Source organism: Mercenaria mercenaria, chromosome 3 (genome assembly GCF_021730395.1).
Source record: "Mercenaria mercenaria strain notata chromosome 3, MADL_Memer_1, whole genome shotgun sequence".
In the NCBI taxonomy this organism is placed as follows: domain Eukaryota; kingdom Metazoa; phylum Mollusca; class Bivalvia; order Venerida; family Veneridae; genus Mercenaria; species Mercenaria mercenaria.
Genome location: NC_069363.1, coordinates 80,781,395 through 80,853,483, shown reverse-complemented (window position 1 = coordinate 80,853,483; position 72,089 = coordinate 80,781,395). Strand labels below are relative to the sequence as shown.

The 72,089-nt window shown below is 34.4% G+C and overlaps 2 protein-coding genes across 2 annotated transcripts; one reads left to right on the top strand and one right to left on the bottom strand.

Moving 5' to 3' along the window:
* Positions 1–3,532: 3,532 nt before the first annotated feature.
* LOC128555734 (uncharacterized) lies at positions 3,533–10,372 on the bottom strand. Its single transcript, XM_053539034.1, has 3 exons — positions 10,320–10,372; positions 8,996–10,054; positions 3,533–7,984 (listed from the first exon to the last, which is right to left on the bottom strand). Exons 2-3 carry the CDS (start codon positions 10,038–10,040, stop codon positions 7,371–7,373), a joined length of 1,659 nt encoding a protein of 552 aa, XP_053395009.1. The 5' UTR covers positions 10,041–10,054; positions 10,320–10,372; the 3' UTR covers positions 3,533–7,370.
* Positions 10,373–34,408: 24,036 nt separating this feature from the next.
* On the top strand, positions 34,409–60,140 carry LOC123524273 (uncharacterized). The gene is made up of 4 exons (XM_053539033.1): positions 34,409–34,541; positions 34,703–34,735; positions 59,431–59,544; positions 59,890–60,140. The coding sequence occupies exons 1-4, from the start codon at positions 34,509–34,511 to the stop codon at positions 60,082–60,084; spliced, it is 375 nt and encodes a 124-aa protein (XP_053395008.1). The 5' UTR covers positions 34,409–34,508; the 3' UTR covers positions 60,085–60,140.
* Positions 60,141–72,089: the final 11,949 nt, after the last annotated feature.

Genomic DNA, 72,089 nt, shown 5'->3' with positions numbered 1-72,089 from the left:
AATCAGCAAAACCATAGTTCAGTTGAAGAATATGACAATGGATTCTACCAGTTCCGAGAAAATGTTTGATTTTTGGGCATACATGTTTGATAGGATTTGTTTACTGCTTCACATTTTTGGGATGAAGTCAGAAACCTAGTTTGGTCTGAACTGGAAGGGCATAGGAATGACTGAAAACATGTTTTTAGAATTTCTTCATCCGACTTGGTCATTTTCAGTCTTTTATTAGCTTGGAGAAAGTACTTTGCGGTAATCACCAGTGCAAACTAAACTATTAATTTACAGAAGTCCCCGCAGTAGCCCTTGAAACAAATGATTATTGAAGATATTATGTTTGACATTTTCTTTTTTATAAAGCTGAGGTCACCTCTATAAATAGAGTGTTTATTTTTCGGCTCAACCACACATTTGACCCGAACAGAAATGGAGAATCTGTTTCTTTAGTTAGCTTTGAATTTGCTAGTAAACATGGTCTACTAAATGCAGCCTTATTTAATTCACTCTTAAGGGAGTAACTCATATGTCTTAAGTCCTTAATGTGGCTGACAGGGGCTTTCTGTACTGCACTTACACCAGCATGACTTTTGGAATACCCGTCCCTAGTAAAGTAAGCAATGTCAAGGTCTTGATTAACCTGCCGGACAATATTCAGACTCCATTTGTTTTCATTACCAACGGAATCAGATTCAGCTAAGTTTGAAGTGCATTTACCTTTATGATTTGGGCACTTAATGTCATATCTTTGATTTTGTAATTTAAGGCTGTCTTACAGAGTTTGCTATCTACATATACACCTATGACTTTCGTATGTTTTGTGTTATTTTCACAAATTGTTGAGGTACCAATTGTCCCGGCCTGAAAAGGAGTTGTAGCAGGAATCCCAGTCGACACGGACACGTCTTGGATTTTAATAACCTAATTTTTCATTTTCAGCCTTTATCTTTTCCCTTACTTCATTCAAGTCTTGTATATTCAGTCTTTCTATGGCTTCCCCTATCTTATTTGATTGTTTTTGCATACCTACTGGGCTAGGTGGAATAATGTCAGTATTTTCCAAAATTCTAATAGCACCTGTGTTACTAATAGGGGTTGACATAGTTGTAAGCCTACATTAGTTTGGGCAGCTTGTCTACCTTTCTTACCAGTTACGACAGATTCAAATAAGCGGTAAAACTGGCTACAGTATCTACATTCGGTACATATAAGGCGCTCATACCAACCGAGACCCCATTTCCTTGAGGCGGCAGTCACAATTACATGACCTATAAGTTAGCATGTGGTACTTTGTTTCAGAATTAAACATAAGAAAGAGTTCAAGGGGCTTGTACAGCTTGTTTGTGAGGAGATCAGTGTGATTTGTGATACCTTCTGTGTCAGAGTGTGCACATTGTTTAGCCAAGGTCTGAGTCCTAAACAAGGGTTTGGGTGGCCTGGTATTTGTTTGAGAACCGTCCACATCTCTGAATGTAAGTATATCATTACCTTCACGAATATGTGCCTGAAAGGTGTCTGACTGCAACCAAACAAACTGTTTGCCAAAACTGTGTACATAAAATAACTTATTACCTTTTCTACTCAAGTTTGGAATACCTTTCTAAAATCAATGCTGTCGGCCTATTTGTTTCCTTCTGTTGGCAGGGAACATACTTGACTAACATAAAAATTAGCATTTCACACCATAATAATGCTACAACACCTCTGTCAGACCTTAGAATAACATATACAAAAGGTAGGTCTGAAGTACTTATAGTATGGGATTGTGTAAAATTAAATTTGCAGGTGACTTATAGGTCATGGTGATTTTCAGACAAGAAACTTTGAATAAAACTTAAACTGTGGAACGTTGAATTTGCCCCTCGGACACGAGTTTTCAATTTAATTTGGCGTTTGTTACATGACCGTATAAAACTGGATATAATAACTCATTTCTTGGGCCTGGAAGTTGGTATATTTATTGCAATTGCATTGTTTTGAAAGGTAAAGGCATTTTTTTATCAAAATTATTTAAAATAAATTCTCTTATAGGCTGATCACTACCAAATACTCAGAGGTCTAGTCACAAAAACTCCAAGTAAAATATATTGCAATTTTTCCCCTTATTTTTTTATTGGACATTGATTGATACCACTGATGTCCATTATTTCAAGTAATATAGGTTGTATAGATTTATTTGTTTATTATACCAGATTTATATAGCGCCCTTTTCATGATCAGTTTTACGTTCAAGGGCGCTTTACATAGTTCAAATGCAGCCACACAGGGCGCACAATTCATCCTCTACTAGTACAGACACAGAGCGATCTGACCTGAGGGACAGTGTGAGACAAAGCCCTCACGACAGAGAGATCAGAAATCAGATACAGGCTTGTCCGTCTAACTTAGCCTAGCTCGTTTCGAATAGACAGCCTGGTTCTTTAACCTGCCCAGTGTATAGCACTGATACACGCAAGAATTGCCCGGGTTCCTGACAAGTACACCTCTAGTTGGGTGGGAAACACTGAAAAGCGTTTCTGAAAATTCCCGAGTAGCTGCCAGGGATCGAACCCCCGACATCATGATTGGAAGGCCAGTGTGCAAACCACTGAGCTATCCGTCCACTCATGATGACATGAGTTCACTCCGGGAGTGTTTAAAAGGCAATTATGAGGACAGGAAGTGGTGGAACGATACCACTGTCAACAAGCCGGAACTGATGAAAAAGTTGCTTTATTTTGGATGGTGAGTTTTTAGCTGGTCACAGTTCTCTTATATAAAAGTTAACACCCTATTTTCTTTTGACTTTTTGTTGCACTTACATTCAGCTTTCGAAAGTTGGTAGGCTGCCAAGATCTGATATACTGGAAAATGGATTTGCAGAGCTGGTTTTGAAGTGTGGTTTATATAAAACTATATAGAGAGCTTGCATTTAGTGGGGTTCAGCCTATACAAGTTATTTATGTATAGTATGTCAGTAAGCATTGACATTTTCCGTTCTCAGATGAACGGGACTAACACTACAGAGCCTTTGCGTTTATTAAAATCATTCTAATGTGTCTAAAAGATCAGAAAGCTTCAAAGCTATTACATTACCCGAGTTCTCCTAGATAAAAAAAAACAAAGACGTCCTCTTAATTGCAATATATAATAATCAATTATGATATATTTATGTATAGAACTGAGGCTAGGAAGTGAAATCTTTAACATCGAGACACTAAAAGTTAGGGAGAGTAGCGGCCAAATGCGGTTTCTTAATGCTGAATATTTCACTCCATAGCTCCAAACCGAGTTAGTGTTTTACTAATCATAAATAGTAAATAGATGAATTGATAGACTCTTGATAGCACTATACCATGTGAGGAGGCTAATATACTACTCTGGTGAAAAAAAGTATCGAAAAGTTTGAAAATGTCTGGAATGTGTCTGGTTGAAAAAGTAGGGTAAACACTGCTGGCAGAGTTACATAACTGAAACCCTCTGTAACTTCATGGATTTGGCAAACACGGCACGGTCATCTTGCACATCAAAGCATGGATCAAATTTAAAGGAACAAATATTGTTATAAAAAAACTTTTTAATTTCAGCATTAGTGTATACAAAATAAAAACATCAAACATGCTTGATTTTACATGTCATATTTACACAATTTTATTATTTAGACACTGTATAATTTTCTTAAATTTTATAGAAGACAAAATCGTGTTTAGCCTTCAAACTTAAAGTAAATATTGTGCATTTTATTCGACCTAGGCAAATGATGGTAATCTAAAAAACGAGCAAAATAGGTAGAGCAATTCAAGAAATATCTAATATTATCTTTAATTCTTATAGTTATCACTTATTTATTAAAATCATCACCTGTTTGAATAAACTTAAACATACTGTGTTAATAAAATTTTATACTTCTAACAAAAGTGAAAAAGTTGTCTCCCCTTGATATAAATTTGCTGTTATCAGAATGCGTGTATGTGAGCCAGAAATAATTATATGGATCTTTGACATTTTGATACAAATTTACCAAATGTCTGTAAGCAAGAAATTCTGTAAATTTTATCATAACAACAAGAACCCGGTATAATTAGCTTTCAGGTTTTTGCAAACCCTGATTAATATGTTATTTTGAGGTTGTGGGGTGGCGGGGTAGTCTAGAGTTATGCAAATGCAAAATTGGTAATGGGTGAAGCTGTAAGTGAATTGAAGTAAGTGATTGTAAGTATGTGATTTATTGTTTCAGTATAAGTAAGCTGCACTTTTCTCAAACTCACAGTTATTTCTTTCACTCCAGACAATGCATCAGAAATAAAGACAAACCGTCATTGTGACATTATTCCAAGAGAAAAATATGTAAACTTCAGTTTATGAAAGGAAAACAGTCAAAAAGAAAATATGATCGTTTAAATTGTATCATCCAACAGCAACACGTTCGTAGAAACTGTTTCGAGCTCGCGTTTTAGACCATAGGTTCATAGTAATTTAGGTCTTCTCAGTTGTTTCATATAAGCACATTTGGTTAACTTAAAAACATGGTTCCACTATATTACAAGTCTACCTTTATCTGCAGCTTATCAGTGATTATGTGATACCTATTAATAGAAAGGTTATTAGCACATTATGGGCTACCAACACACCAGCAGGAGATATGAGAGGTCTCTAACTTACGATCATTCTCGCATCTCATAAAAATGATGATTATTATCATTATTATAATGGTGATAAAGAAACAAGTTAAATTGAGATAATTAGCATCAACTTTAAAGAAAGGTTGAATAATTTTGTTTTATATATAACATTGGAAGGTCCTAAGGTAATAATATTACTTAACTTAATCATACAAACGATGGAATGAATAATATATTCCTCATACAAATATTACTACGTTTACTATATCACAGATCATAGTAAAATAACAAGAATATACAGAGTAAAACAAATCTCTGTTAATTTTCTAGTGTATTTGGTATTCCTGGAGTTGATTGCTGACTGAGTATGACTAAATAAAATGAAACTTTTAAAAAACATCAGCTGCGAAAATGAAGTGTAAGCTTATCACAATGTTACATCTAGCACTTAAAATCAGTATTTTAATAGATTAACAAATAACGTCAAATTATTTGGTAAAATATTTAAGCTTATTTATGTTTTTCAATGAAGTACTGAATTTTATCAGTGATTTTTTTTGATATTTTCACTGTTTCAAACAGTGAAAATATCATTTATATTTTTCACTGGTACGGAACTACACTTGACAGCGAAAGAATATGAATTATGAATAATAGAAAATTCCATGCAAAATATACTTCATTCAAACATGGCTCGATTTGATTTCCAGTTAAGCAAAGAAGAAAATCAAGCTCTATATATTCTGCGATAAACAACGGTTGACGCGCGGACCGGTAAGAGAGCATTATGACGTCAATTATGACGTCATATTGCCGCATGACGTTCGATACATTACTCCTCGCGTAAACGAAGTCCAGTTTAATATCTATTAAAATATATCAATGAGCATGTCAGAATGAAAACAATCAAAGCCTTCTTGTTATTTATCGTCTAATTTACCACGGTTCATCGTTCAGATGTTTCAGACGCCCTCGTGGTTCAATTCCTACGATGCCGAACACTGTTTTGACAGCTGTGAACATAAGATTTGCGTTTGAAAGAGATTTTAACATCTTTTTACAAGTAACATATTATATTTTGATACCCCGCTCTCAGTTTAAAACAAAATACTCGGCCGCTACTAAAAAGATATGACATATGAATTTGACTTTTCGGCAAATGGCTAGAATAAGGCTGACTACCCTGCCAAAGTGATAAATGAATTATTTATTGAATATATACATTAATGCGAGTATGTAAATAGTTACTCTTTTCTCGTTATTTTGACCGTCTTAACTAGTTCAATTCATGTCAAGTGTAGATATAAACAGCATTTAATTTTTAGATATCGCAAAAGTCAATAAACAAGTTCTAAGATCAGTCTAAGCTTTGATATGGTTACTTTAAACTTGTTAAAAATCCAGTTATTTCCTAATTCGCTACGCTCAAACGTAAATAAATGTTTTATCCCATAATCAAAGTAAATCGCGGAAAGATAGGAGAACAAGTACATAAATTCACATTTAGGATTTGTTATCTGCATTGTGATGTATCGAACTACAAAGAAGGAACGGGAATAAATAATTTTAATGTAAGATGCAACTATTTGTACATTTCTGATAACTTTTAACCTAAATCGACCTCTTAACTACCACTGAACAATTGACATTCTATACTGTACGTTTCGACTTCATAACCATAATTATATTCATAAAAGATATCAGAATGTCTTAAAAGCATTAAATTCGACAAAACTGAAAATTCCTCATGTCGAACATAATATATATATGCTTGCTGATGTTAATAAAACTGAGATGTTCAAGAAAGACTAAAGCTGTTGAAATGCAAATCTGATACACATGCAAATGATGTTAAGAAAAGTCAATGTCAGAAACGGTATACTGACAAAACGTTTTGAATGACTTTTGCTCTTTGCATGTCTGACTGCCTTCGAACAGTGAACAAAGATTATAGCATATAGCCAATTTACTGACTGCATAAAGTGTCGAACAAATACCCTTATGCATCTTCACCGGAAAAAATGATGTATCAGTTGAGGTTTGATAACATTTTCAATAGAAGCAAAAAAAAAAAAAAAAAAAAAAAAAAAAGAAAAATGTCACAAAAAGACAAATTTATAAATATTTTCCCTGTGTAAAATACTCAAAAATCTCAACAACCCAGTAAATCCCGTTTATCAGAATTTGAATAAACGAAATAGGTATTGAATTACTATCGAATCATTAGAACAATAGAAATCAGGAAAATACTTGATTCTTATCAGTTGAGTATTGTCAATTTCAAAACACAATTACATTATTCTTAAGTTTATACCGAAATAATATTTTTTTGAAATGATACAAGTGTTAGTTTGTCTTCAATTATCATACATAACAAGAAAAGTAGATGGTATATGCAAGGCTTGAACATAGCGTGATTATAATAAGGTATGTGCAAATCAAGCATTTAATATTCAAAAGATACCCAGATAAATGATATTATATTGGAAAGGGAGGCCCCCCGCAATGAAGAATGGAATATGTCTTAATATGAGATAGCAAACTATTGTTTTATCCGCTAAGTCAGTAATTGGGATTACTTGATTGCAGCTTTATTTTGCAAGTTCCAGATATAAGATATATATATCTTTCTACAGGCATATAATGTTTTGAAAAAGACATATTGTTCATAAGGAGATTGCAGTTATTTTCCATCAATGTAGCTTGAAATGGAAATAGTTACAACGTATCTGCATAAGTTTGGTTTCTCACATATTTGTATCAAACAGTGATTTCTTAAGCATTCGGTTGCATTGGAACTCTCAGCATTTGCTGAATATTCTGCATGTGATTTTCTATTCTACTATCCATTTCCTGCATATCAGTACGCATTTTTTGCATTTCGCCTGTCAAAGTTTGGACCTCTTCTTTCACTGACTGCACTTCGCTTCCAACATATTCTATTTTGCCATGAATTTCAGAGAGACGGTTTTCAGAGTCAAAACATTTCAAACCGGAAACTTTCAGTTCCTCTAAAATAGGAACAATAGGAGTTACAACTGTAGATCCATATGATGTTCCTCCTTCTACTATTCCAATACAGGTGTTCTCAGAACTGTGGTCGTCAACAAGAAAAACAAGGGCGCCTGAGTCACCTTTGTCTGCAAATAAAATGTGTTGTGTTTTCGGACTTACTTCAATTTGTTTGTGAAGTTTAATAAATGAATTATTCTCTATAGCAAGTGGATAGGAGTTCAGCTCTTTCACCGATACAATGTCAAATTCTATGATCCCATCTCGTAACTCAGTCTGTGAGCCAAATTTAACCACGTGTTTCATTCTCGAATTAAGTCTTGCCGCACTTGAAATCCGCCAGTGTTTGTAGTTTATATTCGTTGCTATCGTCGGTACTATTGAAATATAATATTTACAATGAAAAATACATATCTGTTTCGTTTACAAAACAGGAATAGCGATGAGCATGTTTACTAATTTTTTGTGTTGTAATTGTTGAAATATTTATTGCATTTAAAATATTTACATTTATGTAGATCAAAAATATCCATTGAAATCAGTTTTTTTCTCTCACAAATTGAAGACTGAACACTTAAGATAATAATCAAAGAAACGGTTGTAAGCACATTTCACTTAAATTAATGCTGTGATGTATTTAGAGTCCAAAATATTTCGCTTGGTTATTTGTAAAATTTCCGACGAAATATGCCCGGTAGATATCTAAAATGCAAATATTTGATGTGGAAATTGGCATAAAAATCAGTTGAAATAAATTCTGATATACAATCGCATGTTTGAATCTTTTCTAACTAACACAAATATATACATGAAATTTTCTTTCAATAAAACACTTATTGACCAATATCTTTTGAACTTCTTATTGTTCTTAGTATACACATTTGAAATGTCATTCATATTTTGAAAGGTAGATTGTTTTAATAACTTGTCAAAGGTACAGCAAACTGAATAATGCAATTCCATATCTTTATTTATCTAAATACCTCAAAACATTTTGATAAGATTGCTGAAATATTTTTACTGAAATTTTTGATGACATTGACAAGAGAAGTGTTTAAACGTATGCCAAATTTCACGTTTAAGATACTCGAAAAATTTCATGTTGCATTAGAAAATTTGTTCAGTGTGTGGTTGTCAACGTTGCTTGAAAAATATTTTAAATATTTTTATAGTTATAAAATACTTATAGCAATAACCTATCAACATCTGCAACTTGAACAACATTAAACTGAATTTGCAGACTGACAATTGCCCTCCTATTTTCGCAATTTATGATAAACTCGTGAAAGACTAAAACCTTGAACAACATTTAAGTATCGTAAAATTAACTGAAAACGATATCAAAAGGGAACACAGTTTCATCAATTGTATAATGACTTGTAACTTACCTGTAACTGACGCATCGGGGAAGTCAGATGATTTTGGCTGTCTGCTCGTGAGTTTAAAAAGAGCCACTTCCATTCCAGTGCAGCTTTCGGATCCTTCTTTGTAGATATACTGGACAGTTTCGCCAATACTGTTAGTTTGATTGGCTGGCTGATACACTGATTTGCACATATCATGTAACGGCCAGTTGAATGTACCATTGTGTGCTGATTGCAATCTGATCAAATCCCATGAGTTTAATAAAACATGTGCACATGTCAGTCCGCAAACACCGTATTGTGGGTGATCAATAAAACACCCTAAAGTCCCTTTTTTATATTTACCATTTTCAACTTCCCCGCCTATTTGGCAACCCATTTGTACATGTTCAAAAACATCTGTGGCAGTTCTCCCGAATGGAATAAAGGAACCTTCTCTTACATCAACCGGTATTCCATCATAATGGGTTTTAAATGGTTCCTCGTTAATTGGAATGTAATGTTTTGTGTGTACGTATAAAACAATGCAGCTTTCTGGCTTCAGGTTCCAGGAGTCGCCATACCCTGTTGATTTTTTAGAACAAGCAGATACGATAGACAAATACTTGTGTTGCTTCATCAGTTCAACGGAATATTTTGCAACACAGGTTTGGAGCTTTTTATAGGCATCGTTATCAAAGTATTCGTCAGAAGTTACATTGTGGTTTATGATTTCAGTACTTTCGTTACTGTATTCTCCTACTGTTCTTGTTATTAAAAAATAGTCAAACATTGTGTCTGTGCGGATACTTTCTGCTATATCATCCTTTCCTGTTTTCTCAAATGCTTCCAAACTAACGACAAATTTTATACTATTCGTGTTTTGTAGTGTATATGCAGCCCAAACATCTAAGATATGTTCATCTTTGGATTTTATGTGTGCACAAATTGCGTTGCAGATCATCAATGTCTCTTTAGAATTTCTTCCGAACCGTCGGCATATTTCGTTCAGTATTCTCTGTTTCGGAAAGTGTCCCAATTTCAACAATTTCTCTGCGACTTTCTTGTTCTCAGAGTTAAGAAAGGGCATCCATTCCTCGTCACCTATGACCAAATAGAATTCAGTAACTAGAATGTTTACGTTTAGTGTTAAAGTATTAACTAAATTACATTAAAGATTTTAATCAATATGTATTAACCTATACCAGTTTACCGTGTTTTGAGACAATCATATTATGATATCGCACATACTGTCAGAGAAATATTATATGCATTTGTATAATTTTCTTTACATTGATATGCTTATTCTTTTCAATAACGTTTACAAATGAGTTCAATAAAGCTGATAAGTGAGTCAGCTTACCCATACCTGGACAATCGAAATATTCTTGATTTAGTTCAGTGACGATGTCTTGCTTGCTTGCGCCTGTTAAATTAAAATGAAATAGAAACAGCTATGTATATTGTTAAATGCCTTATAATTTGTTTGGCTGGAAAATAAAGATTATACTCTGATTAGCTGCGTCTGCAATTTTTACTCAAGTACGGACCAGCAAATCATGAACACATAGTAATAATTCATTACGAAAGTTGATGTGACAGTGCGCCTGAAAGTGTAGACTTCCAACTGCCTATGATATTACTTTCTGTTAAAAACTTGGTACCGGAGATTTAGCTTTTCCACTTCATTTTTCATGCTGGGAATATTTAATCTAACACTTTTGTCCTATTTAGAAAAGTGAAACCAGTGAATTATAACTCTAATAGATAGGACGTTTTAGTTATCTTGACAAAGTATGCTTAGATTCTGATGTGTTTCCAAAATAAAATCTACTTAAAGATCTGTTTGGTAACATTCAAAGAGACAAGAGAGAGATGTCATTCAAACAAGAAAGCTAAACATCATCTTTGAATATTTAAACAAATTAATTCAGAGAAAGATATTGTATTCATTGCTTCTGATAATTTACAGGTTTGCCATTATCTGCTTACGGATCAGAATTTTACACATAAAGTTTCCCATTTTGTACCTATTTTGTATATGACACCTGTTGCTACTAGTTTTATTAAATGCTGCTCAGTCATAAAGGATATTTGATACGCATAACCTAGCAACTGGAGTAGATTATTTCCATTGTTGTTCATTTCTACTTCGTGTTATTAAAATGTTTAATGCATTTTGTGTTAATTAATTGGTTGCCAGTGCAACTGAATGTTTATTTTGTTTTGGTATCGAACAGGTTGCACTAAAATGATACAAGGGTCCTGCAAAAAGTTCTGTTTCTAATGGGCTTCCGTATTTTTTAAAACGCTTCATTGCACTTGAATGGTGTGTCCGATAGCTAACGATATCCGTTAATTTCGTGCAAACTCTTTTTCAAATGACTGTCAGAATAATTTGTATATTTAATATATTGATAACGTAACACATAAGCACAGATAGTGCTTGACTCCCTTTTCAGGTTGTCATTGCTATAATTATTGTTGAATTGCTGTTAATAATAGAATTTGGGTCATTTATGGCTGATATGGTTATTGTGTACACTACGGTAGCGCTTTCATACTGTCGCACTGATGGAATGTGTGACGTCACGCTCTATGTATAGAATGCTGATTTGGGTTCATTATGTGGATGGCTGGGTCCCAGCTTCGCACATTATGTCATATACAAAAGTTAAAGGGAACCAGATATTTGATAGAGCAAGTACTCGTTGTAAAACGTTATGTTTAAATTTGGACCAATCAGAAACAAGTTCTAAAAATAGCACGTCTGCTGGGATATAAATAGGTAGATGGATGACAGAGAGCTCATTCGGTATCCAGCGGTTGAAGAAGACACATCGAGGATTCAACTAATAATTCATCCCAGTACCTTGATAAGGAGACTATTGCAGTTACCCTGTCAGGGCGGATAAATTATTAAAAAGAAGACTTTGGAAATTCATAGACTAAAGAAGAGTTGCAGAAATTCAACAAGGTTTCGAGCTATAGGGCCAGCGAATAGAAGTTTTACCTTAAGGGTAGTTTAATGCTATAGATGATAGCAAATATAGGCTGAGCATCGGAAAGCTGAGACAGAGACCCAGAGTTTGGTAATATACTGAAAAAGGAAGAGAGTTCCAGCTTATAGACGGTTCAGCATTACTGGCGAAGTACAGCCAAGGCATCGGGGATATACCTATATGGTAGCTGAATGCTACATATGATAGCATATAGGCGCTGAGCATCCAGGAGTCAGGGCATTCATATAGAGCTGAGAGGACAGAGGCCGAGCATCTATGCGATAGGTTTTTTGAGATTTAAAAATATGATGAAAAACAGTATTTTTTTAAAGAAATGTTAACTTTTTATTTTCGGCACTTTATTTTTCATTGAAACAATTAACACCTCTGTGATATACATATGTTGTGTTTATTACAAATGACCACTTAGTGTGACATGTAGATATCTGACTTTTGGTAGTTATATTTAGATGTTATCTGATGAAACATGTTGCTAATCTAATGCAACACCATCATTTTCTACCAAACCATGCATATATATGGATTTTTAATAAGGAAATATTTGACGGACACCGACTAAGCTGACATCGGGGATCATCATCAAGTTTGCATCTTGTGTTGTGTGAATAAATTGTTCAAATGAAATACATAAAACTTATTGTAGTTATGATTTAAATGTGCTGATACATTCTTTGAACGTCATGAATCAAAATGATTTAGCATTAAAAATTTTGACCACAAGTGCTCTTCGGTGTGTCGCATTCGAAAATATTGTAATCGTTATTAAGACTGTAAACCGTTCTTCTGATGCAAGATTTTAATAGTATTATTGCAGAACATGGGGTAATGTGCATGCAACATGCTTTTACACAATGCTCTTTATTTGCTTAGTCGACCCGTTTTGAATCGTCCTGTTAAAATGATATGTCTGTATATTTTGTATATTCCTTTCATTTCTAATATATTTCTTTAATTAGTTATTGTTTCATCTCTTTTAATTATTCTGTTAACAGGTGCTACAATTTTATAAAGGTGGCATGTTACTTTTTCTAATTCCCTTCGAAGTTTACTGAGATAGTTGATCATTCGTCATATATAGAAAACGCTCCCTTGTCCGCAATTCGCGCATTGCATTATGGTATAACTGTTGTATGTTCTATTTATAGAACACGGGAGTGTGCTTTTAAAGGAAAAGCTTGTTAACACTAGAGGCCACATTTTTGACCCTATCGTTATGAAACTTGGTCAGAATGTTTAACTTGATGATCTTTAGGCCAAGTTTTGGATCTGGGTCATGAATGTCGGGTCAAAAACTAGGTCACTTGGCAAGATCAAAGGAAAATTTTGTTAACACTCTAGAGACCACATTTTAAGTTTGAAACTCATGAGAATTGGTCAGAAATGTTTGTCTTGATGATTTCTAGGTCAAGTTCGAATCTGAGTAATGTGGGGTCAAAAACTAGGTCACCCGGTCAAATCAAAGGAAAAGCTTGTTAACATTAAGAGGCCATATTTATGACTATATCTTCATGAAACTTGGTCAAAATATTTATCTTGATGATCTTTAGGCCAAGTTTGAATCTGGGTTGTGGGGTCAAATACTAGGGCACTAGGTCAGATCAAACGAAAATCTTGTTAACACTTGGTCAGAATGTTTGGTATTATGAAGTCTTATATGATTTCGACTCTGGGTCATGTAGGATCAATAACTAGGTCACTTAGAAAAATCAAATTAAAAGCTTGTTTATACTCTAGAGGTCACTTTTTTGCTCCAATCTCACGAAACTTTGTCAGAATGTTTGTTTAATATAATCATGGACAAGTTTAAATCTGGGTCATTTGGGGTCAAAAAACTAGGTCACCAGGTCAAATGAAAGAAAATGCTTGTTTACACTTGGGCCACATTTTTGGTCCAATCTTAATGAAAATTGGTCAGAACATTTGTCTCTATGAAATTTCGGACAGGTTAAAAATTAGGTCCGGTTGGGTGAAAAACTGGTTGTTCCTAGTCCCTGTACCATACATCCATATTCGGGAACACTCGGTTTTGTACGGAGAAGGGCGGAAACCGCTGTCTATTTTTAGAAATATAATTAGCAGTTATTCTTTAATAGTGCCTCTAGTGTGGTGAAATATAATAAATAAAAATATATGCACATATTAAGCTTACTACAACAGAGAACTTTTATATCGAAGTGAGAATTTTATGTATTGATTTGATTATATAGATGCAAAAAGTAGCCTTTGAATACGTATTTTGTTTAACATGAGTTGCTTCGTTGATAGAAGTGTGCATGTGACAGAAGAGCCTTAAGGTTAGCAGTGATTTAGATATCATATAACATGACAGTTCATGATAATTTGAAATTAATCAGAAACATTCTGAAAATAAACGAGAAATTTTAGAATAGAATCTTCGATATATGACCATTTTGTGTCGATTCGCCGTAAAACCCAACTCACTCACTCACCCACTCACTCTTTTTGAGGATCGCCATGAAGATCGCTATGAAAACAAAAATCCCAAGTAAAAATCTTCGTGTTTTTAGCTTTTTATGTTTACTTTATGCTTTATTTCTTTCAGGTCTCGGTGTTTAGGTGAATCTGAGGAAAGTCCAAAATATTGCAACAGTTTTACTGTTCCAGTTGTTAAAATTGTAAGCAAAGACGTATGCTGGCTTAAACACATCAACCATGTCAACAAGACAACAAAACACTCATTTCATATGCTGGCTCCAGTGATGTTAATTCAGCTGCAGATACTTCTGTTCTCAAATATGTATTGACAGTACCTGTGTCAGATGTACTGGCAAACATGTTATATCTTCATTTTTGTCGAGCCCGCTTGCGGAAGCAAAGATAGATGTCCAAATGGCTGTTCTGTGTATGTGCGTGTGTGCGTGCGTCCGTCCGTCAGGATTTGTTTGTCCGGACCATAACTTTGACATGCGTGGAGTAATCTCGTTTATAATTGGCATGAACACTTTTCTGTAGTACAATATGCCTGTTACATCCAATTTTGAGGTGTATTTAGACCTATCTCTACTGGTAAGGATTTTTGTGTGGACTTAGATTTTTTTAAAGATTTACTTCCCTTTGTTGTTACTATGAATAACTTATTTTGTAACTTTTTGCAATCATTTTTTATTTGGCATAAATGTTTGCCTCAATGAGACAGGGTGTCATGTGCAACTCCTAGTCCTTTTGACAGCTGGCGGGCTTGACATGTTGCCCATGGGCATCTAGTGTTAAAACTTTCCTATAAACTGACTCTAGTACAACCAAGTACTGTCTGATAAGAATGTGTTATGGCGGATCTCGCCTCATAAACATACATATACATATAGACAAACACACCAAGAACAGGAGTCTGCTGCAAACCTGCTTTATAAATGAAGGGACATTAGAGACTGGATTCCTTTCCCTTACCATGCTTATTCAGACTGTCCTTTGATCTTTACAGATAAATCTGTTTTAGTTGGACATTCATTTCTTTTTGTGGTTTTGCAACTTGACATTTTAGTTGTTTCTTAGAGTTAATGCTTTTACTTTTGAAAATATGAAAACAATATTATTTTAATGTGATTTTTGCATATATAATGTATGTTTGTTTGATGAAATGTTTATCTTTGAAATTTATTTGTAAGTTAAAGAAATGTTCATATATATATATATATAATATATTTGAACCCACTCGCTTAGCTCAGTAGTGAAAGGGCAGATCTACAGATGATGGGGTTGCGAGTTCGATCCCCAGGCGGGCCAAATGTTCTCCGTGACTATTTAATAAAAGACATTGTGTCTGTAATCATTCCTCCTCCAATCATGTTGGGAAGTTGGCAGTTACTTGCGGAGAACAGGTTTGTACTGGTACAGCTAGAATCCAAAAGCACTGGTTAATTTATTGCCCACCGTTACATAACTGAAATATTGTTGAAAAATGGAGTTAAACCCGAAAAAAATTAAAAACATATTGGAATACTGCGAAATCAGCTCATTGTGTGGGCATGAATTTTCGTGGTTTTAACCAGAAGGATTATTTCATGGGGATTTAATGAATGAATTTCATGTTTTGACAACTGGAATTTTATTTGTTCATAGGAATTAATTTTGTGCTTTTAATCAACCACAAATCCACTAAAATTAGTCCTGCACAAAAATTAATGATTTCACAGAATTTATCATAATTATGCTAACCCACAATTTTTTACATCTAGTGTGTTGATGTTGTGTATTTAGTAATTTCTGTCACCCTCCACATCATTTTTGAATATAAAATTTATATTTTGTTCTTTAATTTATGAGCTAGTTTGTGTTTTTAGCTTCTTCATAAATATGGGAAGTATGGACATTGGTTGCTTTTTCAGGGTGAGCTATTAGTATAGGGCGGATGGCCATGTGTCGTCCATCGTCCGTCGTCCACATTTTTACGAAACATCTCTGAAACTACGTGTCAAACTAATACCAAATTTGGTCTGTAGCATCCTGGTGAGGTCCTCTATCAAGTTTGTTCAAATTGGGGCATTTGGCCCCTTTTAGAGGTCGCTTGAGCTAAAAATAGAAATACCTTTAAACAACTCATGAACTGCCAAATGGATCTTCATCAAAAGAAAATACATTTAAATGACTTCTTAACATGAACCGCTCGAATATCTTCATCAAACTTAGTCTTTAGCATCATTATATGGTCCTCTATCAAGTTGTTCGAATGGGGGCACGTGGCCCCTTTTAGGGCTGCTAGAGCTAAAAATAGAAATATGTTTAAATGACTTCTTATCACAAACTGCTTGATTGATTTTCATCAAACTTGATCTGTAGCATCATCATTATATGGTCCTTGCCAATTTTTTTTTCAAATGGGGGCATTTGGCCCCTTTTAGGGGCTGCTAGAGCTAAACATAGAAGTATCTTTAAACAACTTCTCATCAACTGTTCGATGGATTTTCATCAAACTTGATCTGTAGAATCACTATAAGGTCCTTTCTCAAGTTTGTTCAAATGGGGGCACTTGGCCCCTTTTAGGGGCTGAAAATAGAAATACCTTGAAACAACTTTTCTCTTCAGATGGCTCGCTTTAAGGTCAAGGTCACACTTAGGGGTCAAAGGTCATATGACTTTGTTTCTTGTGTATATTGCCCTGCATTGCGGTGCTCTTGTTTATCTTTGTCAGATCCTTTTTTTAGCTCACCTGTCACATAGTGACAAGGTGAGCTTTTGTGATCACCCTTCGTCCGTCGGTCAACAATTTCTTGTCTGCGCGATAGTGGTTTCATTTATGATTTTATTTTAACCAAACTTGCACACAACTTGTATCACCATAAGATATCGGTTCCTTTCTTGAACTGGCTAGATCCCATTATGGGTTCCAGAGTTATGGCCCCTGAAAGGGCCAAAATTAGCTGTTTTGACCTTGTCTGGACAATAGCAGCTTTATTTATGATTTGATTTTAACCAAACTGGCAAACAACTTGTATCACCGTAAGATCTTGGTTCCTTTCATGAACTGGCGAGATTCCATTATGGGTTCCAGAGTTATGGCCCCTGAAAGGGCCAGAATTAGCTATTTGACCTTGTCTGCACAATAGCAGCTTCATTTATGATTTTATTTTAACCAAACTTGCACACAACTTGTATCACCATAAGATCTTGGTTCCTTTCTTGAACTGGCGAGATTCCATTATGGGTTCCAGAGTGATGGCCCCTGAAAGGGCCAGAATTAGCTATTTTGACCTTGTCTGCACAATAGCAGCTTCATTTATGATTTGAATTTAATCAAACTTGCATCAAACTTGTGTCACCATAAGATCTCGGTTCCTTTGTTGAACTGGCCAGATCCCAAAATGGGTTCCAGAGTTATGTCCCCTGAAAGGGCCAAAATTAGCTATTTTGACCTTGTCTGCACAATAGCAGCTTCATTTCTGATTTGATTTTAACCAAACTTGCACACAACTTGTATCACCACAAGATCTTGCTTCCTTTCTTCAACTGGCCAGATTCCACCATGGGTTCCAGAGTTATGGCCCCTTAAAGGTCCAAAATTGGCTATGTTGGCTTTTGCAGCCATATAGAGACTTCATTTATGGTTTTATTTGATACAAACTTCCAAAATATCTTTGACAACAATAAATCTTGGATTCCATGACAAATCAGATCCAATTGTAGGTTCCAGAGTTATTTTATATCTGATTACCTCCCCTGATTGTAATCAAAATGGATTTATATCAGTAAGTACTTACAGGACTTATTTGAAATTTCATTATTGTTATTAGTTGGACTGAGACAATCAGGGTAGATAACTATGGACTGATTTTATGTCAAATTACCTCCCTTTATTTCAAATTAAAATGGGTATATCTCCATAACGAATGAAGATACTGATCTGAAATTTCATTTATGTCAACAGATTTATTTGGCAGATCCTTCTTTTGTTCACTTACAATATTTTTTTTTAATTACTTCCCTTTTACATTACTATAAATAGCTTATTTTTAGTAACTTTTTTATTATTGGCCGTAGGGAAAAACCGAGACCACTTTTCTGTGGTACAACATGGATGGTACCTCCAATTTTAGCTGTATTTTGACATACCTATACCTTGTAAGAATTTTTTTTTCTTTTTGGTTAAATTTCTTCACTTTTGTTGTTCCTGTCCTTTGGACTTAGATATTTTTTCTGAGGACCTTCTTGTCCTCAAGTGCAGTGATAACAGGTGAGCGATATAGGGCCATCATGGCCCTCTTGTTTCTCCTTATCTCTTTATTTACTTGACGGATTTGATTCGTACTAACTTGTATGGTTATTTCTCACCATCACCCACATCATCTGACATAAGATCCATAACTTTGGCACCAATATTTTATGATTTATCCCCCCTTTCCACTTAGATTTTCAGTTTAAAGTTTTGGTGCACTTTCACTTTATATCTGTTATTAATGAATGGATTTGATTCAAACTTGAACTAATTGTTCAACATCATCACCCCATTCATATGACACAAGGTACATAACTCTAAGCACAAATTTTTCATGAATTATACCCCATTTTTACTTTGAATTTCAGGTTAGAGTTTTGATGCAATTTCACATCATCTCTGTTATTACAGAATGGATTTGATTCAAACTTTAAGTAATTGTTCAGCATCATCACCTATATCATATGACATAAGTTGCATAACTCTGGCACATTTTATATCATGAATTATTCCCCCTTTTTACTGGAAAGTTCAGGTTAATGTTTTGTTGCACTTTCAGACTATCTAAGTTGTCACTAAATTTAATTAATTTAATTAACTAAAGATGGTTTTTTACAGGTTTTAAACAATTCTGTTTGTATGTAGTGGTTTCATGTAATTTTCTAACCTTTTACTTATTTCATGTGTAAATTTCATAATATTGTCACAACAAAATATGTTCCCTATATATCAAGTATTTCTTAATATTTTTGACACAGTCTAAAGCTATTGTGCAATATCTTCCTCCACACTTGGAATCATTAAGCAATCCAGTGACAGCTCCAGTTTCCTCAGATGTGCCCCGTTTCACTATCCTGCCCCCCACCCTCCTCCCAAATTCTTGGCAGAAATGTTCCTCATAATGAGACCATATGTCATGCGTAAGATCCAGACTCCTAGTTACAATTAGAGGTTAATGTTAACATGCTGTGTTTCTTATCTGGTCCATTACTCTGCCGTTGTTGAAGGTATTTTGAAAATTCTTGGCATCCCATAATGAAATGAGGTTTCATGCACAAGACACATACCCCTAGCTACAAGTCAAGATCACACTTAAAAGTCAAAGGTGTTGCTTGTCTGTCAGTTTTCAAGGGATTTGAAAATAATTTGACTCAAACCATACTTGGCCCAAATGTTCACCACATCGAGATGACATGCAGAGCACATGTTTCAGATGGCTCCCTTCAAGGTCAAGGTCACACTTAGGGGTCAGAGGACATATGACTTTGTTTCGTGTCCGCTCTGTAACTCTTGAACTGCTTGAAGGATTTTAAAGAAACTTGGCACAAATGTTCACCACATTGAGACGATGTTACAGAGCACATGTTTCGGATGGCTTTCTTTAAGGTCAAGGTCACATTTAAGGGTCAATGGTCATGTGACTTTGTTTTCTCTGTATATTACCCTGCATTGCGGTGCTCTTGTTTTTCTTTGGCAAATCCTTTTTATACGCCCGTTTGAAAAACGGGACGTATTATGGGAACGCCTCTGGTGGGCGGGCGGCGTCCACAGACTTTGTCCGGAGCATAGATCTTCTACATGCATGGAGGGATTTTGATGAAACTTGGCACAGTTGTTCACCATCATGAGACAGAGTGTCGTGCATAAGAACCAGGTCGCTAGGTCTTAAGATCAAGGTCACACTTAGAGGTCAAAGGTTAAATTCAAGAATGACTTTGTCCGGAGCATATCTTCTTCATTCATGGAGGGATTTTGATGAAAGTTGGCACAATTGTTCATCATCATGAGACGGAGTGTCATGCGCAAGAACCAGGTCCCTAGGTCTAAGGTCAAGGTCACACTTAGAGGTCAAAGGATACAAGAATGAAAACTTTGTCCGGAGCATTTCTTCTTCATGCATAGAGGGATTTTGATATAACTTGTCACAAATGTTCACCACCATGAGTCGGAGTGTCATGCGCAAGAACCAGGTCCCTAGGTCTAAGGTCAAGGTCACACTTAGAGGTCAAAGGATACAAGAATGAAAACCTTGTCCGGAGCATTTCTTCTTCATGCATAGAGGGATTTTGATATAACTTGGCACAAATGTTCACCACCACGAGACGAAGTGTCGTGCGCAAGAACCAGGTCCCTGGGTCTAAGGTCAAGGTCACACTTAGAGGCCAAAGGTCAGATACAAGAATGACTTTGTCCGAAGCATTTCTTCTTCATGCATGGAGGGATTTTGATGTAACTTGGCACAATTATACACCATCATGAGAGGAAGTGTCTTGCGCAGTTCCTTTCTTTAGAATTACTTCCCTTTGTTGTTACTATAAATAGCTTATATTGTAACTTCTTCATTACTAGTCGTAGGGAAAAATCGAGACCACTTTTCTGTAGTACAACATGCATGCTACATCCAATTTTGAGGTGTATTTTGACCAATCTCTACCTGGTAAAAATTTTTGTGTGGACTTACAATTTTTTTTTGGATTTTTTTTTTTAAAGATTAACTTCCCTTAGTTGTTACTATAAATAACTTATATTGTAACTTTTTTATAATTGACCGTAGGGAAAAACCAAGACCACTTTTCTGTGGTACAACATAGATGCTACTTTCAAATTTTAGGTGTATTTTAAGGTATCTCTACCTGGTAAGGAGTTTTTATGTTGATTTAGAAAAACAAAAGAATTTCCATTTGCAAATACAGGTGCTAGTGTAAAGAAATTTGCTGTGATGGGCGTATATTGTGACATTCTGGCACTCTTGTTTATTTATGTTAGACTTTTGTGTTATATTTATTATGTTCATAAGTATTTGTTTTGGTATTTTTTTTAAATAAATATATTAAAATATGTGTTAAAATTTTCAGTGATATTTGTATTTTTTGCAAAATGATATTAAGTGGCATTTGTCCATAAATACGATTTTTTTTAAAAATTAAATTTCTTTTTCTTTTCTCTCATTTGTTCGTACGTACGAACAAATGATTATGAGAAATGAAAAAGAATTTATTACAATTTGGAAATTTGTTCGTACGTATGAACAAAATTCCAAATTGATTTTTTTTTAAAGTTAATTCTTTTTCAGTTCTCTCATTTGTTCATACGTACGAACAAATGGAGGCTGCTATTTACGAACAAATGATTGTGAATGAAAAAGAATTTTTAAAGCAGTTTGGAATTTTGTTCGTACATCCGAACAAATCTGGGCTGTTCGAACAGAATATCAGAATTGAAAAATAATGTGGACAGGATTTGTTCGTACGTACGAACAAAATTCCAAATTGCATATTTTTAAGAATAAATTCTTTCTCAGTTCTCTCATTTGTTCGTACGTATGAACAAATGATAGTGAGAAATGAAAAAGAATTTTTAAAGCAGTTTGGAATTTTGTTCGTACGTCCGAACAAATCTGGGCTGTTTGAACAGAATATCAGAATTGAAAAAAAAGATGGACAGGATTTGTTCATACGTCTGAACAAAATTTCAAATTGCATTTTTTTAAGAATAAATTCTTTTTCAGTTCTCTCATTTGTTCGTACGTACGAACAAATCCAGACTGTTCGTACGTACGAACAAATGATAGTGAGAAATGAAAAAGAATTTTTAAAGCAGTTTGGAATTTTGTTCGTACGTCCGAACAAATCTGAGCTGTTCGAACAGAATATCAGAATTGAAAAATAATATGGACAGGATTTGTTCGAACAGAATATCAGAATTGAAAAATAATTGGACAGGATTTGTTCGTACGTCCGAACAAAATTCCAAATTGCTTTTTTTTTTTTTAAGAATAAATTCTTTTTCAGTTCTCTCATATTGTTCGTACGTACGACACAATCCAGGCTGTTCGTACGTACGAACAAATGATAGTGAGAAATGAAAAAGAATTTTTAAAGCAGCTTGGAATTTTGTTCGTACGTCCGAACAAATCTGGGCTGTTTGATCAGAATTGAAAAAAAATATGGACAGGATTTGTTCGTACGTCCGAACAAAATTCCAAATTGCATTTTTTTTTTTAAGAATAAATTCTTTTTCAGTTCTCTCATTTGTTCGTACGTACGAACAAATGATAGTGAGAAATGAAAAAGAATTGTTAAAGCAGTTTGGAATTTTGTTCGTACGTACGAACAAATCTGGGCTGTTTGAACAGAATATCAGAATTGAAAAATAATATGGACAGGATTTATTCGTACGTACAAACAAAATTCCAAGTTGCATTTTTTTAAGAATAAATTCTTTTTCAGTTTTCTCAATTGTTCGTACGTACGAACAAATCCAGGCTGTTCATGCGTACGAACAAATGATAGTGAGAAATGAAAAAGAAATTTTAAAGCTATTTTGGAAATTTGTTCGGACGTACGAACAAATCTGAGCTGTTTGAACAGCATGTCAGAACTGAAAAATAATACGGAATATGGATTATTGTTCATACGTACGAACAGCCAGGATTTGTTCGTACGTACGAACAAAATTCCAAATTGAATTTAAAAATCTGAGAAATGAACAAGAATTTGTAATTTTATTTGGAATTTTGTTCGTACGTACGAACAAATTTTGATTTTCTTGTTGTGTGGTCTGCGATTTCTTCAATTTTTGCTGTGATTTTCACCGGTAAAAAACGCCATATGTGGCAAAAAAGAGGGGACAGACCGGAAGATCCTCTTTTATTCCGGAAGCAGATTTTTCTATTTCAAATGTAGCGAAAGGAGCAGACACTAGTATAAATTTTCTATCATGATGATTTAGTCATCGTTTTTCTGAGAAAATCTTTAAACTACTGTTAATTAGTGACAAAAAAAATCAAAATTAAGTTGTTGATATTCACGAAGAATATTCGAAATTTGAAAATTTTCAAAAGTTATCTTAACTATTTCAATGTCTTTAATGTGTCACCAGATGCAAGTAAAGACAAAACACACAAGAATGCTGTAAACGGAATATGACTTTGTCGTACATTGTATGTATATTTAAACTCATAATACATTGACAGTTTTGAAATATCTTACTGTATTTTTGGTTTCATCACGATCTTTTTTATCTATAAACCCTTGTCTTTTCATGTACTCATGGGACGGCCCATATATTTTCAGTATCAGTCTAATGACTAGTCTATACATGTATCATGGCGAGCAAAAGCCGAACGAACATTATATGCCATGGAAAAGCTTTAGTTAATTTTTTTAAGTTCAAGGCGGCTTCGTGAATACAGTCCCAACGATTTTTCCATCGACAACTTTATCCTTCGAATAATCAAAATATCTCGTTGCAAACATTAAGGGGCGTAATATAACCGAAATAAAAAACATCAATATAAAACTATCAAGAAACTTTCAAAACTGTTTTAGGCAAGTAAATCATTTATTGAAAAGAAAATCATTTGAAAAATGGGAATAATAAATCTTAATACTTCGGACGGACACACATACATACACGCGCGCTCGCCCGCCCGCCCATCAATTTTATTTTTTATTCAATAGCCTCAAATACAAATGTCTGTAAAAACAGATATAAGGCAAATAATTACAACACAATTTCTAATTATACTAAACCTACATCTTACACAAGTAAATACCATTTTTCAAAAGTTCAGTAAAATAGCATGACGTCCAATGTCTTCAAGAAGAAAGCAATCAAGACCTCTTTCTTTGTTTACTTGTTTAAACTGACCGTGACTTGCAAAGAAAGTGTTTCAAAGTATTTAAATAGCTCACCTGAAATAAAATGAATGGAAAGAGTATGAGATAATAGTGAGTTACTTGTAGGTACTTATCTCACATATGGGTCATTTAACGTGACATGATTTGACATGACATGACATAATCGGACTGAAGTACATCTCCAATTAACGCTACGCTTTTGAACTGAAGACATGCTATTGATAGACTCGTTCTGACGACCATTCCGCGAGCCAATCAGAGCCTTGGTTTCAACATTTTTAAAGTGAAAGTAGAAGTTTAAAAAATCTATATTTAGCCTGGGTTTTTCATGTTTAGAATTCATATGACGATCACATCATGACAGCGCCCTCGTGTGTTGAGAGGTATCATATGAATGAGTTTCCGTATCTAGACGCCGTTCAGTTCGCATGCGCGGGGAGACTTTTACATTAAAAACACGGTGATAGGCATTAAAACCCGTGACAGTAATAAGAACCCCTGATGTTAGGCATTAGATCCCAGAGGATTGATATTAAAGCCCCGTTGATAGGCATTACTACCCCGCTGATAGGCATAAGCATCACGGTGATAGATAATAGAACCCCAGTGATAGGCATTAGAGCCCCGGTGATAGTAGTAAGAACCACGATGATAGTCATTAGAACCCCGGTATTAGTAGTAAGAACCCCGGTTATAAGCATAAGAACCCCGTTGATAGTCGTTAGAAGCTCGGTGGTAGTTGAAAAAACTCTGGTAATAGCAGTAAGAACCCCGGTGATAGTAGTAAGAACCCAAGTGATAGCAGTAAGTGCACCGGTAATTAATAGACATTAGAACCCCGTTAACAACTCTAGTGATATTTTTTTAAAAAAATATGCATTGTCTTTCTAATGTCTTTCACCAGGGTTCCTTCAACTGTCACCAGGGTTTCTTACTGCTATCACTAGGCCCAAATTTCATGAAAATACTTAAGTTTGTTAATTGACTTAAGTATTTTAACTTGCTTACGTTTTTACTTTTCTTTAGCAAACTGACGTACTTAAGTTAATTAACAAACTTAACTATCTTCGTAAAATCGGGGCCAGGGTTCTAATATCTATCACCAATGTTATTGTGCCTATCACCGGGGTTGTAAGCATAATCGCTTTGATTCTTACTGCTATCACCGGGGTTGTAATGCCTATCACCGGAGTTTTAATATCTATCACCGGGGTTCTAATGTCTAACGCCAGGGATCTAATGTCTATCACCAGGGTTCTAATGCCTACACCAGGGTTGTAATGCCTATCACCGGGGTCCTTTTTACTATCACCGGGATTCTAATGCCTATCACGGTGGTTCTTACTGCTATCATAGGGGTTATGTTGCTTGTTACCGGGTTTGAAACATCTATCATCGGGCTTCGGGCTTCTTAAAAGTTCTTTCTACTATCACTACGGTTCGAATGTCTATAAATTTAAAAAGTGGATTCTTTCTGTTATTACATGGGTTGTAATATTTACCATTGTGGGTGTACTGACTATCACCGGGTTTCTTATGCCTATCACATGGGTTCATACTGCTAACACCGGAGTTCTAATGCCTATCACTGAGGTTCTTACTACAATCAGTAGGGTTCTAATGTCTATCAAGATGGGTTCTTCCTGTTATTACAGGCATTGTAATGTCAGCAGGGTTCTAATGCCTATCACCGGTGTTCTTACTGCTATCACCAGGGTTCTTCCTGCTATCACCGGGGTTCTTACTGCTTTCACTGGGCTTCTAATGTCTATCACCAGGATTCTGACTGCTGTCACCGTGGTTCTAATGTCTAGCACCTGGGTTCTTACTGCTATCAACCGAGTTCTTACTGCTATCACCGTGGATGATTCTAATGCCTATCACCGGGGTTCTTACTGCTATCAACGGGGTTCTTATCCCTATCACCGGGGTTCTTAGTGCTATTATCGGTTTTCTAATACCTGGCAATCATCAGGGTGCTTACTCCCACCATCTTGGTTCTAAAGCCTAAAGACTATCAGCACGGTTATAATTACTATAAGTATCAAAGGGGTACTATTGTCTATCATGAGCGCTTTTACGATTATGACAGTTTACCTTTCACTTCACTAGAGCACTTTTGTCTATCACCTGAACTATTAATTTCACAGAAGTGTAGATAAAACGCTAGACCTGTCTCCCTGTGCATGCCTACTAAACGGTGCTTATCCCGGTGACAAGATAGGAAACGGATCACTATCGGCGCCATTTTGATGGCTCAGCCAAATGCTTGTTGAAACGAGTCGTCTGATTGGTTCAAATAAAAATAGATTTGCGAAACATACAGATAAATACCCTTAGTTGTATTATACTGTCTGTTTTTCAATAAATCCACTATTGAAAAATTTGAAATTTGATCTTGTATCAGTTTGTAACGTAAAACGTAATTTGACAGCAACAAACTTTACCGATCAATGATATGTATGCAGTTACACGATTATATATTACCTTAAGTTGTGTATCAAAGATTACAGATAATGTGTATTATTTGTCGCTGGCAACTTTTCATGGTAGCAAGACAATTGTTATTTCCCCAGATGAAGGGTATACAAAACAAATGGAATTGCATAGCTAGAAACATACATACTTTAACAATTGATTCACCATTCAGTGAAGGCAAGCAATGACACGCGTTGAACCTTCGTTATGTCACTTATTTTAGCGTTACATTGTACCAATTTACAAATTTAGTTTATGATTTTTAATGAAATACTGGAATATATCAGTGAAATAAAATTGTTATTTGCACTGTTTCATAGCATTGAAAATATCAGTTTTATTTTACACTGGAACGAAAATACACTGGAATGCGAAAGAATATGAATTCTAAATACAATGTAACTGGAAGATTTTTTTGCAAAATGTACTTCGATAAGAAACAGATGTATATAAATACCTATACGAATATGACGAAATACGCTCCACCATAATAAAATGTAATGTACATCTAGAAACTAAATACAACTATTTGATAATTCAACATGCATATTGTAACATCACAGCAATGTGGCGTGAAGACACAATTCACGTGACGTTGTGGGGGTAAAATGGTATAATTTGGTGAAAACCATTGAAAATCATAAAATAAGAAGAACACATGTTCGTTTTACATGTAAGATTGAAATACATTTCACTCGTGAACACCATAATTCACATTTCCACTCGTGGGTACGCGACTTGTAAAAATATTGCATATAGTGTTCACTTAGAGAAATGTATTTCAATCTTTCATTGAAACAAACAAATATCCTCTATACAAACGAAATGGTATCTTCGGCTAGCCAGTTGAAAATACTTTTCAAACTGAACAGGCTTTAAGATTCGACGTTTTAGCTTGAAATACCTTTCAATATGACACTTTATATATCATCTTTACTTTTCTTATTATATAAATAGCTATGTATTTACCTTTCGGACAGCCGCTGTTGGAGTTTAAGTTGTGTATTACTAAGACAAAAGAACTAGCTTATATTACATATCCACACCAATGTATTGAAAGCAATGTCTGATACATGAAAAACTGCGATTTCTATGGACATGGCATCCTGACACAGATATTGTAATTTCTGTTTTCTAAAAATGATTTGTTTACGAACATACCTTTGTAATACACCAACTACTAAGTCATATGTATCTTTTCAATTGGACCATCGGTAACAGTTTGTACATATTTCTAAAACCAGAACTTCTCACTCAAACGCAACATGCCCTTTGATATCTACTTGATGCAATCTGAAAGTTCTGTTGAAACAAAAAAAGCATTTTCTTCGAAGGGCCCTCCTTTTCTAGATGTATATATGAAATAAATATATTACAGTTATCTCTATAATTCTTTGTCACGTATTTCAGAACCAGCACTGGTATTATCTTCTACGGAGCAGTAACTTGGCCATTGCTGGTCTAAAAGAACCTGCTTGTTTGTTCTAGGCACCTCTCTTCTGTATACAATTGTTTCTGGGCTGCTAATGTCGAGGTTTCTGTCCCAGTTTACTCCTAGCTTTGAAATAATTCCACCAATTTCATTTTTAATGGTTACTTTTTTAGTATTTCAAAAAAACATTTCCACTTTTGCCAAGAACTTTATAATAGCAGAGCTACCGGCGCCGCGAAGCGTCGCCGACAGCGTCGCATTACGGTTAGACGTGTGAAAAAGAAAATGAATAAAACTGTGTATAGAATTACTATCGAGTTGAAAATTCGTGGTAAGTTTTTGGAATCGGTGTTGTTCGGGTTTCTTCCAGTACACAATGCTCATAGTAATTAATCAGTAAGACGTCAGTAGACGCTTGCTGTTTACGGTTGACAAAAGCGTTTCGCTTACTGCTTTGAACGTTGAATTAAAATGTAAATGAACGTCTGATAATAAGAATTTAGTGCTAAATACGTTTTCTACGAAGACAAAAAAATAAAATACAATATTTTCAGTGCAAAACGATGTTCGACGCTGTCATACCCGAAATTCATTATATATACTTATATTTGTGTTGATGACGTCATACTTCCACATTGGTGCAGTGGTTAGCGAGTTCGCATTGAAAACCAAAGGTCGGGAGTTCGATCCTCACAAGAAGCATTTTTTTTATTTTTATTTTTTTTTCAGTTTTCTTTTTTTAGTTTTGGAAGTATTGTAAAAACTAAAGGCATTCATGTAAAATTTAACATGCGTTTTGTTAGTGATGTCAGGTTCCAATATACTGTCTGTACAGTAGTCAGTAGAAAAACCTTTTTTTTAAAAAAAAAAAAAAAAAAAAAAAACAACAAAAAGGTATATATACAGGCATTGAACTGTGAAAAGCATATAATGCTCTTCTCCCCGTTCACATATATATCATCCACAAGCTTAAAAATCACTGACCAAAGTTTATCACTAGGAATAAAACTACTGATTATGAATTATCAGTAAACACAAAAAAGGTTCCTACTACCATCCATATTCTTTAGTGCTAAAAGATTAACCATAGAAATGTCATAGACAGCTTACTTAGCAGTTCAGTAAATAAAACTGGGGTTTTCGAGAATTTCGACACATTTCTCTGGGTAAAATTCTCATCATTAACTTTTAAAGATGGCTAGTCTTTTGGGTTTAAAAAGTTTGTATATAGCATATTTGTAGAGTTTTCGCATGTCAAGATTTAATCTTAATGCATTCTAAGACATTCAGTCAGAAATCATGAATTATCATTAATTCTTAAAATTTTAATAGATCTAAAAGAACATACACTTCCTAAAACAGATCCATAATTCCAGATAATTCCAGCAGCACTCCTTTAATTTTCAAGGGGCACTGGTGATTTTTCAAGGGAGCTCTGCCTTCTAGGTGGCACCTAAGTTCATATTATTTAAACTGGTTGTCGACAAATGTTCGTATTCTGAGACCTTCCATTCTACTAACTATCAGAAATATCTTTCCTTTAAATAGCAAATTTCAAAGCTGGGGTTGCATCAGATGAGGTACTAAAGTAACCTTCTTCTACAAAATAACTTCGGCCTTCATAATTCCATGCCGTCATTCCTCTGTACAGAGTTTCATATTTAAGCATACCAAAAACGTCCAAAGATTCGTCTATTATATTTTTCACCTTGACAAATATATCACTCAACGCCGAGTGCCTTTTTTAATACAAATACACCTAAGTTCTTTATTCAAACGGGATGGAAATTTGTGTATATCTTTATCTTATCCCACAAACAAACTCTTGAGTACATCTTATCCACAGAGCAGCATAATGACGATTTCCAAATACTTCGCCGATACTGACTGCTTTCTGCCTTGCTCCGTTGATGCAGTCTTCTATATGTAACTTGTCTTCCACGAGTTTAATACTAGTTAGTGCTCTTTGTTGGAAAGTCTCTGAAAGACCTGAAAGAATAAAACTTGAAGTTCAATTAACAGTAAAACCTAATTGTGTAATTTATACATACCGCTATGATTAAACAACATTAAGGTTTGTTAAAATGCGTGTCGTAAGATCTCATGACAAGATTTTCCGTCTCAGAAAACAACATAAATTTTGTTTATAGGGGTGGGGGTGGGGCGGTATTATTTTTTACATCTTTAAGCTTCTCGCCCATAGCTTGAGTGACAAATTTTCAACGGCATGTAAACTTTTCTGATAGAGCATGTCATCAACACCCAACATGCCGATCCCCAGATTCCATAAATTATTGCTCTGGTTATAAGAGCCCAAGTACGAAATGATGACGGGAGCGGTGCGAATTTCAATTCGGGATCCAAATGTTACACGAATGAAAAAATGCAATCCTTGTAAATGTTTGGTGGGTTTTAACAGGCCTATTTTATTACATATATAGGGGAGTCAGGGTGTAGCGCAACTTATTCTGAAGTTACTCAGCGGGAAGATATGTTAAACGGAATCTTCTTCTGCTTGTGTGGATCAGTCGAATCTCCGCACGTGTAAAGGTGAGAACTTGCGGCTTCTTGTAAAAGCGACAGGCCAATACGATCTGCGTAGATCTATAATGTACATGACTGTCACCGTAGCTCAGCATATTAACATATACACAGGCATATCGTCATTTTCGACAATAAGGCTGAGGGGATGAGGTGTAAGATGAAATGAAGATTCAAAGAAAAGAGACTTTTTGCACACATTTAATGTTGAATTGTGACAGAGGTATACAGTACATACTGCCTTAGTGGTCACCTACAGTATTAATTAAGCAGCTACTTGTCTTAAGTAGCCGATCAAGAAACTTCCCACACTGACGTTTTGATTGTTCCGAATGAAAAGTTTTTAGATATTGTTTTCTCATCCTTGGCTGATACTACAATACTAAAGCTTATTTGAAACTGAATAGGGAATATCAAAGTTTAAACTGGTATCTACAATGTATGACATAATCTGTTTGAGACAGACATTATAGATATATTTAAAGCTGTAAGAATGTAGGTGTACTACACGAATATACTTTTTCTAGGATGACAAATATATAAATTTTTATTCGTATAAGTTTGAAGCAATGGTAAGCGTAGACGTGTAACAAGAAGTTCTCGTTAGTGTCAACACATCTGACCGAATGTGTTTTGCTATTGTTTGTTTAAATTCAAAATTTGAATAATTTAACTCTACAATTTTTATGAAACCCGCCCGCTTAGCTCAACAGGGAGAGCACAGATCTACAGATCGGTCGCGGGGTCGTGAGTTCGAGCCCTGGGCGAGGCGTATGTTCTCCGTGACGATTTGATAAAAGACATTGTGTCTGAGATCAATATTCCTCCACCTCTGACACCTCTAAGTCATGTGGGGAAGTTGACAGTTACTTGTGGAGAACAGGATTGTAATGGTACAGAATTCAGAAACACTGGTTCCGTTAACCGTCCGCCGTTACATAACTGAAATACTGTTGAAAAATGGTGTTACACCCCCCACCCCCCCGAAACAAAAACAAACAAAAAACAAAACAAACAAAAAACAATTTCTATCGAAGAATTTGACGGGAAACTTATTCCGCCACTCTATGTGGAATAAAATACCTATATATATATATATATATCTGCAGTTGATATAAGACGTTGTTTTTACCTGCAATCTTTTGAATTTCCTTACATTTACAGTATTAAGGTTTCTGTCTGTTTATATTATTCGAACGCGATTATCAAGAGCTTTTTCCCTAATTTTGTTTTAAAAATGCAATGACACTGCAACTTATGTCCATGTAACCGAGTAATGAGATCCAAAGAACTAAAAAGGCCAAAAGAATTACCTTGCGGCATTCATGTCGCTATTTACATTTAAAAGCAGTTTCATCGGACTATTTTTCTGTAGTATGGTAGATACTTTTTGCATCTAGCAGTGTTTAGATTATGATGCAAATGTATCTGATAACATATACTGTCATTTTGATAAGTAAACATTTTAGACCGCTAAACTCGATCCAGTATTATATCTGATAAATCTTTTGAAAATTACTAAAATTTCTTTACTGACCTTTCTGAATCACGAAACGATCATGAAAGGATATCAAATTATGTTAATCTGTTATCCACTTTTTGTAAAGGTTTTAAAACTTTGATTGCTATAAACCAGTATGGTATCATCTACATTTGAGCACGGTGGAGATGTAGGACTAGGAGTACCAAAATCTGCATTAGGCAAATGTAAAATCTATATTGAAGTACATTCATTTTGACCGTATCCCACAGTTGCAGATATGCATATGCAACAGAAATGTTTTATCAAATCACTGAACAAGCTAATACATTGCATTAAAAGATTAAATTTGTTGATATTAGGCCAAGTACAATAATATTTAGGTAAACATGTTTTCCTCAAATTATTATAAAATGGGCACACTGATAAAAAATGATACTCTGTTTCAACATGATTCATATTACATTTAGTACAAAAACGTTGGCTACTTTCAATATTTCTAAACCTACCCTCTTCGATGTGTATTTGTAACCGTTTCAGTATCCCACAAATATAAAAAACTAAAGTCTGACAACAAATGTTTAACATTATTTTGACCAATCGTTCAACAGATTTCCATTTGTTTCTTTTAAAAACACCAATCAATATAATAGGGAGTTAGGGAATTTCAAAATTCGGTACCAGTATCTAATGATTCCGACTTTTCATAATACTGATAATGGGAATCTTCATGTCAAGTTGATCAACATTACTAAAAACAACATCACTACTATTCAGCTGTTCCTCAACAAAATCGTTCTTAAATGTTTCTTCACTGAAAACAAGTTCTTAAAATTATCATAAAATTCATCAGATGACAATTCAGTTTAGTAACTTCTCTTTAACACCAACAAAATTATGCCACCTATCTTTATTTTGATATACCTTCATTTCTCCTGTTTTTGTTTTTGGTAGGAACTGACAATTTGCATATTAAAAATTTGACAGAAAACGTTCTTTAGAAAATGTTTTGTTGCACATTCATGTCCTCTTTATGAAAACTATGAATATGGGCTGAATTTGCCAAATACCGGCGTGGCAAAAAGAAACCGGCGGCTACTTATTATAATCTGCAATGAACGAGATTAAGTGGTCAACAAATATTCAGCTAACCTTAATACGACATGTTATACTTCGCAAGTAAACTTTCACTAACACAAATCATTCTAATAACCATTGCCATGGTATATATTCATATATCCGTGCAACAATTTAGCAAATAAGTGAAACTCAACTTTGACATAAATACACGAGTCATCTTAATAATAACAATCAAGTAACGAGAAAATATTATAACAACAAAAAAAACCCCAAAAAACATATCTATCTAAACACTTATGCACTAATAAACATTTCAGTAATAACTACATTCTATCGCATTCCCATGTTTTCGTGATAAGTCATATCAGTACTTGACAGGCTATTCGATATTATATCTCCTAGTACACGTAGTACATCATAAAACAACACTTGTGAAAACTGATGTCATGTTTATTTAGCAAGATATGTATTTTCAATTTGCAAAGTTCTCATGTCAAAATAACATAAGGTGCTTCCCCCTCCCCTACCCCTCCCCCCCCCCCACACACACACTTGACCGATATTCTTACATTGTTCCCCTTTGCAACCTTAACCGGTGGAATTATATCAACATTTTTATACTCTCTCTATTTACATAATAAGTCGTATTTTTGTTTGTTTGTCCTGACCTTCATCAGTGACTTAAAACTTTAATTGCACGTCAACCATTTTTTTTCATAGTCTACACTTCCATGGAATTTGCATAATGCATAATCTACTATGCTTTTCCTTCAAATCCATGACATCATCGAGAACTTTCAACACAAATTGAAACAACACATATCTTGTTAACAATAAGCCTTATCATTTATGTGCTCTCAAGGAACGCAATACGATGTCATTTTAAATTTAAATTTGAAATCTAAAATACAAAAAAAAACACCTGTAATTCATAGAATTGTTTTCTTACCAGTTTTACTTTACATTAAAATATCATTTACATCAAACAAACTTATTTTTGTTTTTGTTTCATAAAGTTATGTTTTGTACAGGGGACATGACATTTTAATAGAGAAAACATTTTGAGTTTCGAAACGCCTTTGCACACAGATTGTTGCAACGTCATTCGTTTATTACTCTTTAGAAAACACGTATATATTTTTCTCTGAACGTTGAGCAACCACATTCTCTTGCGTTCCTTGAGCTTTAAGTCTTCCTCTGGCAATTTGAAAAATGACTGGACTTAATATTTTTATTGGCGTACTGGTAAGTTTTATATTTATTAAAGATTAAAGCGTGAATTATTAACATTATTATACGAAAGTTGATACTTTAGCTAAATATTTTATCTGGATTTATAAGTTAACTGTTATCGTTATCTGTTTTTGAGCTTAGTGTATTTGAAATAATAACAATTTCTATTTCAGGTTTTACTAGTGTCCGGCACTACTTTTGATAAGGTTAGTTATCTTTTTACTTTGGCTTTGTCAAAAATAACGAATGTTTTCCTTAAATAACATAACAATTATATGTTTGTTTTATTAAGGAATGTATCATAGCGATAGTTTATATGTTTTATTAAGGAATTTATCATAGCGATAGTTTATATATTCGACACTCACTTGTATATCAAAGCAATTATGTTTTGCAAGTTTAACATAACAACTTTTGTACTGTATTGTTTGTCTGTTTATAAACGTCTTAGTGTTTGATTTATCTAATCCACATCAGTTTTTTGTTTTTCGTGAAATGTGGCTTTATTTCGCAACATCCAAATTTAGTTATATATATGTTTATCAATTTAAGGTCTCTATGCGTGGTAGTAAGATCTGTTTGAACTTTAATCATCTTTGAAATGGTCAGATTTTGGCCATGTGTTTCTCCCAGTGTCAAAATTTTCATTTTTTTCTTCAAAAGTTAACAAAAACTGTACATTGAAAAATGTTGCTTTTATGTTAACTAATATATTCTGAAAAAAAAAATCCCTCAACAAACGAATCAACATTGAAATTTTAAAAAAATGATGTCCTAAGTGCTGAAATTTACAATGGAAAATTCGTTTTTGACCCTGGTAGCTCTTTAGAATGGTACACGAGTATAATACGGATGATATTGTCTTATAATACTTCAAAAGAATAAATGTCAAAAACAAAACAAACTTGTTACGGAAATGGCGAACGAGACAGTTCGTGCATACACGCCTTACAGAACAACGGTTAGATTTTAACGTATTTTCCTTGGTTCCTTATACACAATTTAGTCTCTAATACACTATTTTTTATTAATGATAAAATACACATACCAAAGTAATACAAATTGTCGTCTTGCTAATACTATTGAGGCTTTTATTCATCTTTGTATATGTGTAGGTTGGCAGCCCTTATAACAAGTGTTTTTGCCACTGTATCCATGAAGCACACACCATCAAGCTGTATATAATGAAATAAATGAACTAGCACGCAGAAAAGTGCTATTCAAATATTCCAAATTTAATGTAATCACAAGTCACCGGGTCCGAACGTTTAAATGAATTTTAGATAATTTTATTGAAGTTGAGCACAACCACACTCATGCATCAAGCATCATCACAATCCGACAATTCTACATACAAATTTCATTCAGAATTAACAGTTCCATTAAGTCTGTATTTACTGTAAAGACTTTTTTAAAAATGTATTTTACATCCTTGAAAAATTATTTAAAGATATATCATGCTTGAAACAAAATGTTATGTCCTTTTACTGGAAGATTTTTACCTTAACATTATTTTAATGTAGCTGTTTTATTTTTAAGGGAGCAGTCCTAAGGCAGCGATTTGTACATATTTTAAAGGTATTTAAAGGGAATTCCTATAGTTTTTTATGCGCATCTTTCTGCGCAGCCGACACTTTCTATGGAAAACTGAACTGAAGTCAACATTCGTTGAAATATGTTACAGACAATCTTAAATATGAGGAATCTTGAATAAGATAACATGTTTGATAAGTTTTATCAGTAATCAAATGTTGATACTGGTTTATGTTGTATTGACATGTATCATGCCTGACAGATATCTCGCTATTTTTGTGGTTGTGTTTTCACTTCGCATTTTAGTACAAAGACAGTGTTGTTCATATAATGTAAGATAATTGACTTAGTACTGATAAGACAATATCACCTTTCAGATTATTTAGTATTTAATTAAAGAAAGAATTAAGAATTTTTAAAACTTTTTTTAACTTCTAGCACACATACATGTAATCAATTTGGCCAGGTTCGCGCCACTTTCCGCCCGAACAGGTGTTGTATTCTAGCGGTCTTAACATAAAATTTAGCCTGGTGACCCATACATTTTTAGCCATTTTTATGCCCACAGTACAATTATCTATACACAAGAAAAACAGGAAAAAATTCTATGAAAGAGTTTTTTTCAAAATTTAAAAAAATATTCTTCACTACGGGTATTTTTCATTGAAAAAAATTCACCAAAATAAATATGAAACAATATTTTTTTTTTCATTTGTACCTATAATTGTAAGGATAGAGTATTAGAAATATGACTATAATATCAAATAAGTATATAATAAAATCTGTAAAAAGAAAATAACCTTAGTGTGATGTCTTGATGTATATTTTGGTTGCTATATATAAAAATGCAGAAAATTATGAAAATGTTGAAAATTCGCTGGCAGTTTCAGCAACAGTGGGTGTGTTCAAAACAATTTTTCACAAAAGCAAGCCTGGTGACCTATTGTTTTTATTTGTTCATTGTTTTCAGCACAAAATTTCCTATCATATATGTGAATTTAAAAAAATTCTATGAAAGGAAAAAAACTATAGGAATTCTCTTTAATAGAAAACGAAACTAAGTTAAAATATTCCAAATTTAATGTAAAACAATGGACACTATCTTTTCGGTTTAGCCTGTGCTGGAACAACCAACGTCTATATGACATTATACTTTCCTTTTGAAAATGCTGGTGCCTTAAACATGTTTTTAGTTCTGCCCATTGTTTTCCCGTTTAGGGCAAAGGTATTATTTTATCTGGGGACCATACGCCGCTTTTCATGGAATTGCACACTGAATTCTAGTACTTATAAAATGTGTAAATGCTGAGTTCTGCTTAACCCGGGGCTAGAGGGCGTGGATGGTATCTTGCATTTCCACTACCGTCCATGAACAGGCTCGATCAAACCGAGCCTGCAACATTTTCGTTTATGTCTAGCTGTGCGACCTGTGGTTTTTCACTTTTTATTTTATTATCACAGCAGCGTTGTTTGTGCTGTGTGGCAGCCGTATAAAGTCTCCCCGTACCTTCAATCAGAGCTGTTATATTTCGATCTCTTCAGATCGTTCAGCACATTTATGTTGTGTTAGTGTACTTTTTAATTTTTCAGCTTGTACTTCCGGCTTGAGTGGTTCCAATACTCCCGCTTTAAAAGCTTTGGATATTGTTTAATCTCCCCTTGGATATGGTGCCTGCTTTTAAATTTTGGCTTTTGGTAATTCTGTGATATGCAGGCTTCATAACCACAGATTTTCTCTCTAAATTCCAGTTTATTTAGTTCTGCCCATTGTTTTCTCGTTTAGGGCAAAGGCATTATTTTACCTGGGGACCATACGCCTTTTTTCATGGAATTGCACACTGTGCATCATTGAAGGTTCCATGTGCACCGCCATATGAATACATCTGCGGATGTATCTAAATTACATTCTAGTACTTATAACATGTGTAAAAGCTGAGTTCCGCCCAACCCGGGGCTAGAGGGCGTTGACGGTAACTTGCTTTAAACAGTCTCCGGATTTAGTTTGCAAATCCGGAATTTTCGCAAACTCAGCTACCTTTTGCCTTTGACTTTTCTCTGATTTTTTGACATTAAACGATAGTTCTAATCCCATAGAGTAATAATTGGTCGTTTTCTTCTTTATATGTTAAAGAATGAATTCATGGGAGGTTTTCAAAGTGGTTCCTCCCATGGGAGTATTTTTTCCTCCCATGGGGTTTTTGCTAACCCATGGGAGGTCCCACGGGTGGATTTCTCCCACTTTACCAATTACGGGAGAAAAAAACCGTGGGTTTTTTCTAAAATTTTCAAATCAAAATATTTTAACTCAAATTAATAATTTATACAATAAAAAACTGTTGTGACATGATTTCGCGTTGAAAAACGACTTTTGAAAAAAACTCCCATTTTCGTTATGGGAGGAAACCCCCCACTGGCGACTCGATGAATTTTTGAAATTGCATTTAATGTTTCACTTTTTGCTAATTAATTATAATTTTATCAACATCAACTCAAATTTAACTTAAAGATGTATTACTGTGCGAAATAAAAAATAATTGTAAACCCCACGGGTGAAAACCTCCCATTGTTTTAAATGGGAGCACAATCCCGTGGGAGGTTAGAAAATAAATAAAAAATAAATATTGTGACATTTTGACAGAACAAAACATCAGTTTTTTATTTTAATACTAATATTCCATCATAAAGTAACATCTGGGTTTCTACTCAGCGAAAATATTATACATTGATATCGCACTTATCTCTTCTTAAGCAACCGTACATAAAAAGATACATACCGGGTGGGTGGGGGTATAAGAAATTTTAATAGCTACGAGTTTGCTGTAAAGTGAAATTGAAAGTAACACATTGAATGTTTTACCAATGAATCAACTGCATTTCGGCGTTATTTTCAAGTTGATCGTGTTTAAGCGGCATTTTCAAAGAAAAAAATGTTTGGTTCCTCAAATGTTAGAAAGGCATGAAAGACACCTCTGAGCAACGCAACTACTAAAAATTAATAATTTGTTTATGTAAGAATTAGTTTCTGCTTTGACGCGATCGGTTCGCTCGGCAGCTCAGTGGTATTTGGGGTCAAAATCCTAAAGGCATTATTCTGTCAATTACGAACAATCATACTACTTTGATGATTAAAAACATTAGACTTTCGTACCATATTTTGTATTTTAACATCGAGTTTAAATATTCCGAACCATTTATCTATGCTATTTTCTTTCATTTACTATATGTCCGTTACATGTTATAAAATGTGTTTTGTACTAATGATGCAGAAAGCCTACAACCTGTATGTACTTAACGTACCATTCGATAAGTGCTTTTTCATTAATTGTAGAATAAATGCCATGTTTACTAGACCGTTTAAAATATTTTCTTAGTATGAAGTTTCATAAATAACGGTGGAGATTGAACACGACCTCACATATAAGAAGTGGGGTGCGGTTTAGGCTGTCTGCTCTGTTAGTGCATACTTTTTGAAATAAACATTCCCTCAATCCGAAAATGAGGTGAAAAATTTCCGAGGTGTTATGCGTTTTTCGTTCCTAAAATAACAGTTACGATCTTAAATATCGGGGAATATAGTGATGTAGGTGGCCACAGAGGTCAATAATTAAATATCATATGGCAGCGTTACGTGTTGACATTGATATTGTCAACCCGAGGGCAGAATGTTACCCGAGGAGAAATAAAAGATGTATGTATTTATACAAATACTCGAGACATAATATTATTTAGGGCGGAAGGACGTCCGGAGCGGAGTCCACTATTAGATCTTAAAAAGGCGCACATATTGTTTGAAATAGCTGCGCAATACCAATATAAAATATATATGGAGCGACGCCTGAGAATACAAACAAGTGGCTTTGCGACAGTCGGGATCCAGACCAGCTTGCGAATCCATAACAGTCTGTACAGAGTCTATTCTTCGGTTTCCAAAACCCTATAGCACTAAGAGAAAACCGTAAGCGAACAACATGATCCTGACCAGGACTGCGAGTATGCGCAGGCGGTCGGATCATGCGTTCGGCAAAGCCACTAGGTGGTTTTCTCATGACGCGGCTCATAATCCTCGCAAATGTAAAAATGTATCACTCGCATGTTGGAAAGTCCGGTGTTGTGAATTACTATGGTGTAAGCACTTACCAGTATTAACTGCGAACTATTGATTAATACGTGCGCAGATGCATCTTTATATGAATACACGCCAGGTATTAGATGGCATGTGAGCACCAAAACAAATAAAAACATAAACAGGTAATAAAAACATCTATGCCACATCGGTGCTACCGTAGGTGGTAGTACTCGCCTAGCAGTGTATATGTGGTTCCTTCAATGTGTATTATGTATTACGTTATGAGCATAAACAACCACATAGGGTTGTTTATGCAACCTTTTAGTTAATCCTCCAGCAAAGAACCTTAAAAATATTAATTAATTGTTGTTTACTGTCGCTGTACTTCTCAAACAATGTGGAGGAATGTTTAACTTGACTTTTGAGTATGGAAAAGTGGATTTTATCAAGTGCAAACGGTCTCAGCTTTTCATTATGAAACCTTGGCTTTATTTATCATACAAACAATTTATCAATTCGTCACGCTGATGTAATATTCAGTATTATTTTTAGACAAGATCAATAGGCTATATGAGATCTTTTTTGCATTTTTTGACAATGTAGTGAATATCATATGTTCAACTCCTCTGTAAAATTCTCAAAAAGACTGGCTTTGGTCTTTAGAATTAACTTCGAAAAAAAGGGAATGTAAGAAATATATCCGATCATCAGTCTAGTGGCTAGTCTATATCATTTTAAGAACATAAAGTGCTCAATGAAAATATATACTTGTGGTTATCCAGGCGGCTGTATAAAACGTATACCGTTTGAAGGATAGAACGCTTCCATAGAATCAACAGGAAATTTCCCGGGATAAAGTTCCAAGTGCATGTATATAATTCTTGGCTGATTTTAAAGACTAGATATTCGTCGTGAAGTTATTGTTTATTTAAAAAGATCAGCTCGCCCACGTGCTAATATGAGACGTGCCTTGAGAATCAACATAGTGGCTTTGCGAGCAGCATGGATCCGGACAGATGCACTCGGCGCAGTTGGTCAGGAGGATACCACGCAGTTCGATTTTAAAAGCCATTGCAATGAGGAAAACCATTAGTGAACAGCATGGTCGACCAGATGCGCGAATTGCGCCATGTGGGTCGAAAAAGCCACTGTGTGGTTTTTCATGGTGCGGCGCATTTAGTTTAGGATATTTGGAAATATGTAGGTATGCAGCGCTCAAAATTTATAAAGTATCTGAATCAGAGGTAATATGGCTAACACTTTTAGGACAATATCAGAAAAGGATCTTGGAATGATTTGATGAAGTTTGGTTATTTCCGAGTGCAAACATTTTTCGTAGATGAAAAAGCTGGCATGTCTTACAAAAGCCCAGTATTTTCAATAGTTCGAAGAAATGAACCCATTGACCCCCATATAGCAAATAAAAAGAAGTCCACGTGCTAATTTAGGAACGCGTAGTAGCCCTGCGCAAGACAAATGCGGACTTTCTTTCCGAGTTTAACCTAGTACTTTATTTTCCTGATTCCGCGAAAGTGAAGGTTAGTCTGACGTCATTTCTTGCGCTGCAAAGACGTTGTATTACACTGGCGAGATGTTTTAAAATAAAAATATGTCGGTCGCCTAGGATAAAAAAGCTAAAGTGGAATATGGAGGAGGTTGTATTGTTAAAATATTACTGGTGTTAAAAATTGTTTACAACAATAACCTCAAAGTCAAATAATAAAACATCTCAAAACACTGAAAGTGACCGTTATACACCAAACTTTTTAAAAACTGTTATCTGATTTTATCAAAAATATGCAACCGCTAAATTAAAATATAACAAAATGGGATGAATCAAATTGTTATGTTGATAATAGTCAGATTCTTTGCCAAGAAAATACAACAAATGAAAGTGCTCTTTGTTTCAGATAGAATTGCTACTCAGATCAGTTATTTTTTTTTTATTTATTTTTTATTTCACGTTGCACCGACACATAATAGGTCATATGGCGACTTCAGATCCAATTGATACAGTGTTCTAGACAGACCTATTTTCCACACAATATCGATCAAAGCATTTGTGCAGAAAAAACGAAAAAAAAACGGGGGACCCATCCTAGGCCGGTAGTGAGTAATACGCAGTGAAGAAGTCAGATTCTAATGTGCCGCTGTCCGCCAGCATAAAAAAAACTTTTTGTTTTCAACCAAACAACCGGGAACGCATGCAAATGTCTTATGTTATTTCAATACATTGAATTTCCACGTGTGAAATAATACCCATTTGGCTCCCGGATACGCCCCAATGCGCTAAAAAATGGAAACAAATAGATCTTATTATCATAAGGGTTAATCGAACTACACCACGGAAGTATATTTTGACTGACTTACTTCTTTATTACCGGCAGGAAATAGGGAGCATTTAAGTTTCGTGCTAGTCTGGCTACAGGCTAGATCCCAATCTTTTTAGAAAAGGATTATGTTGAAATATTCTGACTTCATTTCGTCTTGTCTTGATTATCTAGCGTTTTTGAGGAATAAAAGGGACATAAGTATTAAAAAATTTGAGCAAATGCCGGAGTTATCTACTGTTGAAAACAAAAACACAGGGTCTGAAAACCAACTGTAGTTCATACAGCAGTTTGTGAAAAAAATGAAACGCGCCTTTCTTGTCAGTCATTTCATAATAAGTTAACCAAGTGCATGTGTTTTCATAATTCTATTTAGGTTATAGACAACGGTTTCGAGTTTTCTTTCTTAGTCCAGTCAGATGTACACGAATTCACTATAGTAGTCATTTTTCGTTTTACTGCTGCGTGCACCAATGCGTCAAGTTCCTGTGATATCTGCGTAACAAAGAAATACCATAACTCCGTAGTTAATAAATTATGTTTTTTTTCCTTCTTTTTTCCCTTTTTTTAAGAATGTCCGACCGAAGGCAATTATAAGCTACAGATTTATGGCCACCGACTTCGCTATCAAATAAGGGGATGCAAATGTTCACGGACACTAAGACGCAACGGACGGGAGGTACGAGTCTAAAAAATGTGGTGGAATGGACCTTCGTGAGTATTAAAAAAAACACTCAAAAACTTAATTTCATGATGAAGCATACTAGTCTCCAGGAAAATTCTGAAAAAAAGTATCCTCCCAAAGGGTCATGTTAAGTCAGGTACTTGCACGAAATGAGCTGAATGAGGTTTAAGGTATCCAAGACACTGTCCGGGTAGCGAAAAAGTTGCAATTATAAAATAAAACCCACAGATAGGTATACTTCATTTATATTAGTTCATTATTATATCACAAGTGTAAAATAATATTATTGACAAATAATTTTAAAATATCAGGTACACATGTTATATACATGTATCTCTTGGCCCAAATTTGCACAAAACATACAGAATTTACATTATGGGGTTTTGTAGTTTGTTGTTTTGCTCGAATTGCGAAAATCTTAGTTTTCAAAAACCCATAGATATTTTAAGAAAATTAGGCAAACGAAAAGGAGAATCCCATGGCCGAGTCCAGGTTTTATGTTATTCGGTTAAATGACGTCATGCTATTACTTCGGTTTGCAGACGTTGTGAAATTTTGCCTATGTCAAAAAACTCTAGGTGAAACAGTTTTTATAAAATCTTGATACTCATGGTACTATTGTATTATGCTGCTTTCTGAATTAGGATACCAGCAAAATCCAACTTCGTTAATCGGTCTATCAAACGATTTATCAATATTTTGTCAAAAAAATGGCAATGTATCAATTACGGAGTCCGCCATAATTACCAGTATAATCGATTAAATATATGATAAATTAAATGGCAATATCGATGCGTTTACAGCGATGGAAATGCGACTGAGAGTTCTGTCCGTTCTGTTATGCTGTCCGTTCGTTCTAGTTAAATATCATAAAGATAGATGGTATTTAATCAGCAAAGGGTGAGAAATTTCCAATGTCCAAGACTGACACAGTTTGTAGATTGGGTTCCTTTGGCTTTAAATGTTGTTGTCTTTTGAATAACACGTATATGAGCAAAATGCCGTGCTGTATTCTGTTTACCGCAGGAAGACGTATATTTCTCTCGACCTGAAAAATAAATTATTTAATTCGAACACGCTATACATACAAATAGTTGAATCATTAGCAACAACACTCTATTAAAAACACAAAACACACACACATTTGTGCACACCACGCACTGTCGCAAACACGTGCAACGCACCTCCATATACATGATTATTTGTTGAATACAATTATTATTCATCAGGTGATTTTATGACACAGACATGTACCTTTTTGTGTTCCAATAGTTATTATCAACAAGTAGGATTATATTAAATAGTAGTGATATGCAAAAAAATACAATGTTAATTTTAACAGTGATTCTTTAAAAACATCTGAAAACATGATGAAGGACTCATGAAGTTCTCATTTCTCAAGCAGTTTTTTTTTTGTGTTAGGGGGGGGGGGGGGGGGACGGTTACGCCCTTTTTCAAACAGTATTCAGTATGTAAGTCGGGCGTTAACCTAACCGTGTTCTGGATTTTGTAACAGTTACCAACATGTTCTCCGCAAGTAACTGCCAATTTCCCCACATGAATCCGAGGTGGAAGGACTAATGATTTCAGACACAAGGTGTTTATCAAATGTCACGGAGACACATACGCCAAGCCCGAGATCGAAACTCGCGACACCCGCGATCGTAGACCGACGCCTCTACTACTGAGCTGGTGGGCGGGTCTTTTACAAGAGGGTTAGTTCTTAACTCTAAACCGGAATAAGTTTACAAAGGTGATTACATTTGATTTTTATCAGGAAAACGTGGACTAAAGCAGGTCGGATATAGGATTTGGTGTTAGAGGGGACGTAAATAAATCGTAGTGTAGAGCAACCTGGGGGGTCTTGGGTCATGTCCCCCTGAAAATTTTGACAAACAATGCTGCATTGGTGCCATTCTGGTTGTTCTTAGTACTTATCTGGTATTCACAAATCACAGGTGTTGTGACAAAAGCAATCAAGTACTATTAATTCAGTACTGTTTTATGATTTTCCGGATAATTCGGTAGTACGTATCTAGGAATTCTTAGCCGATTTCTGGAATTGTTAGGGAGGGTTTAACGAGGATAATTCTGTTTTAAATGTGCAAGAAGAGCGAGCGGGAAACAATGCATTTTTTTCACCCAGAACAAAAAACATACCTATGCGACAGAAGAAAAATAACACAATGAGCCGCGCATGAGAAAACCAACCTAGTGCGTTGCGACCTGCAGGATCCAGACCAGCCTGCGCATCCACTTACAGTCTGGTAAGGATCCAAGCTGTTCGCTTTCAAAGCATATTGGAATAACAGAAACAATGTCGGCGAACATCAGGGATTCTGACCAGACTGCAGACGCACAGACTGGTCGGGATCAATGATGGTCGGAAAGCAATATGTTGGTTTTTCATGGCGCGGCATATTTATATTCTTAAAAAGAAAGAAGACAAATTTACGTATTGGCGTTGTAGCGAGCAGAAAAAATGCATATTTTTCACCCATGCGAGCAAAGCGAGCCGTGAAAAAAAAAACTTTTTTTTTACAATTTCAGTCAGAACAAAAGACAAAAATGTAAGTGAGCGTAGCGAGCGAGAAAAAGTGTAATTGTTTGCAGTAATGTACCCAAACACAAGACCAATATTACGTATGGCTACGGAACCGATTTTTAGAGGGGGTTGCGCGCCGGGATGCGCCCCCCTCTGGATCAGCTAGTGTAAGACTGATGAAACCAAACCTTATGAATTAAAAGTTTAACGATGGAGTAAATTTATTATAAGAGCAACGTTTCTAGTTTTCTACAGTTAGTAATTCCGAAAATGTTGTAAAATCAGTAGAAAATTGCGCGTCTCCAATCGTGGACAAAAGGATGGTGTGAACTAGAGTCACAAACCATCCGAAGCGAAAGTTGAAGATGGTCGAACTTACTGTTGTGTTACGAAGATGGACGAACCGTGTCACGTGACCCAATTTTTTTTTCTTATTTTAAAAAACAAAAATGATAACTATATATTACACAAATATCTAATATTTTACCATTTCAAATGCAAGTATTAGTGTATACACATCTACGAATAAAAAATAATCTGTACAGTATCGAAAACCTGTCACGTGACTGCTCCCTGGTCCCAACACGCGAAAAAATTAAGCATACCAATAAAAATTACGACTTACCGAATTTTAGATGTTGACATTGGCCGGAAATTACCATCTCTTTTTTAGTTACTCTTGAAGTCGGCTTTCCACAAGCTTGAAAGAGATGTGCCAAGTTTTGTCAATCGTAGTGGAAGCATACCTGAACACGCACAACTCATATTTATCAAACTAAATCGCTATGTTTTCGATTCATTAAGGCGGTAATTCTTTATAAAATTTACGCAAAAACGGATCGTAACAGATGGATGAAATGTCGCACAAAACAGAAGGTCTATCTTTGGTTATATATAGTTCATCATTTCAAAATTCTACCACTTCTTAAACTTCAGAAAGCTAAATTACAGGAAACTGAAAAAAGTTGGGGCGGGAAGGTAACATCAGAAAGAGAATGTGTTAATAATTAACACAGATGAAGTATAAATGCATGCGTTGTACAGAACTTTAAGAGCAGGCCTTTTCGAGACCGAAGCTTTGCCGGAGGGGTAACGCACATGGTGAGGGATTGAAAATATCGCCAGACGCTAACAAGGCAAACAGCTAGGCAAACTCTCGGCGAGACATTGTTTCTGCCACAGTCGGAGACGAGACGGTCATTCTATTGCTCTAAATTAAGCACTTCAAGTTTCTAAAGATCATATTCTGCCGATAGATAAACTTAGAAAAAAAGGGGGGATACTGGAAATACTGCCTTAATCTTCAAAGTCAGTATAAGTGGCGAATCGGAAATAGAAAATAACACTTCACCATGACATCGGTTCTTTGGAAAATTACAATTAATTTTTTTTATTGGGGACATTTGGCTGGAAAACACGCAAATGCCACAAGTCCGCATTGAGACAGTGGCTTAAAATAAATTTTGAGAATACTAGGGAAGTGTAGAGCGAAGTAAGGATATAATTAGTTACGTCTTCTGACGACATTTTAAGGAAAATGTGCATTTATGTTAAACGATGTACTTGTCGGTAAAGGTGTTGCTTGCTGATTACATTTTTTAAAACGGCAACTCTACATAAGTTGTAACTCAAAAAAATATAGTCTATCGGTTATGCTTAATATAGATGCTCTGTAGCATTTCACACCTGATCAATAAAAGTGTCAAACCACAAAACAAAATTTAATTTAAAAGCCAACTAACCCTTCATTCCTTTATCGTCCGTGTTATCATCTTAGGAAGCAGTTGGAGCTGTTTGGACATTTTACAAGTCGGCTGAAGATATTCGCATGCACATAGAGAAAACGCGACACGACATTATATCACATTATCATCATCGTACTATCGTATTATTACGTTTTCGTTATCGTAGTATCGCGTATTTAACATCGTGTTGTCGCGTTTTCGTTATCGTAGTTTCGTTATTTCGCGTTTTCATCATCGTACTATCGAGTATCGCGTTTCAGATGAACACATTCAAAGGCGATGACCCTAACGGAATTCCGTATAGATGCGATCTACTGATTAATGTGTGATTTGTATCTTCGTAGATGCAGCTGCTCACCCCTCTCATATTTAGCCGCTCCGATAAGGCAGGTGTGGATTTTGAGTCAGTAATTCGATCGATGGGTTAGCCGTTTGCTTCCTGCCGTAAATGTGTCACTGTGCACCATCTCTGATGAGCACTGACCTATTGACAATATTTTGCCTGTCGTTACTTATATCAAATAATGTTGAAAAACGGGATTAAACCGAAAATAATACAAAGAAAACTAGCAATCAGTTTAATTGCGACATATACCTCTCGATGACCTAGAAACGGAAACGGACAAATAAATTTTGAAAAATAGACATTTATATTTATTTCACTGTTTTAATCTTATAGTTTGTAAGGTCACCGAAGTAAAAGAATATCAAAGAAAAACTATTTTTCGAAAACATTTATCTTTTATATATTCAGTTACAGTATTTTGGTCACTTGCTGATTTTTATATTGATTAAAATTCAAGGATGTGTCAAGGACATTGCCTGTTTTAAATTTTGTTATCGTGTAATTGCGAATATTTATAACATGGTGAAAAAAATGCACAATAAGCTAATCTATCAGCTGCACATTTGTACGAAATCAAAATTAAGCCAGCAAAGAATAATAATACCGTAAACGTAACTTATTTGCTCATTGAAAATCATTTAATGATTAATGTTTATGGTACAGTATTAGTTTTATACAATTGTTAATGTTAGGTCTGTTTAATTAAGTTTTCTTTGGAAATGAACATGTAAAGCTAACTAAACAAACTACAAAAGTATTTTTCATTAACAGTACAATATACTGATGTAAAAATAAAATATTAAAATATAAAAATAAAAATCAAAGCTAATCTATTTTAAAAAAGGAAAAGCAAAGAAAAAAAAACAGCAGGCCTGAATGAAACAAGATTCAAGCTTGAAAAGCAGACTGAAAATTAAGAGCTGACTGCCAAAAACCCGCGCTAAATTCAGTTAGATAAAACGATGCGGCTGCACAAAGTTTTCAGCAAAAGCGTAGAAACAATCTGACATAAAGGACCACTAATGCAAATCTTAATTTTGACCATACAGGTAACAAGAGAAAAACGTCACGGGTGAATTCCTGCAGAAGCTGTAAAACCCGCCCGCAGGCTATATCGGTGCGCGTTAACATATTTATTACCTCTAATAGAAGATAGCTAGCATACATTTAATTGAGATGAGATCTCTTCTTTACACGAAAATAAACATTTAGAGTTCTTGTTATTATTATTATCATTGTTGTTGTTATTATTATTTATTTATTTATTATTATTATTATTATTACTGTTAACTTGTTGTTGTTATTATTATTGTTATTTTAAGAAAATCAGTTGTAAGTACAAATTGTTGCGTAAACTACCAAGAACTGATTCTATATATGAAAGTAAGAATAAATGGGGGAATAACCCCGTTTTCAAAACAGGAGAATAACCCCATTTTCAAAACAGGAGAAATTCTCCCGCAGGTGAACTCTCCCGCTGGAGTTCGCCAGTATCACATGTGGGAGGAAACCTCCAGTGGGAGATTTTCAGAACGCTTATTTTCAGGTCTAATATAGAAACAACACAACATTAAATACTAAGAAATACTTACCAGCGATAAATAATGAATTTCAGAAATTTTGTTAAAACCCAATGGGGTATTTCTCCCGCAATTCTTTAAGTGGGAGAAAACCTCCGATTGGACCTCCCATGGGATAGCGAAAACCCCGCGGGAAAAAAAAATACTCCCATGGGAGGACCAACTTTGAAGCCGTCCCAAGAGTTCGTTGTTTGAGATATTTGAAAGGAAATGGCCAATTATTTCTCTATGAGACCCGAACTATTGTTAGGTGTCAAAAGATCACAAAAAAGTCAAAGATAAAAGGTAGCTGAGTTTGCGAAAATTCCGGATTTGCAAACTAAATCCGGAGACTGTTTTTACCACTACCGTCCATGAACAGGCTCAATCAAACCGAGCCTGAAACATTTTCGTTTATGTCGTGTTTGGCGACCTGTGGTTTTCCACTTTTTTATTTTATTCAGCCGAAACACTCGGCACTCTTATGTCACATATTCCAAATGCAATCAGCACACCAGACATCACTGACTAAGGAGAAGACACAAACAAAGGATAATGGAATATTTTTTATTTAATAGATTAAAGCTTTTTATATTTATTTTAGCTGTAATGTATCAAGTACCTTCTTTTAATTTCAGTTTCCATGTGTTGGGGCAATTACAGTAAAAACATCTATCTCTATCGTTTAGTTTCTCTATGTGTAGAAAGTGCTTTTCTTTAATTTTACTAGACTGACATCCGTCCTCAGAGTCCTTCAAAACATATATCTCTACTATAAAATCCTCTTTAATAGCACTTTCTTGAAAAAAATTACAAAATCTCTTATCTCTGACACTAAAGTTGAGATGAGCCTAGAGAGAAACTTGTTTTCTGAGAAAATATCAGTGTCAGTATGAAGAAAGAAATTTACATGATTACAGATTATTTGATCTCAACAGACTTTTTAAGCCTATAATTTTACTTGCAATAACAGTTGAAATGTCTGTCTATACCTTTTACTTTCTCCATTTATAGAAAGTGCAAGAACATTTAACATCCATCCACTGATTTCAGCTGCTCTCAATACAGAAATTGACTTTTATTATTTAGTTTCTCTTTGTAAAGGTAGTGCAAATTATTCGAATTCTATCTACATTTTTAGTTACTCCCTCTGTAGGATGTTGAAGAGAATGAAACACCCATGCATTGATTTCAGTTCCACTGAATACAGAAGATGACCTTTCTTAAAAATGCAGGTTCTAAATCTGTTCAAAATATATTTATCTTTGTACTCAGAAACCATAAAAATATTTTAGCCTTGTGCTCAGATACTATAAAAAAGTTAAATATCAGGCCGCTTTGTTAGAATAAATATCCACGAATCTAAAGTAAACATGCTCTTTTTTGATTATTCTTGAACTTCACAATATTTACATATCAACATTTACATTGATTAAATAGCTTATAAATGAAATGACACACACCTCTGAATAGTTTCCAATGACGTTTTTATTTCTAAATGTCTATAATATTATAATGTATCACAGTCCATTTCTATAATGTATCCTTTCCTGGCGGATTATATCTGAACATGATGACACGACTGCGCAATGTTCACAGAGACAGCATGCCAATATCACAGTCTAAATGGATATTTCTAAAGAAAATTTGACTAAAATTATTATAGAAATCTTAATAATACCATGCAATTCATAATACTTTACATATAAGCACGGAAAGTAACTTTCCTTCCCTACCACTACCGTATTTTAGTTTGAGTAAACTGTATACCACCCTAGGGTTCTATATAAAATTTCACAAAATATTATAAGGAACTGACGTAATGATCAGAAAAAGTAATATTGTCTGTATTAGAAAATCTATACATGTAGTAGTTAGTACGATACTGGATCAGGTACGTTACACCGCCCATTTTCAACTATCACTAGACTTTCGATTTGTGACGATAATCGATACATACTGCTGGAAAACGATATAGGACTTAAGAGAAACTGATTTTAAAAAAAAACTCCACAGTCACAAGAATATGCTACTATTCAATTAATAAACTGTAAAATATCAACATCCGGAGACACCGATTGTATCTACATTATTGCCACTAGAAACTGTATAGCTGCAGAAACATGCCTATCATATGACATATCCTGTAGTCTATGGTATTTTGCCGTTAGAGCACAAGATAGTTTAGTTCATACATGTATTTCATCTTTTATTCACTTATTCACTTATAAAACTATAATCTATATCCCCCTTTAAATATCACAGTCTATAAATGTATCGTCATTTATACATCTTCACAATTCCATATATCTACTCTCAGAAGATACTCAAAACTCGGATCTGAAAGTATATAAAGTATCATAACTATCGTGATACTAACCATACATTATAAATATCAACTTATAGCATCTTTAATATAAATGTACATGTACATTAAAAATATAGGACTTAAATCATACATGTATACAATGCTTAAAACATTCTATATGTCATGACTAATAATTCATATATCTAAAGTAGCCGTGTATAGTGGTACATACAGTTCGGACAGCTTACTTGTAAAACTATCTTAATACAAAAAATGGTTCCATTGTATTCATTTACATAATAATGATGTAACGTTATATTTTTCTAAAGAATCATAACCCCCGATCGTGAGTTCGACCCCAGGGTGCGGCGTATGTTCTCCGCATTGTGTCTAAAATCATTCATCCTCCACCTCTGATTCATGTGGGGAAGTTGGCAGTTACTTGCGGACAACAGGTTAGTATTGGTATAGAATCCAGAAACACTGATTAGGTTAACTGCCCGTCGTTACATAAATGAAATACTGTTTAAAAACGGCGTTAAACCCAAAACAAACAAACAAACAAGAATCATAAACAGTTTTCCTTGTCAGTGTTTTTATTAATCTTATAATTCGTATCAGAAATCATTTGTCTTCGAACATAAAATGTTTCAGTTATTTTTTATGATATCATTGTTTGTTTGATGAATTCTTAAAGTAAATTAGTGGAATATTCATAGGCCGCCAAAAACGACAAAAATGACTCTGTTTGATTGAGCCTGTTCATGGACGATAGTAGAAATGCACGCTACTGTCCACATATCTTACTTTTGCAAATGTCCTTTTAGATATTTACATGTAACCATTTGCATTTCATAATGTGTCTCCTAAATTTGCAGATATAATGAATATTTAAATAGCAGCGTCCTGACAATAGCAAAGAGATAATCAGTTAAACGTATACAACATTTTAACTCCTGACTCCTACAAACGTCTTATAAACTCCTACTTTGGACATACTGCCTTTAACAAGCATCTCATTAACTCCACCGTAGGACTCACTACGTCCAACTTATGACATAACTCCTACGAACGATATACTAACCCTGAAGATTGCCAAGCTCCTACGTTGAACGTAATAACTCCTACTTCCATCTTACTAACTCCTACGCTGGATATAATAACTCCTTCGTAGAACTTCCTAACTCAAACGCAGGTCTTACGAACATATACGTACAACTTATATACTCCTATATAGGACTTTATAATTCCTTCGTACGACTTACTAACTTCTGCGTAGGACATAATAACAAAAGGTTCAAGCAAGCTTTTTAGCTAACATATTTAAAGATATACTTCAGGTAGTTGACGCTCGGGTATTTCCGTGCGATTGCGTAATCACTGTGCCCTATTTCGAATTTTTTGTCTATTAATGCCACTCAGACAAACAAATGCTTTCCGTACCTGCCGGGAAATGTCAAAATCGAATACTAAATCGAACATTACCCGGTGGGTTATTGTAAAGTTAATCCACCAACCAATTTACATTGATCAACCATAATACTGCTTGACAAATTCTGTAAAAGAATTTTGCAAAAATGTGTTTCAAGTGGGGAAGTTGTCAGTGTTTCTTGCGGAGAAAAGTGCAATACTGATACCAGATCCTCGCTACAGTTAACTGTCTGTCTTTACAGAACAGAACTAGTTTTAGAAACGGCGTTTACCTTTTATAATGTTAAATGATTCTTAAATATCATCTGCAAACAACTGCATTTTGATTACACGTCGTTTTCTGAACTAGGTAATTCTAATGCTGCTTAGATTGTTTTTGCATAATTCATTGCGTTAAAAGTAAATACTTGTTTCTTAGGCCTGTTCAGTTGCTTTGTCAATTTATCTAAAGTTGCATTTTAATGTTTCACAAGAGAATTGCTCAGCCATTCAGAAGAATTTTATGACAGCATGACATTTTATTAAACATCATTGTGGTTTTATCCGGCTTATAATGTGACTCCCATTTAAACCATTAGCAAGATGATATTGCTCGGAATGAGCTGGGAATGTTTAACACTGGGAAGAGAAAATGCAATAATTGCTTACTGAGAAAAGCAATTAGTTTTATTATCACCCGGTGAAGGAGACGGGATATTGTTTTGGCGTTCCTGTCCGACTGTTCGTCCGTCCGTGCGTCCATTCGATACTTAAAATGCTTATAATTAGATAAATATAATAAATTGACTAAAGAAACTTCACATAATTATTAATTAGCACATGACCATTGCTCAAATAGAGTGTTATCCCCCCTGACCCAGTAAGAGTAGACTTTTCCCCTGGACTTGCTTGGAAAAGAATGAAAATGGTTATAATTCAACACGTATTTCAGCTAGAATCGCCAAGCCTCACATATACTTATTAATTAGCACATACTTTTTGCTCACATATTGCATTATTCCCCTTGCCCCAGTAAAAACAGAGCTTATCCCCTTGATTTGGTAAAACATTTAACTTGTTGATGGAGATAAATGTAGAACACTATAGAGAGGTGGTTCATACGCATATTTATGAAGTGTAATACAAATAAAGATCACTAAAGGCGTTGGTGCCTGCAGGATCTCTTCAGTAACTTCAGAGTAGTTGCCCTTTAATTGTTATATAATGCAAGAATTCCCTCAAAACAAGGTATCCTATTTATGGATCTTCATGAAACTTAATACAAATAAAGATAACTATAAGACAAAATTTGTTCCATTGATTTTGTAAAAAACAGAAACTAACAAATCGTTGCACGGTCCTTTTGTACATACCTTGTGTATCTTGAAATCAGAAATCTTTTGGAATATAGTCACCTCATTCACAAAACAACCTATTTGGCGGGGATATAGATTTACTGAATTTGCCTGTTATAAAGTATTAATTTATGCCACAAGAAAGAAAACCAGTATGAAAGTACAATAAACCAATAGCGAAACACGTATATTCAAATGTGTGAGTAGATGATTTCTGATGAGCATACCATGAAGTTATTTTTCAATTAAATCTTTTGTGCGTTTGTGAGCTTGTGCGTCTGTGTGTCTTGGGCGGTGCCCTACAGTGTTGTTATATCTTACTTGTCTGTTTATCTATGTAAGTTAGTTATGTGTGTGTGTGTGTGTGTGTGTGTGTGCGCGCGCGTACGTGAGTGCGTGCGTGCGTGCGTGTGTTTGTCTTTTGTACATGTGTGTCTGTGCTGCTGTGGTTTACGTTGTAGGGTGGCTGTGTTTAAGGAACGAAGCGTTCCCTTTTGGGTGTTCGTCCTTGTGCCACATTCCCCTTCAACCCTCCTCCCCCCCCACCCCCTTTCCAACCCTTATCCCTTCCTCCCTCCTCTTTCTATATATTGCATAAAATTTAGGTGTGCCTGTTGCATTTTTTAAGCAATCCGTCTTTAATATTTTTCCGTTACGGCTTCTCATTGTTGTGGGCCTACTTTGCAAATGCGTGGCTCTGAGGCTGTGTTTGTGGTGCTCTGTGCTTCCGCTTCCGGAAAATTTACCCTTACCTATTATCTTTTGAAAGTCGCAAGTTATTTTCAGGGTATGCCAAAAACATTTTCTTTTTTTTCAAATTACTTCATGTTATACAAAAACTTATAAGCACGATAAAGATATACATTCTGTATGTAACGATGAACTGTAAATATTCACGTTAGATATTAACACAATGTCTGTTCAGTTCTGTTCTGTATCGAGTAGTCTGCTTTAGTACATGAAATAACTAAATGCAAGCCTTTTTATCTTATTCTTCTTCCATTATTTTTTAAACGAATCCTTTCAACAAGGTCAGTAAAAATATAAAAGTAAATCAACCTGAAGACAAGGACTAACGAAACAGACAAAGAAATAAAAAAGAACATGGTGGGGCGGCATCTTGGAACTGTTAGTGTCAAGCCATCACCAAAACCTGAACCACAAAAAAAAAAAAAAAGAGAATCAAACTTCATTTCCATTGCATTTCCGCTTCTTTGTATTTTTCGGAAAAGAGTAAACATTTACATTTAATGAATATATCTAAAATGTCCCCTAAATATCTGATTAATGTCTCCAAGTTCATACCTACTGGAATTTACTTTAGAGAGGTGTAACAGGCTTCTAAAGTCTCCAATAACATATACTTTTGTTCAATCGGACCAACTTATCTCCAAATCATGTTATTCGAGAACAGAACACATGGTCTACATGTATTTCCATTATCTGGTTGTTATCTAATGTTTCAAGTCAGTGGAAACGTTATTCACCATAGACACATCTATAGGTCCATCTATACTAAATGAAACAATATGGGAATCATTTGGTTTCAGACTAGTCACATAATTACAAACAGAAAAGGATCATGTTTCGTATAACTTGATACGGCCACAGAGGAACACTTACGTAGGATGCATTATTGACCTTGTCACAAATGAAATAAGAGGACACTGGGATTTGGTGATGAAAAAAATCAGTTACTACGAAAGGCCAGTGGTGAAAATTCTAATTCACTATTTCAAGTTTTCACGATTTTAACTTAACGACTTCACTATTTCTCGATTTCACGATTAGATTTCACGATTTCTCGATTTCATGATTTCACGATTTTATTTGACGATTTCACGATTTTACATTTTCATGATACAAGTCAAGTCAAGTCATATATTTCATATTAGAGAGGTAGAGGTATTGCTACCGCCTTGGACTGAAATAAAGCTAATTTACAAAGAGAGCCATATCGCCGGTCCAGACCATACATACTGCTTCATTACATGATCAATCACACTGTAGTGCACATAGAACAGAGACGGCCTGTTGCTCTTCTTTAAACAACGTTATATCTAATACAAATACAGTTACAAGAGCCAAAACGGAGCCTTAACAAAATAGGTGTGCATAATATAGGCTTGTAGAAACTTTGGCGGGGGAAGGCGCACGGGAAGGGAGGTGCAGTGCCGCTCAATAATTTCCAAACCTTTAGAACAATGTTGTAAATTTACTGTTGACTGAAAATTCCGGTCATTTGAGCATGTTGTGCATCCTAATCTGAAAGTGCCACTCCTGTCCGAAAGTGCTTCATACGAGCCTATATGCCTATAATAAATACATAGAACTCCGTTTTGTGGATAAGACTATTATTTTTTTATAAAAAAAAATCTTGAAAGTTCTTACAATCATTATCCTCTGCTTCATTGTTCAATCAGGTATTCTCATCACATTTTTACCGCGCATTTGTGACGTCACAAATATAGAGCTAAACTGAAATCGTGAAATCAACAAATCGATAAATCGTGAAATCATGAAATTGAGAAATCCCGAAGTCGTGAATTTAAAATCGAGAAATCGTGAAATCGAGAAATCATGTATTCGAGAAACCGTAAAATCGAGAAATAATGAAATCGTGAAGTAAAATCTAGAAGTCGATAAATCGTGAAATCGAGAAAAAGTACGTAAAATCGATAAAATCATGAAATCGTAAAATCGTAAAGTAATATCAAGAAATCATGAAATCGAGAAATCATGAAATCGTGATGTTGAAATCGTGAAATAGTGAAATTATGAAGTGGAAATCGTGAAATCATGAAGTCTCCACCGGTCTTTCGTAGTTACAGAATGAACTATAGTACCAATAAACTGTGAACATTGTACATTTTGTTTGTCGACATTTCCGATTATACGCTTTTATTTTCAAATATCTCCTTAGTAGTTTATCTTGTCATATAGATAATTTCGTGCGTTGTTACAACTCGCAATATTCTCAGTACTAATGTTCCACACACGCATGATTTTAGAAGATTACTGTTGCATGTGGGAAATGAGTTAATTCGCACGTGGTATCCAAATTTGCAGAGTTAAATTGCCCCCCCCCCCTCCCCCAGAAACACATTAATCTAATGCTGTGTGGACTTAGAAACAAGAACACCACTTTCAATTTGAAATTCTACAATGCTGATGTAAGAGTTAAGTAAGTAGCATAAGTAGTTACGATAATCCAAGCCGGAAATTTCACAGTAAAAGAGTTGTAATTAGATTATTGAAATTGTGTAAAGTTATTAAGTCTAACACGACCTGAAAGAAAATAATGTTAAGAATTGTTGTTTTTCTGGTAGGAATGATGGGTCAACACGTTACCTCATATTTAGATAGTCCCTTTAGAAGTGGCTAAAATGGCCAAAGTTTCATCAGAAATTGCAATTTTTTTTTTTGTGATTTGACAATGACCACTTAACAATTAAAGTTAACAATTAGATTAGTTTCGAGTAAACTTTCAAGGATCTATGAATCATTCGGTTGATTTTATTAATGATTAATGTTAGCAGCCTAGTTGAAAAAATGCTCAAGGTTAGTTATATGGAGGAGGAAATAGGATTTAATTCATGTGTGATTTAAGTCTAGTCCACTTTATCTCTGAAACTCAAGATACATGGGTGATATTATTAGAACTTGTTTATACTTGCTTAGCCTGATGGATTTATCATATGTTAATCCACCCATCAGTAACAACGTGAGTTTTACTGTTACTAACCATAATGCTGTATGACCAAATCTGTAATAGAGCTTTGTGTAAGTCATCCACGCTCGATTCTATGAAGAAGTTGCTAGTAGTTTGGTGCGGAGGAAAGAGCAATATTGCTACAAAATCATCGATAGTGTTAACTGGCCGCTGATACATAACAGAATGCTAAATGGTTCTAAAAACGTATAATTCCTCTTTCCTTACAATATGTCAGGGATTCATCCGGTATTTAACAAACATCTGCATTTTGATAACAAGTCTTTATCTGAACTAAACAATTGTAATGCGGCCAAGATTGTTATCGCAAAATTCAATGCGTCAAAGTAAATACCTGTGCAGTTAATTTGTGGGTTTATCTCTAGGTGCATTTTTAAGTTACACTCTAGACTTCTTGGCCATTCAAAAGTACGTCATAATATCATGACGTTCCAGTAAACATCATTATGGGAATTTCCGGCGCATAAAGTAAATGGAAAGATACAAGAGTGATATTTCTCGGAATGAGCTACGGGAATAGTTAACATTGGAGGAGAAAAAACAAAACATTTGTTTATTGTGGAAAGCAATTAGTTTTATTATACAATATCAACTGCACGCCACATGAAAGAAAAAAAAAACATTATGATAGTACACTAAATCAAGAGAGAAACACTTAATTCAAATGTATCAGTAGATGGTATCTCATTAGCTAAACATGAAGTTACATTTTATAGAAAATCTTTTATTGATATAAATGTAGTCTCATGCGCATTTAGGTTATATGGTAAACTTTAATCATTAACAAAACACTTAACACAATATGGTTCATGCTTTGGGGTCAACCATTTGACTGTTTGGTTAAATGGGGGCTAGGATCCAAGAATTTGTTTAAAAGTCAGCGTGTTAATTTTCATCATCTCATCAGACCTGATGATTTACTTGATTTAACAATATAATAGGCATATAACGGGTTATTTCGATTAACAAATTTTTACCAGAGTGTAATCATATTACAATTTGTCCTTATAAGATATATTGTGCTGCAAATTGTCCTATATACTTTGAAGTCATAATGTGACTCTTTCTCTTATTCCTATGCCTTTAAAACACATTTTAGCAGATATTTCTTAAGGATAAAATTTTTAAAATGTAAAGAAAAAGGGACTTACTTCATTGCTTTGTTTATTCCTTTTCGGCATTCAACCGACTATTCTTATATTATTTTATTATTATAACAAAATATTTATCTGTTCTATCGTTGCTTATTTAGTAGACGGTAATAGTTGGTTTGTTTATTCATCAAGCATGCCGTTTGCGGAAATGTGGAGACCATAGATGGCCAGTTGGTCCGGATTGTTGACAAGTGTACCCCTGGAGATGACAGTACATGTCCCAGCGGAAAATGTTGTGTGAAAGAGGTAAAACATCTCGTGTAATTTTGTGAAACTAATGCCGTTTCTGGCAAATTAATTATATGTTACATTGCTTAGATAAGATGAATAGCACAAGAAGAAATTTTGAAACGAACATAGTCAAAATCGATACTATTGAATGTTGAAATGATGTTGAGTCATTGACCTTGACTATGACTTAAATTAACATTGACGTTAGCACGCATATAAGAACTGATGAATATTTGATTACAAATATAACAAAATGGGATCACAGGTGGCCATATTTTTCGCGGCAAGTTTAGAATAATAATGATAAAGAATAATGCAATGACAGCAATTCACTAAATGCATAATTTCCTTATATTTCAGGGTCTTGCATACATTCCAGAATACACCGGGCCAAAACCAGCCTACCAGATTGCATGTAAACCGTACAGGCAACAAGGAGAATTTTGCTACCCTTCTCACGTGCATACAAATACTCATACAAATACTCATGAGATATGCCCGTGTTCTCCTTCACTCAATTGTACATCACATGGCATTTTTGGACATTGTCAGTGATCTGACATAAAATGTTGAATTATAAAACGTGTATTGATATAAAGTTGTAAAGTTTTTGAAGTTGTTCTTTAATATAATAACTGAATATTTAGAATTTATAGCAGTTTTGAAAGAAATGGGATATTGCAAAATTCATCCACTAACAACGTTATATTACAAAATAGGCTGAATGGCCGTTAACAACACCATGTCAGAGATATTTTGCTAAAATGAAATTTTGTGTTCGTGTATTTGTACAAGGTTGCCTTTCATAAGAAATTATTCATGTAACGTTTTCGACGCCACCATGTATAACACCAATATATGTTGCGAAAATCTATATATAGTAAACAGTAAAGAAAAATATTTCACACCAAATAAACACCGAGATAGTTTAAATCCAATTGTCGGCATAAATATTATGTTTGATTAAAAAAATGAATACATAAAATGCGTCAAAAAATTAAAAGAATTCGATTTTTTCAAGCATTCCCAAACCTGGTTTCCTGTTCATTTGGTAAATTTAAATTTCTGATCAGTGTTTGAATTGATGGAAAACACAGAGTATTTTTCAAAAAGATAAAAGTTAGTTTTACAGTTTTACCTGCTAAGTATGATGTTATCCATTAATGAATGCACTTGGTTTATATCGGGACTGGATCAACCGCAAGTAAAATGAGTTATATTATGCTTTCTGTCGTTCAACGATTTTTTTTGTTTTCGTTTTGCTAGAATTGAGGATCAGTAAATGCTGTTAAATATTGACCATTTTTAAATGGGTTTCTAGTATCACTTTAACTCATCAAATACAATCGCTCAAGCAAAATTGTGTTTCTTTTGCAAAAATAATATATGTTTTTCAGCGTAATCTTATTTAGCTGACATATGGGTATGCGAAAAATTATAAGACAAATCACTAACTACTTGTAGTTAATTTTGAGACGGACCTGTATATTCGGCATAATTTTCTTAGATGCAGCGAAAATCCTGAATTTTTAATTTATCTGGCAAATCACATACAATTTGACCACGGCAAGGTTTTGTCAGGCTGTGTACATTTCCAGAGACAATACTGCTAAAATGCTCTTCAGAATAACAATATTCTAATGTTGTTTATACTCTGTCTTCTTATTGAAAAAAAAAAGGTTTTCTATCTACTTCAACTTGAAAAGAAGCTAACTCCTTGACAATAAAAGGCAAGAGTATATTTTCGTCATTTCAATAATTCTAAACATCAAATCTTTATAAAGGCATTATTCGGTCTACTTTTCACAACTACGAACTGTATTTGTGCGTGCCAGTGACGCTGTTAATGTATCAGCTGTAAAACATTTTATTTAATTTTGGTAAGAAACATCTGCATATTCTACTGAGAGGAGGTTTAAATTATAGATAAATTCTGAAACTGTTTAAAGGAGATATACCATCAGTCATTTGTGAAAACTATCGTGAACCAAGTCAATGTAGGTAAAATGCAAATTTCTGTTCAGAAATAAAACAGTATCAAAAAACAGTCATAGTGACCGTGGTTTATCAAAGCTTTACGTTATGTTGTATGTAGCAGACCAAATACATGTTTGTATTTATGTAGACGTTATATGTAAGATGCAAATAGTGTGTAGACCTCGTATGTTTTGCAATGTTTAGTAAATTAAATCAATTGTTGAGGCTTCATCCTTTACCGCTGCACGTTTAATCCTCACTCGGGTAGTTACGTACATGCTTGTGGTAGAGTCTGTTTCTACCAAAGTACAACCCGTTCTTTAACAATACAAAAATGAGCCCTTATATATATTTCTCCCCTGTTAAAAGCTGGAGAGTCGCCGAACGACCTGAACACTGTTGGTATAACTTAAAACAATAAGTATACAAGAAGAAAGGAAGCAGTATGAATCTATGGATCTGGATTGCAGTACTGGATATTCAAAAACTGTTTTCTTGCTAGAATATACACGCGCCAGTGGAATTAAGGTAATCTGTCTCGGAACAGTTCCTGTCAATGCCCGTTGCTTTAGTGACAGCTGAAAATTACGTTACAGGCGGTTTCGCAAGAAAATAAGACTTCACGGAAATTCGTTAGCATTTGATGAAGGACTGTTTGTATCTTGACAGCTTCAAAGTTCATTTTAATCTATGTTTCTTTGCTGATATTACATTATTGTCCTTTAGCAAAAATGGATGATTACCTACATTGATTAGTACAGAACAGCTACGTGTGTTTAGTATTTGAGAATGTACAAACACTATTCTTTTTAATAATATTAATGGGCAATTACACTCACTAGTAATTACGTTTGAAAATGTAAGTTGTTTACTCGTTTTAAAAAAAAATCATTATAATTATTGTACTGAACAACGTGTGAGCATACAGGGTTACTCACAGGTAACTGAACAAGACAAATGACCTAGTTAAGTTGTTTCGAAAATGTCCTTTACTAGTAAATGTAGGTTAATATAATGTAAAATATACTTTATTTTATCAAATCTTTTTGAAATTGCATACTTACAATCATATAAAAGCATAATAAAATCTATAAATCTTATAAGTTTTTTTCTAAATATTCAAATAAATTTATGAGGTCATGATACTGGACGGTTAAACAATTCAAAGAGTTGAACCTTTGTTCATATTAAATGTTAATTTGAGCTATGTTTCACTCGTGGTCACGATGTTTAACATTGCACACTCTTTGCTACGCCACACGTCAAAATAATACTTTTTCACATTTTTCTGTTACGATTTTAAAGCCCCCGCAACGAATAATTTGTAATACGTAGTATTACACCTGTTTATGTGAGCTTGCGTTTGTGTGTCCGGGGATTTTATTATGCATGATCAGATTTAAAATATTTACCGAAACAAGACAATATACCGCGGGCAAGATCCAGACCCCTAGCTTAAAGGTAAACAACACAGTTAAAAGCTTTTATATGCGGGCCCAGTTGTTCAAATCTTTAACCGCCGGTTAAATTTTGATTCAAAGTATTAAGTCTTGGTGGGAAACACTAAGTAGTCTAGTATGATGTTTGATTTAACTGTTGAGACATTTTAGTGTTCAAAATCCTTAATTTAACATTTGTTCTAATATGGCTTCTAAAATGTCGAAAACTAACCCTTAACTAGCCGTTGCTAGCTTAATCACCTGTTAAAGTTGTGAACAACCGGGCAATGGTTAATAACTTTTTATGCATGGATGAAACTTTAAATAACTTGGCACACACATCAAATATTGCAAGACATTGTATTTCGTGCAAGATTCAGACTCAAAAGTCACACGTAGAGATAAAATTGTATACGTCATTTTTCTTCCCAGTCTATGGAGAGATAACCACGTAGAAATATACGTCTCATGAATAGTTCTGCTGAGTACGTATTAAAGATGTATACATTAATATTTAGTTTATTATGCAATACAGCCATTTGCAGACATTTCCTATAAAACGAATGAAATATTGAAGAAATTAAGCATGTAGCATAATTTAGTGTTCGTATACGACAAGGTTCTTCGGCAAAACATATCGTTACTGAATTAAAACGTTTGGGTCCGCTAAGGATTCACTAGGTATAACATAACTGAAATAATCTTAACACAAAAGAAGGACAGTTAATATTTAATGGTGCCTAATAATAGTGATTCGATATTGGAACACTTTATAGGAGGAATTAAGCAACGTTATAGATATATGTTGATATAATTACTTACTAGTGGACATGTGAAAGCCATGACATTGCCAAAACTGTTCATCACTGCCAGGAGTATATTTTGTGGCGTATCTTGGCATTGCAGAAAACTCTTCGTCAACTGTCGTCAATATAACAGTCTGGCCATAAAATTCATGTACCGACTGATAAAGTGTTTACAGGTCAACGATATCGCGATAATGTATTAAAAACTTATGACATGTTATCAGAAATGGCACCCTTTAACATGATTTAAATATTTATGTCTTCAGTGTAATGATGGCCCCTTTTCGGGTGCAAAAAAGCTGAAAACAGAGACTATTTTCAGAAACCACGTGCTGAATCTTCACCAAACTTTGATTGCATCCTTGTAAGGTCCTCTTTTAGATTTGTTCAAATGATTTCACTTACACCATATAAAGCTCAGACAGAGCTTACACTAGAATGACCTTTAAGTTATTCTTATAAACTGCTTGATTAGACCGTGTTGCGTGACATATATTCAAGGTCAAATTGTCAAGATCAGACCTAGGAATAAGGCCAACGAATTTATAATAATATATAGAGAATAAACATTCTTGCATAAATTCCTCCTTGTGGTGTCAGTGTACATCTAAATCAAGTAAAACAAAACTAAAAGTAATTTTCCTTTGATAAATCATGACCTGAATTTGACCTGATAAAGTCTTTTAGTGAGAAACTGTTGATATTGAAGTAAATATTGAAGTAACAAATCAATGACCTTTCATCATAGAAGAAGTACTGATAGTAAAGAGAAACTTGACTTTTTAGACTGTATGTAAAATGCTAAAAAAGTTAATTTTATGGTATTTTAGTCAATGAACTTTCATTTTGTAAATTGCTTGTTGAATATCTGTCTGTATTATGCATTAGGCAGCGAAAGAAATTAATTACAAAGGGAAGTAATTTAATATAAATGAGAGGACTGTAATCAGTCAGTTGGCAGCCGTGTGGATGGTTTAACTTGGCTGGAAATTTCTCATTTACTTAAAAGGTCAAAAGCTTACGATCCTTTTCAGCGACTTTGACTCATATGGGCCTCTTGTGTTTAAATGTTTGATCCTATTTGTTTTTCAGAATACAGAAATATCGTTTATCACTTTCTTTTTAAAACCAAAAAGAAAGCCGCAGTGTATAATGTTTGACCAGATTATTTTAATCGTTTATTGTATGTATTGTTTATACGAACATGATGTGCTTAAGATAACAAAGATTTGTTCACTTATAGTATGTGTTGTTCGAACGATGAAGAATGATTAGAATGACTATATATACGACAAAACAACCATGGCCGAGAATTGCTGAACTTTAAGGGGCGACTGCAGCTAAAAATAGAAATACCATTAAACGACTTCTTCTTATAAACTACAGGACTGATCTTTATCAAATTTGGTCCGCAGCATAATTGAAAGGTTCTCTCCAAATTTTGTTCATATAGAGATGTTTGGCCCTTTAAAGGGGCCGTTTAAGTTTAGAAATAGAAAACCTTTAAAGGCTTCTTGTGATGGATCCACTGGCTGGATCGTAATCAATTTTTTCCTTCAGCACCACGTAACGTTCTCTCCTAAATGTAATCAAACAGAGGCACTTGGCCTTTTTTAGGGGCAGCTATAACTAGAAAAGAAAATCCTTTAAATGTCTTCTTCCCCTGAACCGTTAGATGGATCTTCATCAAACTTTGTCTGTATTATCATCGTAAGGGTTTTGCTTGGCCCCTTGTAGGGGACACCAGAGGTAAAAATAGAACAAAAAATCTCAGAACTTCTTATAATGAAGTTTGTTCTAATGGTTACGCATTTTCTGGGTCGTCAGACTAAAATATCGAAACAAACATTTAGATAACTTTTAATGAACTGCTTAAAGGATGTTCACCAAACTTAGTCAGAAGCAATCCCTATTTTGACCTCTTATTTTATCTAGATGTCGTGATCAAATGGTGTTTTGTCAAGAACAAAAATAGTCGGTTTCTATATCGAGTAAAATAACCACGAATCATGGACATAGTCCGTTTGAAAGCAGGTCTTGTGATTATCTGCAGCTCAGCTGCCATTTGATGATTATGTCACTGGAGTTTTCACATGACAATAAGATTTATTTGCATTGGCATTAATTTCTATTTATTCAGTTTTTGGTCTTTGCACGAGAGCTTCAAAGTTTATTGTTGAGAAAGTACTGCATGCAGGTTTTTTCTTTCGACTTCATTTTTACCGAAGAATTAAATATCATATTGCATTTAATTATTACCGTTGTAATCACAACTCAGGCATTAACAATGCCTTCTGTAGGCAAGCATTAAAAATCACACTTGTTTTGTTATAGCGGTCACCTGTATTAAGTAACCACTTGCTTAATACAGGCCGACAGCAATCTTTCCAAATTGACTTCCTGTTCTATAATCCAACTTGTCTTCAGCAGCTATCTGCTTTAAGAAAAACAGATTGTGTGTCTTTCTTAACTTGTTGCTTAATACAGGTTTGGCTGTTTATTTATAGATAATTGAAAAATATCATATTTGCACATACGGCTTACGTTTTGTTCCAGTTTAATAACCTCATTTGTAAGGCTATCAAAAGAGTTTGAAAAGGTAACAATTTAAATGAAGATATCATCTTTACTTATAGTGCAGTATCACAATAGTATAATCAATGGCGTATTCTCAAAATAATAGTTTACAATGTATACATGATATTTCGTTTCAGCCACAGTACTGTAATATTAGGTTATTTAACATTGTTCTGTACAATACGGTGATATATTTGGACGAGTACCCAGCTGAGAAAACCATATTGGACGAGCCGCTAGGCGAGTTCAATATGGTTTTCTCAGCTGGGTACGAGTCCAAATATATCTCGTATTGTACAGTACAATGTTAAATAACCTTTTTATTCTATATCTATTTTATCTTACTATAATAATAGTTTAAATTAAAAATGTTTCACTTAATATTGTATTCCTGCCTTTTCTAGTTTTTCCCAGCTTGGTATGAGTGCAAATATATATTATACAGAACAATGTTAGACCTTAAATAACCTTTTTATTTATATTTATTTCACTTCATACCTAATATACGTAATTCATTGAATGTTGTTTTTCTGCGTATCATCATTAAAAAAGTATATGGTGCAACCTCCCTACAACAGCCATTTGGCGATTTGGGTGGTAATAATAAATGGCTGAGATATATGCCCACAAACATTGTCAGCAAGTTTGGTGAAGATCGGATGAAAACTGTTCGACTTAAAAGAGCGGACAAGGCTAAATTCCCCGTTTTTCGAGTAATTCAAGGACTATAATCAAAGAGTGCCTGGTACAATTTGGCTGGTTATCGAAACTGGCCGAGATGTAATGCCCACAAACATTCTCAGCAAGTTTGGTGAAGAGCCGACGAAAACTGAATTATAGAGCAGACATGTTTCGGATGCTGACCGCCCGTCCGCTGCCATTCATAATCTTCTCAATTTTGTTTCTTAACCGTTAAACAAAAATGCTGAGGTAGCTATTCAGATAGTCAGGGCTGATACCAATTTCTAGGTTTCGTCCGGAACGGCTTCTTTTAGCGACTTTTCAAATATTCCAACATCTGATGATCCTTTTTACTGTATTTTTAAGTTTTTGATTATTAACGAACGTTTTAATATCTAAATTAGATAGCATTGTTATCCCTATCGTTTTTGTGTGTTGTAAACAAAAAAAAATCAAATTAAATCCAGATTTCAAGATGCATAATCAAGCGCCTACTTCATCCGATTTACATTCGGAACATTTTCACGCGTTTCGGGCTTTATCGTATGTTTAACATGGGACTGTGGGACCGTCCAAATACAGAAAATACAGGATTTTTGTACGCACGTGCATCCAAATACCGTAATATATTGTACGGTCACGTGTTGCAAATGAACGTTCGCGATTGGATAGATAAAATAGGTATAGAATAATCAGTCATAATTGTCATTCGAAACTAAACTCAGCCTCACGTTCAGTTTTATTCCATCGAAGAAAGACCGGAAGTTGGACTTCAGTTTCCTCCGGCGTCTCAGTCGTATTATCTTGATTTGAATTTCGTTGTCCAATCACAAGCATCGTAAGGATTGAAAAAAATCCGAAACAACCAATCAAGAGCACGATATCAGAGTTTGCCAAATATGGTATACCGTCCATTATTACTGTCGTATTATTCATTTTCGTTAGTACCACAATTGTGTAACCTAGTTTATTAAAAGGTTGTTTTAATTTTCTATTTATAATATGATTTAAAAAAAGAAATGTTGTAGAAGATATTCCATAACATCAGCAGTTTACACAACGCTTTTGATAAGACATTAAACAATTGCAATGTCTGTCTTGTAATTTATATCCATGATGATCGACTAACAAATAAATCGCTATTTTGTCATAAATGTAACTTATTACTAAGGAGTTTTATGACTTTCATCTTTTTGTTGTATACCATAAATCAAAGACTTGTTTTATAAAAATGCACAATTCATATATGAGGATATCTCAAACACACATTCCGTGTTATTAACTTAAATTTGTCAAAATAAAATTCGGTAATTCCACACTATTTATACGCAAATGATGCAAAAGAAATTTGTTTTAGATCCGTCTTACTGAAGATGAGCGACGCATTTGCCAGTAGTTCGTTATCACAGGCATTTTAAGAAGAAAATCAGATTTATCGGAATTTTCATCTTCGCATCAAGCAGTTCCTGCAGACAGTTTAATAACAAAAATAAAGTTGTTTGAAGTGAACGCTCAATGCCTATTTTCCGGCAATGATTTACTATTAAGTAATTGACAGGATGCTCAAAATTACAGTAAGTAGAATTTCGGTGCCATATGCTTCAAAGTTGTCGAAAACATGTTGATTTACAATACTTTAAAATCCAGTTACATTATTTCAGAATAAAGAAACGTCAGTTTTCTGCTTGAAAGAAGCTGTTGCATAAGACAGTTGGGCAAAAATTAAGGAGAAGGTGATATTTATTATCTCTCAAGGCATATATTTACTTTTGCCGAGATAGAAAATGACGTCAGACGACCTTCAGCTTTTCCTTGAAGTTGTAGAAATGAAAGTACACAGGCTAATATTGAAAACGACAGTCGCATTTGTATTGGTTCACAGTCAGGGTTCGCGCTCAGGGGTCACCATATCTAAAAGCATGTACATGTTTTGTTTTTCTTTGTTATTTTTGGTTATGGGGTGTCAGTTTTTACCTCCTTCGTACGAATAAAAATATCTAGGTTTGAGCACGATATGTGAGCCTTCTATCTATGAAAAAATATTGGCGCGCGAAAAAACACAAAAAGGGGTCTGTAACGGAACAAGGGTATGTGGAGATTTTTTTTCAACATCGACAAATCTTTCTTAAGGCCCTTTTTGATGTTGTCTAAATGTGTCAGAATCAGCCTCAAGTGTCAGATATTTCTGTATTTGAGAGCTTCTGATCTAGATATTTAAGTCATATTATCATATGACTTTCGTGTCTTACGGAAGCGTGAAAAGGTCACCGGACGCTGACACGTTTATTACGTTACAGGTGGGGAACAGATTATATAAAAACTAGAAAATACTGTGTCGGTCTCTGAGAAGACAATGAGCATATTTCAGCGAGTTTTTACACACCATTAAGAAAGGATTCATAATTTTAAGTCCACTTTTAGAGGGTTGGTGTTTGGTGCAGGATATTGTTTAAATAATCGAATAGGCAGAAACCATCTAGACGCCTCAATTATGATATGCATTATGACATTCCTATTGTAATTGTCTGACAACAATTTACACGATAAAGGCCTCAGATGCAATTATCCAACAATCATGTTATTTAGTACACAGCAGAAAACCATTAAAGCTTGTCACTGACCTTGTTTTTTATCGTCATAGATGAATACAGGCGAAATTTCCTGCTGTATGCTGAACACTTTATAGATTTTAGAACTGTAAAATGGAAACTGTTCTGAGGTTAGAGATAAACCATTTATTTTGTCACTAGCGGTGACAGGTTTGCCTGGTATGTTGGAGGCAGAAGTCATATCGTAAGAATTTCTATCTTCCATTCATTGTTTAGACATAGCATACAATCAAAAGTTGATTTGTTCGAAACATTATGTACCCTCCTATTTCTTATTATTGTATAGATAGATACATCTTTAAAACGGAAAACAAAACATATAGTTTTGATCTTCAAAATATGAATACCTGAAAGAAATACCATTAAAGTGTCAATTCATCTGTTTCATAAAAACAATAACATGTTAGTTGCTAAGTTGTGTATACAGTTCTTTAATCTTAGAAGAGATGTATATACAATTGTTCCAGATTATAAAACATACTTTCGAGACCAGTCTAAGAATGCCGCCCTGCCATTGGTCGATATCAAGTTATATCGAGAAGATCGAGATTTTAATCAGCTTGAGAATCAACCAATCAGATGATGTAGATATGAGACTTGTCTCCGAAGTTATAACGCAGTGATAAAAATAGTTTAAAAGAAGAATTATTTGTATCAGAAATATTTAGTCTGTTTAAAGTCTATTATCTTCCACTTGATGTAAGAACATTTTACCAGAGCCGAAACTTTTGTCTACTAAAAGAAACAAAGGTAATAATATACAAGCAAACGTGGAAGACTTTGAATTGAAATTCACATCGCTGTCGTTAACAGTCTCATATGCTCAATGCAGTTTATTTTCTACATTTGTAAAGTATGCCATATATATATACATATGCGTTTGGAAAATTTGTCCTACAAGATTTTCGTAATGCATATATTTATGAAATATACATAAAAGATACATAATAGATAAGAGTATTTATACATTTTTTATGTGCTGAACGAAACGTGAAGTTTACGTGAAGTATTTTAGTCGATAATTCCTACTTTTGAGGAAGTTCTGATTTATGAAATAATGTTTCGTGTTATATCAAATGATAACATGTTGACCATGAATAGATGTCAGCATGGTATATTGAAGTTACCGTTAGTACCTATACGAAACGTTCTATTTCAGAATCATTTCTATGTTCATTAAAATCCTGTTTTGTACGAGTATTAAAAATTATTTTATTATGTTTTACATTTATATGAAGCCTGAAAACCTGTCGAAAGGGAATAGTTTAAAATTTGTTAGACTTTACTGCTTTTGTTAGTAGTTTCTAACGCTAAAAATGGTCATTTTTGTGATCTTTCTATAGTACTCTGACCATAAAATGATCTATTTTATTCTTGCTACTACAAACTTGCCGTATCTAGGCGAGCTCTGACGCTGAGATTAGCAAAATTATAAAGAATTCAGACATTGTCTGAAAGAAAGATTAAAGGTTAACAGAAAAGTGATGCATTTACAAGCAATACTGAAAACTAAAAATGAATTAAAGCTACTCACTATATAAACAGAGTTAAGATTACACATATGTGATAGCTTTTTGTCTGAAATTCACGTCTAGTGCGATCCTCAACACTGCGAAAAAAGAGTTAATATACGGGAATGTACGGGATCCCGTATATTACCCATATACGGGAAGAAATACGGGAAAACTAAAATACGGGCGTGTACGGGGCTTGTATATTTAAAAGTCCGTATACTAATAAAATACGGATTTCCGTATACTATGAAATACGGAATTCTTAGTATACGATATCCCGTATATTATTGAAATACGGGAAATTCTAAAAAGGGTTATTCTGATCGTATACAACACCGTATATTCCCGTATATGTCTGGTGTACGGGAATACATAAATCCGTATATTACGAAAATACAGGACGTATATTTCCCGTATATGTTTCATATACAACCCCGTATATTTCCCGTATATTCTGGATATACGGGATATGTATAGTTTGTATATTTCGAAAATACAGGGATTAAATTTCCCGTATATTCTTCGTATACAACTCCGTATATTTCCCGTATATGCCGGAAATACGGGATTTAAATAATTTGTATATTTCGAAAATACGGCACGTATATGTCCCGTATATGCTTGGTGTACAACTCCGTATATTTCCCGTATATGCCAGAAATACGGGATTTAAATAATTTGTATATTTTAAAAATACGGGACTTATATTTCCCGTATATTCTTTGTATACAACTCCGTATATTTCCCGTATATTCTGGATATACGGGGTATGTATAGTTTGTATATTTTGAAAATACAGGGATTAAATTTCCCGTATATTCTTCGTATACAACTCCGTATATTTCCCGTATATGCCGGAAATACGGGATTTAAATAATTTGTATATTTCGAAAATACGGGACGTATATGTCCGTATATGCTTGGTATACAACTCCGTATATTTCCCGTATATGCCGG

What these genes read in the sequence shown, in the direction of transcription:
- LOC128555734 (XM_053539034.1), bottom strand. Translation starts at nt 10,040, where the DNA reads ATGCCCTTTCTTAACTCTGAGAACAAGAAAGTCGCAGAGAAATTGTTG. An exon ending in CCCCGATGCGTCAGTTACAG is followed by an intron (nt 7,985 to 8,995) that starts GTAAGTTACAAG and finishes ATATTTCAATAG; the next exon opens with TACCGACGATAGCAACGAAT.
- LOC123524273 (XM_053539033.1), top strand. Translation starts at nt 34,509, where the DNA reads ATGACTGGACTTAATATTTTTATTGGCGTACTG. An exon ending in ATATTTTTATTGGCGTACTG is followed by an intron (nt 34,542 to 34,702) that starts GTAAGTTTTATA and finishes TTTCTATTTCAG; the next exon opens with GTTTTACTAGTGTCCGGCAC. An exon ending in GAAAATGTTGTGTGAAAGAG is followed by an intron (nt 59,545 to 59,889) that starts GTAAAACATCTC and finishes CTTATATTTCAG; the next exon opens with GGTCTTGCATACATTCCAGA.